Source organism: Mustela nivalis, assembly GCF_964662115.1.
Source record: "Mustela nivalis genome assembly, chromosome: 11".
NCBI classification, from domain to species: domain Eukaryota; kingdom Metazoa; phylum Chordata; class Mammalia; order Carnivora; family Mustelidae; genus Mustela; species Mustela nivalis.
Genome location: NC_139030.1, coordinates 4,920,537 through 4,992,625, shown reverse-complemented (window position 1 = coordinate 4,992,625; position 72,089 = coordinate 4,920,537). Strand labels below are relative to the sequence as shown.

The following is a 72,089-nucleotide window of genomic DNA, read 5'->3' as shown; positions in this document are numbered from 1 at the left end:
ACCGCCTGTCATCCTCCTTTTGAGAAATGAAACTCCTGGACATAAAAATAGCCTTTGCTTGCAATTGGAAGGGAAAGAATTTTAAAAGAAAAGAAGAGAAAAAGCAGAAGGAAAACTGTCTGTTAGCAAGTTTAAATTCAGACAAATGTCTGAGGGGCTGAAAAATGGAGATGGTCCAGTCCCAGCTCCCCCAGGTTCCCAAACCCTCCATGGGCAAGGAGGGAGCTGGTGATTTTGTGTGAGGTGCTGATTTTAGATGTGGCAGCAGATTAATTTTAGAAGGTCCTGACATTCAAACTGAGTCATCCTGGCCTGATTGGAACTAACCCGGCAAGCCCATTTCAAGCTTGGCTGTCTCCTCAAGTGTCCCAGACCTCTGGGGTTCTGCCAGCTCCTGGAATTGGAAGACCTTGTTTCCATCAGCAAGTGGCATGTCACCAAAAACGAGGACCTAGATCATTAGCTGAAAGTAGCAGGACCACCTCAAAACATATCAAGGGAGTCCTGGCAGCTCTATTCCCACAGGCAATTCAAAGACAGGTAGTATGATCACATCTGGAAAACTGACCCCAAGCTTTTCCAGTATACCAGCAGTCATAAACTACCTATTGTATACAAACATGGTGGAGCAATGATACCCAAACCCAAACATCCCTATTCACTAGGAAGCTTATTAAAAATACAGATGCCCAGGGGAAAAAAAAAAAAAGATAGATAGATAGATAGATAGATGCATGCCAAGGACAAACCCCACATTTATAGATTCTTTACATCTGGGAAGGAGTCCCTAAGTGTTTGTGAGGTCATCCAGGTTTGGGAATCACTGCTGTGGAAGACCCAGCACTGAGTGACACACAGTTCCAGCCCCAAAGACACTCATAGGAGCCATCAGGGTAGCTGGCCATAGGGCTTGTTCTATGCTAACTGACCAGTCCAGGTTATGGATTGCACTCCTCACTGGGCTGGAGTCCCATATCAACACATTGGCTGGAAATAGGAGTAGAGTAGTTGCTCAGAGGAAACTGCAGTGGTTGTTATGGAAAAGGTGAATGAGTACTGTGTAGACAAAAAATAGTAAATATCATTCTTGGCCTGCTATACCAGGAGTTTATCAACCTGACCAGCTTCAACATCAAAGAATCCTAGTCAGCATCATGTAACAGAGGTCTGTTGTCTTTCTGCCTCTCATGCTCCCATTCCTCTAAAAACAACACTTCTTTCCTTGGGGATTTTTCCCTCCCCATATCAGTGTAGTCTGACCCACCTCCCAGCCATAGTTAATAAGCTCACAGGTGAGCACCTGACTCAGACTGAGCTAATCCGAGCCCTTCCCAGGGATTTTCTGAACTAGGAGTCAGAAGGACTCCTGGAGTCAGAAGGACTGACCACTCCTCTCAGGTGGCAAATACATGAGAAGGCAATCCTGGAAGTTTCTAGGGCCATGCTCTAGAAGAAAGACAGTGTGCCATAGAAGAGAATGAAGGCAATGCTAAAAGAGAGCAGAAGCCACAAAGGAAACGATGTCATTGTAGCACTGCATCCCTAGATCCGTCAGCCCAGCTACTGCTCAAGTTTGGGTTAGGTTTTTGTCACTTGCAACCAGAGAGTTATAACTAATATTCATGTCATATATTATTTTACCCAAAAAAGGGATAACTAGGTTAAGAAATGTTAGGGCCAGCGTCCTCCCTCATATAGCCTAGCAGACCTAGTTTACAAGCAGCCCTGGCTTATTCTTATTCTTATTCATCGGCCAAATTCAGGTTTCACCATTCCATAAATTTAATTAGAACGCTGTGGTAAAATCAGGATATGATTCCTGGAGGACAGGAATTTAAGATTGTGTTCTGAAGAGAGAGACCACTCAGAGCAGTACTGCAGGCTGACGATCTCTTTATCCCAGGAAAGCTTGTAAATATTCATGACTCCATGGGAAGATCTTCAGAGACACATATACTGTACTTTCACTATTCTTAGCAGCATGCTATGGTTCAGGAAGGGATCAGGATCCCTGTGGCTGCACGTCCTGGGGGAAAGATGAGCTGGTCCTTCAGCTGTGCTACCCTGCTTAGCTCATGAGCTTAGCAGAATGAACTTGACTCACATACAGCTGGGGATTAAAGCTTAGGGGCTCCAGGAGGCCTTTCTTGAGCATGCCTGAGTTGGATGTGTGTCCTATTGGCATACCTCTTAAAGCCTGAAAGATGGAGCTGATACATCCTGACAACTTGGAAGGAACACTGCCCCCATAGTCTATACAACATTAGCAAGTGAATCTTCATCACAGTAACTTTGCCTGAGATCCTGGACTCACCCCCCCTTATCAGTGTAGTCTGGGTTACAACATGGGTTACAAGATTACTTGCCCACTTTTAATTGGGTTATTAGTCATTTTATTATTGAGTTGTAAGTGTTCTTTTTATATTGTAGCTACAAGTTTCTTATTAAATATATGACTTACAAATATTTCTTCTCATTCTGTGGGTTGGCTTTTACTTTTTTTTTTTTTTTTTAAGTTGTCTCTACACTCAACATGCGGCTCAAACTCACACAACCCTGAGATCAAGAGTCACATGCTTACCAACTGAGCCAGCCAGGGGCCCCGGCTTTTACTTTCTCCATGGTGCTCTTTGAAGCACAGGAATGTTTAATTTTGATGAAGTTTAATTTATTTACTTTTTATTTTGTTTTCTGTGCTTTTGATGTCATATTTAAGAAACCATTTCCAGGGGCACCTGGGTGGCTCAGTGGGTTAAAGCCTCTGCTTTCGGCTCAGTTTGTGATCCCAGGGTCCTGGGATCGAGCCCTGCATCGGGCTCTCTGCTCTGCAGGGAGCCTGCTTCCTTGTCTCTCTCTGCCTGCCTCTCTGCCTACTTGTGATCTCCGTCTGTCAAATAAATAAATAAAATCTTAAAAAAAAAAAAAAGAAACCATTTCCAAATCCAAAGTTATAAAAGTTATGCTTTCGCCTAAAATTTTTATAGCTTTCACATTTACTTTAGGTCTTTACTCCACTTTGAGTTAACTTGTACATGTGGTATGAGGTAGAGGTCCAATTTCTTTCATTTGCATGTGAACATCCAGTTGTCTTAGCACATTTGTGGAAAGGACTGGTTTTTGCTCATTGAATTAGTTTGATCCTTTTGTATCAACTAATTAGTTGTTTTTGTTTGTTTTGTTTTGTTTGTTTTGTTTATATCAACTAATTAGTAATCAACTAATGTAAATGTGAGAGTTTATTTCCAGACTTTCATCTATTCCATTGATCTATATGTCTTTCCTTATGCCCACACCACACTGTCTTAATACAGCTTTGTAGTAAATTTTGAAATTGGGAAATGTGAGTTGTCAGACACTGTTTTTCCTTTAAAGATTATTTTGGCTATTCTGGGCCCCTTGAGCTTCCACATGAGTTTTAGGATCAGCTTGTTAATTTCCATGAAAAATCCAGCTCAAACTCTGGGAAGGACGGTGTTTAATTTGTAAATCTATTTGAGGAGTATTGTCTTCTGATCCATGAATATGGAATGTGTTTCCATTTAAGTTTTATGTAATTTCTTGTGGTTTTCCATGTGCAAGGCTTATACTCTTTTTGTTAAATTTATCCCAGAGTATTTTATTCCTTTTAATTCTGTTTTCTTAATTTTGTTTTTGTATTTTTCACTCCAATGTATGGAAATACCCTTGGTTTGGTTTTGATTTTGGTTTTTGTATATTGTGCCGGTATCCTGCAGCCTTGATGAATTCATACATCAGTTCTAACAATTTTTTTGTGGACTCCTTAGAATTTACTTTTTATAAGATATGTCAGCTATAAACTGAGAAACTTTTATTTCTTCCTTTCCAATCTGGATTCCATTTATTTCTTTTTCTTGCCTAATTTCCCTGGCTAGAATCTACATTACAATATTGAATAAGAAATAGTGAAAGCAGACATCCGTGTCTTGTTCCTGATCCTAGGGAAAATGTATCCAATCTTTCACTATTAAGTATGATGTTAGCTGTAGATTTAGGTTTGTTTGTTTTGTAACTGCCTTTACTAAGTTGAGGAAGTTTCCTTCTACTCCTAGTTTGTTAAATGCCTTATCATGAAAGGGGGTTGGATTTTATTAAATAGTTTTCCTGCTGTCTAATCTATTAACAGTTGATAAATAAACATGTGGTTGTTGTTTTCAGTGTATTGATGTGATGTATTACATTAATTATTTTTTGGATGTTAAACCAATCTTGCATTCTGGGGACAAATCTCACTTGGTCTAAGTGTATAAATATTTTCATGTGTTGCTCAATTTGGTTTGCTAATATTTTGTTGAGGAATTTTGCATTTATAATCATAAGAAATATTATCTGTAGTTTTCTTTTTTTGTGATGTCCATGTCTTATTTTAATATCCAAATAATGCTAACTTTATTGGAGCACCAGGGTGGCTCAGTCAGTTAAGCATCTGACTCTTGATTTCAGCTCAGGTCATGATCTCAGGGTTAGGAGATCAAGCCCTGCATGGGGCTCCACATTGGCATGGAGTCTCCTTATGATTCTCTCTCTCCCTCTCCCTCTGTCCTCTCCCTGACCCACTTCCCCTCTCTAAAAAAAAAAAAAAAAAAAAAAAAAAAAAAAAAAATATATATATATATATATATATATATATATATATATATATTGACTTTACAAAGATTTTGTTCCCTCCCATTCCATTTTTTGGAAGGGTTTGTAAAGAATTGATATTAATTCTTCTTTAAATGTTTGGTGGGATTAAACCATTAATGGGCCTGGGTTTTCTGTGTGTATGGTTTGGGGTTTTATTATGAATTCAGTCTCTTTTCTTGTTCTAAGTCTATTTAGATTATCTATTTCTTTTTGAGTCAGTTTTGGTGGTTTGTATCTTTGCAAAAACTTATCCATTTCATCTGTTATCTAATTTATTAACATACAATTGTTCATAATATTCCTCTAACATATTTTTTATTTCTGTCAGTAATAATATCTCCTATTTCTTTCATGATTTTAGTTATTTGAATTTTTTCTCTTTTTTCTTGACCAAAGTAGGAAGATTTGTCCATTTTGATGATCTTTCTAAAGGACTAACTTTTGGTTGTATTGATTTTTTTCTATTATTTTTCTGTTCCCTGCATCATTTATAGTCACTCTGTTCTTTGTTAATCACATTCCTTTGCTTGCTTTAGGTTTGGTTTGTTCTTTTTCTATTGTCTTAAAGTGGAAGATTAGGCTATTTGGTTTTAGGTCTTGTTTTTTTAACATCAGTCTTTACAGCTATAAATTTCTCCCTAAGCTCTGTTTTAGCTGCATCTTATAAGTTAGGTATGTTATATCTTCATTTATCTCAAAGTATTTTCTAATTTCATTTGTGATTTCTTCTTAGATCCATTGGGTATTTAGAAGTGTATTGTTAATTTCTACATATTTGTGAGTTTCTCAAATTTCTTTCAGTTATTGATTTGCAATTGCATACCATTGTGGTGAGAGGATATATTTTGTATTATTTCAATCTTTAAAAATTTATTTCAGTTTGTTTTATGGCCCAGCATATGATCTATTCTTCAGAATGTTACATGTGCAGCTGAAAAAATTGTATATTTTACTGTTGTTGGGTGGGAAGTTTTTAGATGTCTGTTAGTTCTACTTGGTTTATAATGATATTTAGGTCTTTTATTTGTTGATTTATGGCATTGTCCTATCTATTACTGAGCATGACATATGAAGTCTCCCAATTATTACTGTTGAATTGCCTATTCCTTCCTTCAATTATGTCTTGCTTCATGTATTTTGTGGCTTTGCTGTCAGCTGCTTATATGTTTACAATTGTTACACCTTACTGATGATTTGACTCTTTATCATTATAAAATCACCCTCCTTATCTCTAGTAATATTTTTAAAGTATATTTTGTCCAGTGACTAACCACTTCATCTTTCTTATCTTTGCAGATGTTTTTATCACATATCTTTTTTTCCCATTCTTTTACTTTTTTCTTTTTTTTATAATTTTTTTAAATTTTTTTTATAAACATATAATGTATTATTAGCCCCAGGGGTACAGGTCTGTGAATCGCCAGGTTTACACACTTCACAGCACTCACCATAGCACATACCCTCCCCAGTGTCTATAACTCCACCACCCTCTCCCTCCCCCTCCCCCCAGCAACCCTCAGTTCTTTTGTGAGATTGAGAGTCTCTTATGGTTTGTCTCCCTCCCGATCCCATTTTGTTTCATTTATTCTTTTCCTATCCCCCAACCCCTCCCCCCCATGTTGCATCTCCACTTCCTCACATCAGGGAGATCATATGATTGTTGTCTTTCTCTGATTGACTTATTTCGCTAAGCATAATACCCTCTAGTTCCATCCACGTCGTCGTAAATGGCAAGATTTCATTTCTTTTGATGGTTGCAATATATATATATATATATATATATCTCACATCTTCCTTATCCAGTCATCTGTTGATGGACATCTAGGTTCTTTCCATAGTTTGGCTATTGTGGACATTACTGCTATAAACATTCAGGTGCACGTGCCCCTTTGGATCACTACATTTGTATTTTTAGGTCTTTTACTCTTTTCTTTAAAGATTTATTTATACATTTGAGAGAGAGAGAGAGCATGAATGAGAGGAAGGGCAAACAGAGAGTGAGAGAGAGAGAATCTCAAGCAGACTTCACCCTGAGCATAGAGCCCTACACAGGGTTTGATCTCACAACCCTAAAGTAATGACCTGAGCCAATATCAAGAGTCAGATGCTTGAACAGTCACCCCATCCATTCTTTTACTTCTAATCAATTTGTATCTTTGGATCTAAAGTATGTCTCCTGTAGAAAGCATATAGTTGAATCTTGTGTTTTGTTTTGTTTTGTTGATCCAGTGTGAAAATCTATGCTTTTCAATTGGATTGCTTAATTCATTTACATTTAATGTGATCACTAATATGGTTGGAATTATGTCTGCCCTTTTTTTTTTCTTTCTATATTTTTTACATGTTTTTGTTCTTCTATTCCTCTGATACTACCTTCTTTTGTATTAAATAGATATTTCCTAATGTATCATTTCTATTTTCTTAGTGTTTCTTTTACTATATACTTTTCAAGTTCTTTCTTAGTGGTTACTCAGGGGATTACAATTAGCATATTAATTTATATCAATCTAATTTGGATTAATACCAAGTTAGTTTCAATAGTATATAAAACTTTGTTTCTATAAAGCTCCATTCTCTTCCCTCTGCTTTGTGGCTTTATTGTCATTTATTGTCACAAAATGTATAAAGATATAATTTATATTTGTATTGTATATGACAATAATTTCTATTATCATACAAATTATATCTTTATACATTTTGTGATCATTGACACAGATTTCTAATTAGTGCTTTATGCAGTTGTCTTTTAGGTCAGATTAAATAAAGACATTTATAATCTTTTTCATATGTACCTATTAGTTACCTTACCAGGGATTTTTATTTCTTCATACAGATTCAAGTTGCTGTCTGGTGTTTTTCTTTTATTTCAGCCTAAAGGAACCCCATTAGCCTATCTTATAAGGCAGATCTCCTAGTGATGAATTCTTTCAGTGTTTGTTTATATGGAAATATCTAAATTTTTTCATCTTCAAAGGACAGCTTTGCTGGATATGAAATCTTTGACATTATTTTTTCTTTCACAACTTCAAATATATCATCACACAGTTTCCTGGCCTTCATTATTTCTAAGGAGAAATCCGTTTGAATCTTATTGGGGATCACCTGTACATGATGAATCACTTCTCTCTCACTGCTTTCAAGATTTTCTTTTTTGCCTTTGTCTTTTGACAGTTTAATTATGATGTTTATAGGTGTGGGTCTCTCTCTCTTTGAATTCACCATACTTGAAGTTTATTGACCACTTGGAAGTTTGTTGAGCACTCATCAACCTAGAACTATATTATTTATATATATTTCATGTAAAATATGAAATGATTTTTTTCACCAAATTTTGGATCATTCACCCAATATATCTTCAAGTACTTTTTTCTGCCCCCTTTTCTCTCTCCTCTCCTGCTGAGATTCCCATTATGCATATGCTGTTATGTTTGATGGTGCCCACAGGACTCTGATAATCTGTTAATGTTTCTTCATTCTTTTTTCTTTCTGTTTCTCAGACTGAATAACCTCAATTGAGTTCTCTTCAAATTCATTGGCTTTTACTTCTGTCTGCTCAAATGTGTTGAGGACTTCTGGTGAAGTTTTTATTTTAGTTATTGCACTTTTCAACTGCAGAATTTATAATACATATACATGGCTGTGTCATATTAAAAGAAAATAAGAGAATGCTGATGGCACAATGAGTATAGAACACCAATAAAGTGGTGGAAATTAAGTATATGTTTCCTTTTAGTATAATATGTTTTCTAATTCTTTGAACATATTTAAAATAACTAATTCAAAGTCTTTGACTAGTAAGTCCAACCTCTGGATTACTTTTCTTTTTCCTGTGACTAGGTCGTGCTTTCTTATTTCTTTCCATGTCTCACAATTTTTTGTTGAAAACTGAATATGTCAAATAATATGCTATGGCAATTCTGAAAAGCAGATTCTCCCTCTCCCCAGAGTTTGTTGTTTTTGCTGTTTGTTGTAGTTGGTTTTTTTGTTTTGTTTTAATGCCTTTTTTTTTTTTTTTTAACTAATCCTTCATACAAGGTATTCTTTGTCATATATGGACACTGATGTTTCTGTTCAGTAAGTCTGGTGGTCTGGAGAGAAAGTTCCTTAAAGACTTGGAACGAGTAAGTTCCCCAGACTTTGTTGAGGGGCTCTGTATGTATTCAGCATGCCTTCAATACTCCACCAGACAGTTTACAACTAAGCCAGGAAATTGTACAACTCAGTTCTTAAAGCTTTTACTTCCTGCTTGCAGAGTCTCAAGACCAGCCAGAGGTGAGAGCTTAAAGACTTTTCAAGTCTTTCTTGAGTGTGCATACAGCTTTTAATGTGCTCACAGCCCTACACATAAGCATGGCCTTCTAGATTCCCAAGAATATTTTAGAGCTTTTCGGTATCCCATGGACATTGCACTCCCCATAATTTCCTCTTAAACCTCTACTATTTGACCCAACTGTAATCAATTTACCTATAATTGTTTTCTTTTAAGATTTATTTATTTATTTGAGACAGAGCAGGTGTGAGTGGGGGGAGGGGCAAGAGGAAATAGAAAGAAAGCATCCCAAGCAGACTTCCCACTGATGCAGGGGTCAATCCCACAACCCATGAGATCATGACCTAAGCCAAATGAGTCTGGTGCTTAACCCACTGAGCCACCCAGATGCCCTGCCTGTAATTGTATTTTAAAAATGCTCCCTAGGAAAAGGCTTTTCACACTGTGTGTGCTTAGAGGTCAAATACAGACAGCCTAGTAAATGAGGTCTTCCAAGGAACCATCAGCATGTCAAATTATGACAGTTTTCTGGTGATGGGGCTTTGGAAGTGTTCCAGGTCAGTTCTGCTCTGTTAGATGGCTGCCAGTCTGCTGATTTGCACTGCAAATGTGGGCTGTTACTTTTCAAGGCTATCCAGAGGGTGGGATTAGGGCATAATAAAATGCCACAAAGCTTACAATTCTTACCAAGATTCAGGCATTTGTCTTAAACAGACGTTCCCCAAATTTCTGCAAGCTTGTAGTTAATTCCCAGAGTTCTAAAAAAGCTGATTCTGGGGTGCCTGGGTGGCTCAGCGGGTTAAAGCCTCTGCCTTCGGCCCAGGTCATGATCCCAGAACCCTGGGATCGAGCCCCGCATCGGGCTCTCTGCTCAGTGCAGATCCTGCTTCTCTCTCTCTCTCTCTCTCTCTCTCTCTCTGCCTGCCTCTCTGCTACTTGTGTTCTCTGTCAAATAAATAAATAAATAAAATCTTTAAAAAAAATAAAAAATAAAAAAAATTTAAAAAAAAAGCTGATTCTGATCATTTTTGCTGTATTTCCCATTACTTTTATAGAAAGAAATGTCAGAGGTCTTTATTTCACCATTTTTGCCAACATCCACTTCATATTTTACATTCAACTCCACAGTATAGCTGAGTGTTTTTTCCAAGTGTCTTAATATAACATTATCGGATTTTAAATTATTTAACATGGAATGAAATCAGCTCTCTAGAAAGATACTCTGAGTAGTCTATTCTGGGACTTCACACCCACCAGCATACTGTTAAGAAGTATAATGCATTATAACGTTCTAATTATGCGTTGTCTGCTGTACCCAACTGTAACCTTCCTGTGTGCAGAACCAAGTAGCCTTCATTTCTGTCAACAATGCTTGGCACAATAACTTGAAATAAGGTGATTAGACAAGGATCACCTGGGTGGCTCAGTTGGTTAAGCGTCCAACTCTTGATTTTGGCTGAGGTCATGATCTCAGTGTTGTGAAATCCATCCCCACATAAGGAAGGCTTCATGCTTAGCATGAAGTCTGCTTAGAATTCTCTCTCTCCCTCTCCCTTTGCCCCTCCTCTTGCTTGCTCATGTGCTCTCTTTCTCTCTCTCAAATAAATAAATAAAATCTTTTTTAAAAAAAAAGAATATAAATAAAAATGAAAATAAATGTGGAGCCAAAACTAATAGTCCATGTTCTTATTATCTGGCGATACCAACATTGGGCAGGATAGCCCAATAACCTCTGGGGGAAATGACCTGTTAACCCCAAAAGACTGAGTTCAATACTTACTTCAAGCTCTGACATAACGTGGTCATTCCCAAACTGTATGTCCTTTGCCACAGGTTCCAAAATGTTTCCTGGTGGAAATTGCCATCTTGAAGTTTTAGGTTAGAAGCCTCTGACGCCACTAAAAGAGAGACATTTCTTTCAAAATGAATAAAATCAAGTAGTATATATGATGTTATATTTGCTATATGTAATTATAATATATAGTATATATAATATTATATATACATATAATATTCAACAACATATACATGTATATATACGCAATTCTTTTCCTAGTTATTTCAACTGCATGACTAAATAACCACAATCTCTTGGCTATTGTGCTGGACATTTGATATTTAGGGATACTCAGCCAGGAGAGCGATCTTCTTATCTGTCTGGTGGAAGCCAGGTTTGCCACCCACTGTGCGGCTGGAGGAGGCCAAGCCCTCTCCCTCCACACTCCCTGGTAGCCAGGAAAGGTTACACAACTCAGGCTCAGCTGACTGGATGCTTCTGCCAGGGTCACGGAGCCAGCGAGGTCATCTATTCCAGCAGAAGATCTGAGGGTCCAGGGAGGGTGGCACCATCTCCAGATGGCTTCTGGGATGAAGCTTGGGGAGTGATCAGGCCATCCATTGTTCCTGACCACGTTGCCACTGCCTCCCTGTCTGCCTCCGCAATCCTCAGTGCTCTCCAAACATTCAGTGCTCTCCCTGCTCTACTTCAGCAGCCAGTGCACTACATTCCCCTCTTGGGCCTTTGGCCAGTCCCCAATTTTATTATTAACAGTCTTGTACATTTCCTTAACAATCAAGAATCCACTGCATAGGATTTGTGATCCTGAGTCTAGGCAGTAGCATTTCGAGTCTTAGAGAAGGTGGGTTCGTGACTAGTTTCTATTTATGAACTCCAGAGCACACACGTATCCTCTGGATCCCAAAAGCTTTTTGAGGACCCCCGATGCTGGAATAACCAGTCCCTGCATATGGGGATTGTTCCCAATCCTCCATCAGAGCTCAAGTCTTAAAGTCAGCCTCATGGAGGCCTCATAGACGCAACTATACTCATGCGCACCTGACATTCTTTGTGCTGCTAAGATACTAGGACCCTGGGGGACCCTCAGGGGAACCACACTGCTTTCTTGGATACATGAAGAAGCACCTCCCTCTGGGCTGGCCAGAGGATTCCCCAGAGGGGAAAAGGAGCTGATGATGGAAAAAAAGAGCTCCTTCATGGTCCTGGCCCCACTGCCCACTGGGGTCTAGGTTGAGGGCAGATCAGCCCATCAAGGACTAGGAAGGGTGGTCCAGGAGTGGAGCCCCTCAAGGCCTTGCTAGGAACTTGGAGGTGTTCTCAGGAGCTTCTCCTGTGGGTGGAAGTCCAAAGGCCTTGGTCCCTGGAAGGGGAGGGAAGGAGCAGAGGCCGGGAGAGCCCTGGTGACCAAGATCCTAGGTAAAGGGTACTGCTTCTGCATGGCTAGCTTCTGGGTTACCATATAGTGGCTCTTCTATTTCGTTCTCAGCTTTTGCCTGATTATGCAGATCACTAATGAAGACACTCACTGCCAAGAAATTGTGTAACAGCTTCTCCAGCCCCTACTGTGACTGATTCCAAACACACAAGGAGCTCTGCCAAGAAGACCTAGCACTGCAACACAAGCCTCCAGCCCTCGTGAGAGCTGGATTAACACAAGCATGTTGAGGCTGCAGGGCTGGCGTGAGGAGCCCTCGGGAAGATGGGGAACACGGTCACACTGACACATTCTAGAAATCGTAGGCAAAACCCCAAAATAGAAGAACAGAAAAGAACCACAAGGCACTCAAACATATTTCATGAGTTAGGAAAAGTTTTCAATTAACAATAATGGCACCTCGGATAAATGTCTTTGGCTACGATGCTGCCACTGCGCAAAGCTCATATTTCATGAATTAATGTGATTTTCTTTATAAGTTCAATACTGAAATACTGTGCTGCTAAGGTGGTGGGGCTCTGGGGCCCCCGGTGGGAGGCCTGGAATGGGGCTGCCAGGGAACCCAGTTTGGCAAGGCCCAGACTCCTGACCACAGGCACTGGGGGATAATCAAGGTGTGTTGTTCTCCTATTAAGTTGGACTTAATTTGTAATGCAGCAATGGATGACTAAGACAGAGATCCTCTCTATTATGATCCTTATGCAAAAAAAAAAAATTTCTTTTTAATTCTTTCCATTGTCAAATTGATGTATACTCTTTAAGAACATTTTAGGAGGAAAGACAAATTAAAATCACCACATTCGTCACCATGCAACTGTCATCATATTAATCATTTGATTCTATATCTTTTTTTTTTTCTACTTAGAAGGTATTTTGCCTAGTTATCAACGTTCAGGATAAATTACTTACCACTTTGGGGTTATTAACATTCATCTTTATTAATTTTATTTTAAATGAATATATGAGGTATTCTGAATCTGAGACAGATTTCTCACTGATGAGCTTACAGTCAATAACCAGCTGGTGGACCCTCCCTGTTCCAGCCGGGTGACACAAGGAAAGCCATATGGAAGATCTCCAGGGAGCAGATGACATCCTTTGGCTGATGGGTGGAGAGTGATGCATCATCTATAGGCCCTCTTTTCTTACGAGGAGGGAAAACACCCTTGCCCCTTAGAGATTGTATGGCAGGTAACCTGGAGTGTAAATATAGCTGACCTTTGCACAATACCAGAGTTAGGGGCACTAACTCAAACAGTTAACAATCACCATATAATTTTTGACTCCCCCAGAATTTAACTACTAACAGCCTGCTGTTGGTTGGAAGTATATTTTATATACTCTATTCTTAAAGGATATAGTTAAATACACAGTAAATACTCCATGTACAGTATATTAAAAACAAAGTAAGTTAGAGAAGAGAAAATGTTACTAAGAAAATCATAAGGAAGAGAAAATACATTTATAGAACTGTACTGCTTTTCTCGGAAGAAAATGCACACATTAATGGACTTATGCAGTTCACACCTATTTTGTTCAAGGGCCAGCTGTTTACCCCTCCAGGGCAGATAACCTGGAGTCAGTTGTCTCCAAGCCCAGGCCTCATTTCTGGCTGAAATGTAAACACATACCCCCAGCTTAGAGAGGTAAGCCTCTCTGAAGTCTTCTCACTACCTTCACAATTATAAATTAACTTCTAAGGCTTGTCTTATAGAGAAACTGCTTGCCTACCCTCCAAATTCCTGTGTTCAAGTCCTAACTCACAATGTGATATTGGGCTGTTTAGGGCCAGATCAGCTTGCTCGGATATGGCCCCAGGATAGCATTAGCACCTGGATAAGGAGACACCAGCGAGCTTCCTCACTCGCTTGGCCCTTGGAGGACACAACCAGATGGCAGCCGTCTGCAAAGAGGAATGGAACCCTGGCCAGAGACCAAATCAGCACCACCTGGATCTCTGACTCCCAGCCTCCAGAACTGTGAGAAATACATTCCTATTGTTTAAACCACCCAGCCTGTGGTAGTCTGTTACAACAGCCTGAGCCCACTAAGACAACCAATTCCAAGTTTCAGCAAAATTTGTTCAGAAAGCCTACTGAAACACAAAAATGTTTTCTCTACATGCCACAACATTATAAAATAATGCTAGTTTTCTTACAAGCCCATTCTGCTATTGAGAAACTTGGTCCTCAAGATTTCATATACTTCTTTGGCATTGATCACAGAAAGACAAACATAATCAATGAAATTGTTAACCAAATTTTAACTACAGTTCTGGCTTACTGATCTATATAGGTAAACTGCATAGAAACGCACTTGTTTGTTTGTTTTGTTTTATTGCATAACCACATGTGGGGTACATATCTCTGGTTTCCACCTGGATCTCAAAATAGCTTCCCTAGTCTTCCTACTGAATAATCAATATTGAAGAATGAACAAACACACACACAAAACCAGGGTCTCCCCCTGGCCACGCATTAGAACCTGGGAAGGTTTTTAGACATGCAGCCCCGAGTTGCTCTCTGAAGGGCATAAGACACTTGCAAAAAAAGAAATTATAAGCATCACCAGGAACAAAAATAGCCTCTTCAAAGCCACAGAAATGCGCTCAGGAGGGAGGCTCAGAGATGTATGGTGGAGCCTTCAGGGCTCTAGGCCTGTGCTTGGACAGAGAGTGCCCAGGGCTAGAGAACAGGGATGCTGCACTGACATGGGATAAGGACACAGAATTAGAATCACTCCCACTTGGGTGACTTGCTAAGAGTCCCTTGGGAAGAAGTAAGGCCAAAGAGATGGTTCTTGGACTTTTGGGGAGAACTATCTCAGAATGAGAAGACCAGACAGACCCCCAGCGGCTGACTAGAGGGCAGAGCTGCATAAATAGCACCTTGCCCGGTGTGGCTCCAAAATCTGTGGCAGAGCCAAGACATCTGCCCTGGGGCCCCATCCACTCCTGGTACAAGATTCCATCCGCCTATGATTCCCCGAGGAGCCAGCACCCCAGTCCCTCCAGGGCCTCTGGGAGCCCACCTCCCTCTTACCCCTCTCCGCCCATTCAGCAGGAAGGCCCTGAAGTCACCGGACAATGTCCAAGACTGCATGATCCACGATCAAGATGCTCTGTCTTGATTGTGTGAAGCAGAAGCAAAGAAAGGGAAGAGATGCTTATGGTTTTCCACTCCTTATAGTTAGGTTGCCTTTCTGCTCTTGGCCTGACAGTCCTGGAGTTAGTTCTCTTGTTGCAAGATTTTTCAGTTTTAAATATTTTAAAAATACCAATGCCTGGGGTGCTTGGGTGGCTCAGTGGATTAAACCTCTGCCTTCAGCTCAGGTAATGATCTCAGGGTCCTGGGATCGAGCCCTGTGTCGGGCTCTCTGCTCAGCGGGGTGCCTGCTTCCTCCTCTGTCTCTCTGCCTGCCTCTCTGCCTGTGGAGGCCGAGAAAATGAAGGCCATCCCACTTCAAGTTTAGCTGATGTGGGAAACAGAGGGAGAAGAAAATCCTTAAAATTCGTCACCTATTGACAAACCCTTGAAACAGACAGAGTGGCTCTCCCCTGGGGACTTAACTGCCCTCACCTTGAAGTTTTGCTAAGGACAATCCTAGCCTGACCAACCCCCTACCACGACAGGTCCGACCAGAATCCTGTAAGTCTACTTCAACAATTCCTTTAGGAAACTTTATCTCTAAACCTCCAAGATAGTGTCGAGAATCATTCCCAAGTATATGACCCACTGATATATATCTAAAGGGTCTCACAAGAAGATTTTTATTATTGGTAATGAATAACCTTTTCCTCAGACAACAGCTAGCCCCTCAAGGTCCTGGAGACCTCGCTTCCAAAATTCCTTAGAGACTTACATCATCATCCATAATCCCCTTTGTCCTCACCCACCGCTGAGTCCACCCCTACTCTGCCTTTAAAAACTCTTACTGTAATCTGGCTCGGGGTCCAAGTCCCTACTCCGCTGCGTCGGGTATACTTGGGCCCAAGCTTAAGCTTGTCAAATAAACCCTTGTGCGATTGCATCAGTGCTTGGCTCCTTGGTGGTCTCTCCGATGCGAAAACTCAGGCATAACACTGCCTACTTGTGATCTCTGTCAAATAAGTAAATAAAATCTTTAAAAATACATATATATCAATGCCTAGGCACTGTCCCAAACCAACCAGTCTCCAGGGAGACTATCTCAGGCTCTGGGCATGAATGACATGTACCCCCATAACAAGTACCTTTATCCAGACTCTATTCCCTAACCTTGCATCACAGAAATGCCAAACATTCAACCAGCAAGCATTAGTGGAACTTCTGCTGGGTGCCCAGGCCACGGGGACTTGGAGCCAGGGTTAGAGAGATGGAGAGAGCACACCCATCACTGGCATGAAGTTGATTCCATCTACAGGTGTTCAAAGTATAGTCCAGGCAGACTGGAAAGCCCATGAGACCTTTATGAGAGAGCAAGAGGTCAGGATTATTTTATCAGCATTGGCGTTGATGATCACAACACCAGTGGGTAAAGCCGCAGGGCCTTAGCATGACTCACCCAGTGGTTCCAAACTATAGTCATGTCCTTCTCCACCACTCACACTCACAAATTTTTAAAAGTGCCTATTCTCCTTAAGATTGTCCTTCATAAAGCAGTAAAATATATCAGTTGTGTTAGATTCAGTTTGGCACAGAACACTTGTGGCACAAACACAAGGGTGATGGTTGTCCTGAGGAAAGCACCTGTGGGTTTGTGTGCCTTGCGAGTCTATTCAGCCTCTTTTTTTGCAGAGAATACCATTTTTACTTGAGAGAATGAAATTTCATTTTACTTGAAAGAATGACAAACAAACAATGGTTATTCAGAGTTGGGCATTTGACAGACATTTCTTGAAAAAGAACAAAGTAAGCCTGTCATTTCCAGGGAAACAATGACAGTATTTGTTGCCAATGATAAAATTTGAGCATTCAAGCAAAAATTAGAATTTTGCAAAACTGTAACTGTCATCCTAAGCTTGTCAGCCTCCAAATATAGGAAGACTTTTCTGATGCAATCAGTGGCCGTGTTATACATTTTGATTTTTTGATATTGCATGACGGTAAAAAAGGTCAACAGTGGGGAAGCACTGTGTAGCTCCATGAATGCTCCCAAGGACTCATGCTTGACAGTGCACGCCTGGGTAAGAGATCCTTTCACAGAGCCAGTTAGACCAGTGGGTTAAAAGCAAACAGAGGATAAATGGTTTCAGATTCCACGTAGAAATTAACCTTTAAGAAACCACTACGTGTCACGATTTGGCGCAGTAGCAAGGAAGCAGATCTATAACTACCTGGAAAGTCTATGAAAGAAAAGCCACCTCCGACTCCAGAGGCACATTTTTCTTGACACCTTCAACCAGAACAACCTACCACACCGTATTGCCTGAAGAGGCTGCTGGGAGAACCCAGCTGTTTCCCATTAAGCCAAATATTAAAGAGACTTGGCAAAACTATTTTTAAAAATGCCACTAAATTTATTTTTGAGACGTGTAGTTATTTTTCACAAAAATGTGTTTTTTATGTTTATATGCAAAGGCTTTGTTTTTTTAAGAATTAGTAAGTAAATATTTGAAACTTGCTCAGGTTCAAATGGGAAAAATACAGATGTAGCTCATTGGAGTCTTGAATCATTTTGAAGATTAAAAAGGAACCTAAGACCAAAAAGTGTGAGCCCTGCAGCTTTAATGCAAACTGAAACCCATGAGGCAAGAGGTGAAGCCCGCTGTGCCCTCCTGGGTGTCCTGACTTGCGACAGGCACTTGGTTCCTCAGCTCCCTGGCTTAGGTGTTGGCATGGTGCTGACGACAGCACGTCCATTCATGACTAGACACACTGGGGGCTCCAGGCCCCAGTGGGGAAAATCGTTTTAAAAGGGCTTAAAGTGGAAAAGTAGAAACAGCTCTGAAGAGCAGAAAGGGTCTAGGAAAGTGGAGTCTGAAGATGCCCACAGAGGTGGGTAGAATGTTCATTCCATTGTCCTTTGTTGGAAGAGCCAAAGAAGGAGAGAATTATTTGTATTAACCTGACCCATTTTCTGATCAGGTTCTTCCTAGAAGGTCTGCTAAATACTATAAATACGATCAACAGGAGCTGCCGCTATTCGGGCCTTTTATAACTTTTAAGAGTTGAATGAGTTCCTGAGACCAAACAGCTGGAGGACCGCTCCTTTACAGCGGGGCCAGGCACCGCTAGGTCTCACTTTGGTGCCATGACCAGCTCGCTCATGAGCTTCTGGGCGAGCATCCGAGGGGGAAGACTACCTTTCCCAGCAGTCAGTCCTCCACCCGCCCCGAAATGCCATCACGGCCAGGCTCACCAACACATGGATGCAGGAGAGCTTGCTCGTGAGCTCCCTGCTGGTCGGCCCATCCCACGTGGAGTGCAAGAGTGAACTGCGGTGTGTTTCCAAAGAAGTTAGGGCCGGTCTGCAAAGAAAAGGGCAGACACCAGCTGCTCTGTGTCCCCGGGGCTATTTCTTAGATAAAGGACCCAGGAAACAACCCTGCATCCAGAGCACAGGGGGACTCTGCTCAAATGGCACATACCAAGAGACTCGGGCCTGTGTCCTTACAGGGCGTCCCCCAGGAGAATCCCAGGGTGGAGAGGAGACCAGCAAAGGCAGGCTGGGGCATCAAAGCAGAAGGACCAGGTACCCCAGGGCACTGAGAGTCTAATGAGGCCCATGAGCTAGGCACACAGGCCCCTCGGTGCTGTGCACTCTGGAGCTGAGACACCTCCTAGGCCCCTCCCCACCTCTGAGGTGTGGGATCTTCGCCAAATGTCTATGCCCTATTAGTCTGAAATAATTCTTGACAGTTTTATAATACCTGGGTGCTGGGCTGAGAGTATCGATGTGTTCTTTCCTTTATTTTGAGAGCAGTTTGAGTGTGTGTGTCTTCCTTCCCGGTGTGGCAGGGCCAGAAGGAGCATGGTATGCGTTCAGATGTCAAGACAGCTGAAAACCAAGCTTGGCCTCATAGTGTGCAGTCAAGCCCTGCCCAAGATAGCTTGAGGGGTATGGACAGAAACTCAGACATACTTCCAAAGGCCACTGAACATGCAAGCAGCAACCTAGAGAGGGTGCCTGACCTCCCAAAGTTCTGCCTGTTCTCCAACAAGGACCAGCTTTCTGTAATAGATAGTCTTCTTGGCAGGGCTTAGGGCAGTGGCCCCTAGAAGCTTCCACACAAGCTGGGGTCTATGTGTTCTAAATGGAAGTTTTCCTTCCGAACGAACAAACAAACACACAGCTCTTCCCTGCCCCTTATGTGCAGGCCAGCAAGAGCTGGGTCTGGAACAGTGGGCCCTCAGCCCAGCTCTGCAACCTGCCTTCTCCCCCATCCTCTCCACAGAGAAATGTGGTGACAAGCCACCTCTCCAGAGCTCCCACTTCCTTTAAGGAGAAGTAGTGCTTGGCATGCCATGACCCCAGTTCTCTGCTTTGGAAAAAGACTTTTCCTCAGTGCTCTGCCCCAGCCACCACTTCTCTGAGAATCACCCTTCCAGGTGCTTTTTCTGGAATCCTGGGACAGCTGAGCCGCTTCCTGCTCCTGGAACTCTCAGTGGTCTGTGCCTCTGCATTCAGACCTCCTGAGCCCTGGCCTCTGGGCCTATTGGCCATGTGGTAAGCCAAGGCTGGGCAGCCACCATATCCACCATGCACAGAGCTCCTGCTTGCAAGGCCCCAGCAGCTGTGTCTTTTGTAAATCCACCTTTTGGTTTGGGTGGAGGGTGGTCAGGCATAAGTCTGTCCTCGGGAACACCCAGTCTAATCCATAGCCAAGCCTAAAAGTTTCTCTCAAAGCACGTGAGAGAAGGCTGAATCTTTAAACTGGCTTCCTAATGTACTCATTCTTGGCAACCAGATCTCACTGGGGATTATTCAAGTTCTTGAGCCAAGGACATTTTCCCTTCTTAAAAAGTAATACCACCAAGAACAGCATCAGGGTCGTGTCAGAGAATGTCCTTGTCTTTGGGGAGGCAGGTTGAAATGTTCAGAGTAGAAGTCCCATTTTGGCAACTGACTGTTGTGTGGTAGACACACATACACACACACACACACACACACAGTATGAGAAAGAGACCAGCCAGGCGTGGCCACATGTTACCAAGTAGTGAATCTTGATGAAACAGAAATGGGTGTTCACTGTACTCCTCTTTCAACTTTTTTTATGGCTTGAAATTTTTCAAAATTAAGTTTGCAGGAAAAAAAATAAATACTAAAAAAGTAATCCCACAGTTCCAGAGTCATCTCTGTTGACCTCCTGTCAGTAGAAGTGTAGCTCAAGGTCTATCCTCCGGCGTCTTCTTGGGCTCACCCACCTTCCGGAGTCTTCTGGAAACTTCTAGAGCTGCAATTTATGAGAAATCAAAATGCATGTCCTGAGACAGGGGACTCCAAGTCGCCTCAGCCTCCAGCTTTTCAGATGCAGTAACTCTCTTGGTGGCTTCCTGGACGCTTGAAAGTGCTCTCCTGGCATGACTGGAGTGTCCCTGCTTCCAAGAACAAGGAGGGCCTAGGGAGGAGTTGAGCATGGATCCCAGTTTAGCCATCCGTAGCCTCGGCCGGTTGGGCCAGCAGCTCCACCTAGTGGTGAGACCGGGCCAGCGCCTTCTTGAGGGCGGGGTTCCCACCCCAGGCCTCCCTTCCCCAAGGGTCCTGCTGTGCTGCTGACAGGCAGCACACTGCAGACAAAGAACGTGGTCTTTGCAAGTAGCCTGCATAGGTACCCAATAAATATCTGTTGACTAGACCTTCGACTTACCGTCTGTATAATTTTTGAGCAAGCTATTTAATATCCCTGAACTTCTGTTTTCTTATCTGAAGAGTGGGAATTATATAAACGCATTCCAGGTGGCAGTGGTGAAGACTAAGAGAAAGATGGAAGCCCCGGAAAAGGCAGTCATTTTTCAGCCATGATTGTCCAAACGAAATACAGCCAGAGAAGCCCCCAGACAGTGAAGGAGAAAGCTTTGTGCAGCGTCCCTGGGGACAGAGGCAGGGGAGATATGAGCCCGGTGTCTGTGCACCATCTGCAAAGGCTCAGGGTGAGGGGCCAAGACAGGCTCTGAGTGGGGGAGAGGAGCCTTCTCCCCAAGTCCACACTAATCCTGGTAGAGCTCTGCACAAAGGGACAGCTAGGGGGAAAAAAAAAAAAAAAGCTCAGGCAGAAAAGGGAGATGACGTTTGAGACAGATGGGGCTCACTGTGCAGGCCAGCAGCCCCCTGCGCCTGGAAGCATCCAGAGGGCAGGGAACCTAAACCGAGGTTGGAGAGAGCAGTAGCCCCAAAGAATTGGAGACAGAGGAGAGGTGCACACGCTCACGGGGTCTCCAAGCACTGAAGTGTGGGGAGTCATGCACTAGAGCCAATTCCCACCCAGAGGCTGAGGATGTCTACAACAAGCAGTTCCATGTGTTTTTGTCAGTGACTTGCAGGAACACAGGTTTTGTGATGGCCAAGATTGTGACCCACACAATGCCAGCCAAGCCATTAAACATTTCAGTTAACAAAACCAGGATATAAAAGTGATCCAATGAGCTAAACAGATTAAAACCAACAAAGATCAAATCTGGCAGGGACAGAATAGTAAGGGGTGAGGGGCGGACCCCTGGTGAAGGGTGGCTCCTGTGGGAGGACAGACTGGGCTACATCTTTCTCAGACTCCCAGAGGGCTGACAGGAACAGGGTACGGAGGAGGCTAACCACATTCTGGCTGGATCAGTGGGTGTACCATATTCCAAACAAGGTAGGTATTGGCCATCCTGATCTTGGAGCTGGCCAAGCTTCCCCTGGGTCCCGGGCCCAGCTCTGAAAACCACGCTTTATGAAGGACAGGCACGCATCAGATGGAACATATATGAAGGAAGAAGAAAGGGGCCATGGTGGAAAAGGAGCTGAAAGCCACAGCATGTGTCATGGACAAGAAAAGACCTGGAGAGAAAAAGACTTATCAGAGACAGAAGTGACAGCATCCACACATGTTGAAAAATAGGCAGAAGACATGAACAGACATTTCTCTGAAGAAAACATATAGATGGCTAATAGACACATGAAAAGATGTTCAACATCTCTCATCATCAGGGAAATGCAAATCAAAACCTCAATAAGATATCATACCTCACATCTGTCAAGATGGCTAAAATCAGAATTTCAAGAAATAAGCAATGTTGGCAAGGCCGTGGAGAAAAAGGAATCTTCTTGCACTCTTGGTGGGAGTGCAAGCTAGTGCAGCCACTGTGGAAAACAGTATGGAGATTCCTCAAAAAATTAAAAATAGAACTACTTATGATCCAATAATTACAACTACTGGGTATTTACCCCCAAAATATAAGAACACTAATTCAAAGGGATACACATGCCCCTGTGTTTATTGCAGCATTATCTATAATAACAAAACTACTGAAGCAGCCCAAGTGTCTGTCAACTGATAAGTGGATGAAGTGTATGAAGAAGATGTGGGGGATATATATATATTACTCAGCCATAAAGAAGAATGAAATCTTGCCATTTGCAATAACATGGATGGAGCTAGAGAGAATAATGTTAAGCAAAATAAGTCAGTCAGAGAAAGATAAATATCATATGATTTCACTCATATGTGGAGTGAAAACAAGCAAATGAGCAGAGGAAAAAAGAAAGTGAGAGGCAAACCAAGAAACGGACTTGTTTTTTTTCCCCAGGGGATGTAGGGCAGAAGGAGAGGGAGAGTGAGAATCTTAAGCAGGCTTCACACCCAGCATGGAGCCCAACTCTGGGCTTGATCTCATGACCCTGAGATCATGACCTGAGACAGAATCAAAAGTTAGATGCTTACCAGACTGAGTCACCCAGGTGCCCCAAAGCAGATTCTTTTTTTTTTTTTTAAGATTTTATTTTATTTATTTATTTGACAGAGAGAAATCACAAGTAGACGGAGAGGCAGGCAGAGAGAGAGAGAGAGAGGGAAGCAGGCTCCCTGCTGAGCAGAGAGCCCGATGCGGGACTCGATCCCAGGACCCTGAGATCATGACCTGAGCCGAAGGCAGCGGCTTAACCCACTGAGCCACCCAGGTGCCCCCAAAGCAGACTCTTAACTATAGAGAACACACTGGTGGTTACTAGAGGGAAGGTGGAGAGGGGGTATGTAGAGTAGGTAATGGGGATTAAGGAGTGCACTTGTCATGATTAAAAAAAAAAAAAAAAAAAAAAACAAGTTCCCAGGAATGCTGGTGCTGCTGGTCTGTGGAACCCTACCTTGAGTAAACATGGCTCCATTGTGGAGTGCTAAATAAATATTTAATGAATAACGTAAGAAATAAAGTAAAAAAAAAAAATGTGGAGAAACAGGAACTCTCATACATTACTGATGGGAGTGCAAAATGGTTCAGCCACTCTGGAAACAGTTTGGTAGTTTCTTATAAAGTTAAAATTACAATTACCATATGACCCTGGAATCCCACTTTTAAGCATTCACCTAAGAGGAATTAAACTTCTGTTAACATACACACACACTATATATAGACATTATATATACGTGGGTGTGGCAGGAAGCCTAGAAAGGTGTTTCCCATCTCTCCTTTAGATGTTCTGTAAAAGAGATTACATGGTCAAGTACATTTGGACATATCCCACTTTTAGAGATTCATGAAGATTAATATGCTTACATATTAAGGTCCTGAGAAGTCCTGCAGTAAAGAAACCTGATTGTTCCCCAAATATATTTGATCGCCAATAATTCTGATACATTAACAAGCTTATACAGACAGTCCATGAAGTGAGCTACCTTCATGGGAGCTAACACACTGGGAAGCCTTAGCCCATACAACAGACACTGGTCTTTGTCAGCTGGATACAAACTTATGATTTCCTCACTAGAATTCTGGTCAAGTCGGGTCAGGAGCCAACTTACCATCTTCATCTGTATCACTGCTTCAGGTCTCTGAGAACAGAGAATAAGCTATTTATTAATCACCTGCTCCATGCCATGTAGAATCTCATTTAACCCTCCCAACCACTCTGTGTAGGTATTTTTATCTATGTGCCACTGGGGAAGAAACAGTAGCTCTGGAAGACTGGTAACTTGCCAGGAACAATGGGGCATAAACACGCATGTACAATATATGAAATATAATATGAACACATTAAATATATTAGAATATGTAATATATTATATATATGATACATACTGTATATAATATATATTTTATAGATGTATATAAAAAATAAACATGTAGTTGTGTTTCTAGTATGGCAGCCACTGACCGTAGGAAGTTGAGCATTTGAATTGGGGCTAGTCCGCACTGATAGAAACATTATTAATGTGGTATTTCACAATTCTTTTCAACAAAAATTTTTTTTCAGTAAAAATTGTAAAATATGGGTGCCTCGGGTGGCTCAGTCAGTTAAGTGTCTACCTTCAGCTCAGATCATGATCTCAGGGTCCTGGGATTAAGCCCCATGTCAGGATCCCTGCTCAGTGGGAAGACTGCTTCTCTCTCTGCCCCTCGCATGCCCCCACCCACTGCTCTCCTTCAAAAAAATCGATCAATAAAATCTTTAAAAAATTGTAAAATACCAGATTAGTAATGTTTATATCAATGACATGTTAAAAAGAAAATATTTGGAAATTAGCATGTTCATATTAATGTTCTTATCAATGACATGTTGAAAAGATAATATTTTGGGTATATTGGGTTAAATAAAACACATTATTAAAATTAATTTTGCCTGTACCTTTGTACTTTTTTAGCATGGTTGTAGAAAATTTTAAATTGCTCTTAAGTTTTACCAAAACATCTACTTAACTTCTTTCATTTGTACTATTCCTTCAAATGTAAATGATGCCAAACAAAAAAAAAGCCAAGATTGCACACGTGATTCACATGTTCTTTCTCTCAAACAGCACCATTCTGGAGTTTTATACGCCTCTTCTCCGTGTGACCTGCTGCATAGCAGGTAGTTCATAATATTTGCCATTTTTGAGACCAATGTTGATTGATGTCTTGATTTCTGAAAATACACTTGGTCAAGTCTCCTTGGCCTGGGCCTCAGAAGAGTGAACGGCACGTAGGAAGGAGGCCTCACAGACAGGGCTGTGTGCAGTGTGCCACAGATTGGGAACACTCATGAAGAAATTTTTAAAAGGACATGTGTACACACTCACACACACACAAGCAGGATCAGCCTCCCCTGGGAGAAGAGTGTGATGTCAGAGCCCTTTAAGAAGCCAAAATGAAAACCACACCCACCTGATCCCTTATCTGACATTTCTTCCCTAAAGCAGCAAATACACCAATCAGGGAACTCCAGTGATGGGGGACCAGCCACTCCATAGCTGAAGCTGAAGACAAGGGCCAGGTGGTCACGGTTTATACCTATGACAGTCTTCCCCTCTCCCCCACCCCGCCCCCCTGATTGAACCAGTGATACCTGATCAGAGGCTTGCTGCCAACTTGAGACATTGCCTGGTGGGGAAAGATGAGTCTGGTCCGTCCAGTGCTTGCTCTTAGAAACACAGGTAAAGAACCATGGAAAGGGGCAGTGGTTGAAGGGACAGGGGGCACTAACTGGAAGTGTATTATATGTAATAAAGAAATGGGCTGGCCTTTGCCTCCAGTCCCCAAGAGGCAGCCCCTAAACCCTTGGAATTTCCCAAGCATTATTCATGGCGAATCCCTTGGACCACACCTGATGGTTTATGCTAACAAGGTGGCTCAGGAAGGAAGCTGGTCACCTCGGAAAGACCAAGCACATGGTTACAGGATTGGGACTTTGAGCAATATGATATCAACCTCGCCTTGGGGCTAAAGGAGTAGGAGACGGAGTCACATGGGCCCCAGTTAAATCAGTCATGACTACATGATAAAATCCCAATAAAAACTCTGACACCAGAGCTCAGGTGAGCTTCCTCAGTTGGCAGAGCTCTGCATATGGTCACATTTCTGATTAGCATCCCTGTGTCCTAATAAAACTGTAGCGGGAGTACAGCACTTTCCTGGGTTCTGTGAGTCTTCTAGTAAATTACTAACACGAGGGGGTTGATGAGCGACCCCAAATCCGTAGCCAGCTAATCAGAAGTGAGGGTGGCCTGGGGACCTTTGAACTTGCGGCTGGTGTCTGAAGGAAGGGCAGTCTTGTGAAGGACAGTGCCCTTAACCTGTGAAGTCTGGCCCATCTCTGGGTGGCCCAGTGAGACTCAGGGACAGAAGCCATCAAGAGCAACAGGGCCATGCGGGAAAGCCAAGGTGCTGTGTCGTCAGGAGCTGCAGGTCAGCCAAGGCTCTCGTAGGGACAGGACGTGCAGGGAGGGGAAGGGAGGAGAGAAGCAGACTCCGAGAGAGTCATGATAATACAAACCTTCTTCCCGTGGCCAGGCAGCCACAGAGGAAGCTCCTAGGGGTCAACACTGTCACCAGAGGGGAGCCAACAGGGAGCTGGGGCACAGGGCAGTGGGGGGAGATGGGGTCACTTCACAAGCTCTGTGGCGTCAGCAGGGAGCCCCGGACTCAAGCCCAGGCAGCCCACACTCCGTGCTGTGCACTTCAATGCTACCGGGCCTTCACCTCGGCCATTGTGCCCTTTTCCATCTGGGCCATGACTTTGTAATGGCTCAGTCCCCAAGGACCAACCCTAATGGGACACACAGTTCCTGTCGTCAGAGTCAGCTTGCTAACCTGCGGCTCAGAACTCAGACTGAGTCCCACTCCCCGCAGCAGGCAGTGCTGAGTGGTTGCCCCGGGAGGCCTGCTTCCCGAAACCCCATGGGAGAAACCACACCATCACCCTTTCCTGAGTCCCAGCTATGGGCCAGGGGCTTCATGTACATGACCTAACAAATCCTCACCCAGCAAAATAGCCATGACATCCCTCACGTCTATGTGAAGGCCTCAAGATCCCTGAGTGCTTGCCAAGGTCAAGTGCCAGACAGACCTGAGATCTAGACAGACCCTCCCCGCCTTGTGTCTACGTCAAAGCTCAGAGGTGTTTCCAGCGTCCAGCTACTCATCTCAGAAGCTTCAGGGCAGGGTTAGGATGGCAAGCATTTGGGGAAGCCTCCCATGGCAGTGGTGTCCCACGACAAGAGCAAGGAGACAGAACTCTGGGACCGAGCAGAGGTCTACCTGCCAAGATGGATCACATTCACGGCACTCTGTTCCCTGACCTCCTTTGAAGGAGGGCTCACCAAAAGTCATTTGTTCAGGGAGCGCCATGCTGCTTTTTCAGAAGAATCTATTTATGGAACTGTTTCCACACCCTGGAGGAGGGTGTTACTTATCTCTATCTGTCTCTACCAAAAGCCAAAATGCTTTGTTTGTTTTCATTTTAAAAACTTAGTTTTAAGAGAAATATGTTCTGGCCCTACTTTCTGTCATACAGAAGGCAATTTCACACATTCCTGGGGGTCCCTGAGAGCTGTCTTAACATCCTGTTCCAGGAGCAGCCCACTCACTCTGGCCCCTCTGATCCCACTCGGGCTCTGCGGGATCCAGGAGGGCCTCTGCAAAGAATGCAGTAATCCTGTTTTCACTGAGACTGTAATTTAAAACCCATATGGGTGGTAATATTAACACAACCACCCACCACATGTCTGACATTTAAAAGCCCACGCTGGGCACCCAGGGAGCACTCATGGTTTTACCATGCCCACAAACGCAGACCTGCCGTGGCAGCCAGCATTCACTCACAACAACAGGCTCGCTCTCTGGGGGGGCCTTCCACTCCTGCTGCCCAGCCCATCCAACAGCCAAAGCAGGACCAGCTCCTCGGCAAACAGCCAAAGGATGAAACAAGACAACAAAGTTCTAGAGAAGGTTTTTTTTTATTATTATCCAAAAGCTAAATTTGAGCCTTTAGAGAAAACAAAGCATTTGTCACTGGCTAAAATCTGCCTCTTCTATAGGTCAGCCTGAGAGATGCGCATGATGGAACCCATCAAGACCGTTCTTATTCAAGGCCTCACTTCCTACATTTGGTGTTTGTTCCAAAATGTACACTGTATGGAGAACTGAGCCATCCTTCTTGCTCTTATGGTCCAGGAGCATAAACAAGACACACCAGATTGAGAAGAAGGAGTACAAGGAAGGGAGTCCTCCTGTGGTGAAGGCAGAACTATGTCCTGAGCACAGAGTTAGAACTGAGCCCCCCACCCCCAAAGCCAGGGGCCCTGAAGGGCTATGCTTTCAGAGATAAATAAAAATCCTCCCAGTGGCAAAATGACACAGAAGATTGTCCAGACTGTCTCATAATGTTCCCATCAGAATAACACAGCCATGGGGCTGCGCTCATGCATTGTTCAGGAACCCCATGGCTGAGAAATAATAGCTGTGCCAAGTTGTTAATACCCTGGATGTGTCTGGCGAACACAAATGTAAAGCTTCTTTGGAGGAACACACCCTCATCTGGGCCGCATGTGCTCTACAGATGAGACACAATCAATGGGAAAGCATGATCCAAAGCCAAGAGGCAAGTGAGGAAACTAGCCATGGTGAGCAACGGTCAAAGGAAACAGGGAGCCACTGAACTGGACTTCTAAGAACTCCGGATAATAGGACAAGCTGGTCTGATTATAAAATAATTATCTTGGTATTTATCTAAGAATTACAGAAGGAATCAAAGCATGACAACAAGGAACATATTATTTAAAATATGTTTATGAGGGAGCACCTGGGTGGCTTGGTCAGTACATCTGCCTTCAGCTCAGGTCATGATCTCACGGCCCTGGGATCAAGCCTTCAGGCTCCCTGCTCAGCAGAGAGTCTGCTTCTTCCTCTCCTGCTGCCCCCTCCTCCTGTTTGTGCTCTTTCTCTCTCGTGCAAATAAATCAATAAAATCTTAAAAAATAATGTTACCAGGCATGCAAGAAAATGAACTAAACAGTGTTTACAGAATGGTTATTGAACTGGAATACTCCATGGGTGTGTTCAGTAGCAGATATACAGCTGAAGGAACAATGGTAAGCTGAAAAAATAAGTCTGAAGAGATCCCCAAGAATGCCACTCAGGAGAAACAGAGACGGAGAGATGTAAATCCTGAAAGAAAAGATAAGAGAAATGGGAGGCAACATGAGAAAAGCCAACTTGCATTTAATAGAAACTCCTGAAGCAGCGTACAGAGAGAATGGGAAAAAGAAAATTTTCTAAAAAATCATCACAGAGAATTTTCCAGATTTGATGAGGGACACAAACCTTCTAGTTCAGGGACTATAATGAGCTGTAAGATCAATAAAAATAATGAAATTGGAGGACTCAAAGGCCAAGGCCAAGGCCAGCTGGACAGAAGAGACAAACGGCCTACAAAGTAGGAAGAGACTGACCACAGACTCCTCAACAGCAATAACCAAAGCCTGATGACACCATGATAATTTCTCCACAGTGTCAAGAAAGAATAATCCCCAGGGCAGAGTTTCATATGCAGCTGAGTTCTCCAAGGAGGAGGGTGGCTCTAGATCTAACCACAAATACATAGGAATAGGAGAGCACGGAACATACTAAATGATACCAAAAGGATGAGATCAGCCACAGTCACATCGGGGTCAGGGGGGCGGCGAATTTCACAGGACAAACGACTTGGTTACTTCAACATACAAATTATAAGGAAATTTAAGGAAGAAAGAAAAAGAGGAAGAGGAGAACCCTAAAAAGACGGAAGAGACAAATCACCCAATCTCAATGAATGGATCTTATTCGAATTGATTCAACATCATCTTCAATAATGTTAAACGTGAGACAATTGGAAGCTTGAACACCGAGTAGATGTCATAATAATAACAAATCATTGTGAACATTTTAGGTGTTATTATGGTATTATGGCTATCTATTTTAAATAATCTTTATGTTTGAGAGATGTACATTGAACTATTAATGCATGTAATGATATGAAATGTAGTGTTTGCTCCAAAATAACTTAGTAAGTGGAGATACACATAAAACCAGACTGGCTGTGAGTTGATGATTGTTGAGGCTGATACAAGGGGACTCACTACTCTATATGTGTGGCTGCTTGAAATTTTTCATAATAAAAATATAATAGTAATAGTGGTAACAAAATAAATCATTAGTGGAAAAGATCTTTCAAGTATATGGATAAACACATTACACTATATTAATATAATGAAATATTATGGAGAGTTAAAATTAAAGGAACAGAGACATGTAACAAGATGTGTACATAACATAATGTTGAGAGACTAAAACAGACTGTGGCGTACGACACTATTTATATAAAATATAAAAACATAAAACAAGTGAGCATGAAACAAAGACCTCTCCAGACAAAACTGAGTTTACTACCAATAGATTTGTTTTGTTTTGTTTTATGTGGGGTTTTCTTGGATTTTTTTCCAGTTTTTATTGAGATATAATTGAAAGACAACGTGGTATGAGTTTAGATATACAGAATAACAATTTGACTTATATATATAGTGAAATGATTTCCACAATACTTTAACATCCTCATCTCTTATACATACAAAAAAAAGAAAAAAAGATGTTTTCTCCTTGTGATGAGGGTTCTTAGGATCTACTCTCTAACAATTTTTTAATATACCAGATGGCAGTGTTAAGGCAGTCATCATCCTGACTGACATCCTTACGTTATCACTAACGGATTTTTCTGGCTACAACTTCTAAATGATGTACTTCAGGAAGAAAGGAATTAAAACCAGAGGAAGATCTGAGATGCAAGGAATAAATAGATGGCAGAGAGGTAAATATGTGGGTATATCTAAATGATTGTTTATACTATAAAACTATAATTACAATAGTAGTAATATGGAGGGTAGAAAAGGTGAACCTCAAAGACATGGCAGGAGAGATACCTAAGACAGAGCAGAGGGGCAGGGGCGTCTCTATGACTTAGTCGGTTAAGCCTCTGCCTTTGGCCCAGATTGTGATCCCAGGGTCCTGAGATTGCCCCAGTCGGGCTCCCTGCTCAGTGGGGAGCCTGCTTCACCCTTTCCCTCTGCCTGCCACTCCCCCTGCTTGTGCACACATTCTATAAATAAAGAAACAAATAAATAAATAAAATCTTTAAAATTTTAAATTAAATTTTTAAAAATGACAGAGTAGGAAAAGAATGCATCATTGCAAAACCAGTGCGCTAGGGAAGGGGAAACTCAATTGAATCAGAAAGAAGTCAGGAAAGGAGAATCGAAGAAGACAGAGAGAGAAGATAAAAAGAAAACTCATAAAAAAATGTAAGACAAATTCAAATGTATCAGCAGTCACAATAAATGTTAAGAGGCAAATGGCGGAGATCACCAGATGAGATTTTTTTTCAATCCAGCTATGTTCTGTTTACAAGAGATACATCTGGGACATAAGAACACAGCAAGACTGAAAATAAAGAACTGGGGCGGGGGGGGGGGGATAAAATGCGAATAGAAATGCCAGGCAAATAAAATAAAGCTGCAGGAGCTAAAGAAATGGCCAGTGAAAACGGACTTTGAGGCATAAGCACCTGCAGGGGATCAATGATAATGACAACGGTAATGACAAATGGGATAGCTCTCCAGGACGATAAAGCAACACTTTACTTGGATGCACCTAATAACACAAACTAAGAATATATTAAGCAAAAACTGATAAATCCACAATTACAGGGGGAATTTTTAACACAGCACTTTCAATAATTGGCAGGCAAACGTTAGTAAGCAGACAGATGTTCCCAACAACACACCACCAAGCCTGGCCTAATAAGACATATGTTGAGCCCTGCACTCAATAGCACACATGCAACATTTTAAAAAAATTAACCCTGTGTGAGACCACAAAGCAAGTCTCAACAAAGTCATGCAGATCACAATACAATCAAATTAGCAATTTAAATCAAAGAAGGTCATAGAGGGGCAGCAGGCTAGCTCAGTCAGGAGAGCATGTGACTCTTGATCTCGGGGTTATGAGTTCAAGCCCCGTGTAGAAATGACTTAAAACAAAATCTTTAAGAAGAAAAAGGAGGTTGTAGAATTAGCAGACATGACAACATGACAACAGGTGGGGCTCTAATGGCCCCCTTTCCACCCTGAACAAAATCATATGGCCCATTCCAGGCAACAGCTCTGACCCTTGTCTAAAAAAGTAAGAAAGCCCTAGTGCAGACTTCCATGCCTACATTTTGTCCAGTGTGAGCCTGTCGTGTCCCTGGGGTCAACTGGGACCAGGCCCTCTGGCTTCCTGGAGGCCAGAAGGAGGAGCCTCCCAAGGCGACCCCGCACAGCACTTATGGCCAACGCAATGGGACTCTGTCTCTCCCAGCTGAGGCAGCATGTGGTGCGTACCCCTCATTCACACTCAGGCAACCCAGCCTGGGGTTAATTCCTCAGCCCAGGCTGAGTGAGCCACTCGGAGGGAGCCTGACCCTCTTTGCCTGCAGGTTGTGGGGCACAGGCACTGGTGTCCAGCTCACACCTGAAAGAGACCCCGCACAAGCCTGGGCCCACAAGGAAGCAACTAGAATCACTAAGAGTGGGGACAACATAGTCGGGCAGGGGTTTAGAGTCTGCCCAAGGGGAGAGCTTGGATGGGCCATGGGACCCAGACAGAAGTGGACCCTGGATGCCCCATGGCTGGGGGGCAGTCATAAGAAACCACTTGGAGGAAAGGCACTGCCTGTTTCTTGGAGGTACAGCTGGAGGTTTCTCATTTAGAAAAACTCCAAAGGAGGGAGAGTCAGCTTTGCATGTCTGCTCTGGCCAAAGAGCCTGAAGCCAGATCTCCTGCGGCCATCAGAAGCCACCCTTCCCCTTCCTGCCACGTTCTCTTCCTCTGCCAGCGCCAAACCCAGGGAGGGCGGAGGAGGGCAGAAAAGAGATACCAACCTGTCCCTCCCTCCATGGGCTTCCCTGAACTGCCCAGAGCTGAGAGGGCTGAGTGGCTTGTCTGGGAGAGAGGCTCAGGGAGGTTTTATTTATAGAACACTGGATATCTTCATCATTAAATGAGAGGGTTAAGATGGCTAAGGGTAACTGGAAACCTTTCCAGCAGTGACCTTGGATCAAGATGCCTGTTACAAGCCAAGCCTGTCAAACACCTGATGGAAGAGGAACCCGGGGCTGGGAGGGAGTCCCCTAAAGATCTTACAGCCCAGGGCCTTGGCCTTCCTGGTGTCTGGCAGTCCTGCTGTCGCTCACCATAGAGGACAGCCAGCGTCCCCCCAAGTTGTCTGCACCGTTGGCCCTGCTACCTTGGTAGAGGAGCCTCGAGCTGATTCTTGCCACACTTCTGGCACCTCTGTTCGCTCTCAGACCTGCCAGATGTGGACTCCTTGCTCTGGACTGGCACAATTTTAGAAATGGAGTTTGGGGGCACCTGAGTGGCTCAGCTGGTTAAGCATCTGCCTTCAGCTCAGGGTACTGGGATCGAGCCCCGTGTCAGGCTCCCTGATCAGTGGGGAGACTGCTTCTCCCGCTCCCTCTGCTACTCCCCCTTTTTGTGTTCTCTATCTCTCTCTCTGTGTGTCAATTAAATAAATAAAATCGAAAGAAAGAAAGAATTAGGAAGGAAGGAAGGAAAGAAGGAAGGAAGGAAGGAAGGAAGGAAGGAAGGAAGGAAGGAAGGAAGGAAGGGAGGGAGGGAGGAAGGAAGGGGAAAGAAAAGAGAATGGAGTTGGGAGTTTGAGAACCCTGAGGCAGGGGACAGACTGCGCAGGGCCCAGGGCTCTGCTGTCCCACACCCAGGGCTCTGTCCTGGTTCCAGCTTGCCTGCAGTGCCCGCCTGGCTCCTCCCTTCCTCACTCCTGCTTTGGATCTGTTCTCAGCTCTGAAGGCTGGCTGAACACGTTGGCAGGTCCCCTGCATTCAGGTACCCCACATCCTCCGAGGATGTCCCATAGTCAAATTGATCATTGCTAACAATTACTGAAAGAAAAGGTGTAGCTCCCAAAAGAACCTAATTTATAGTCAGTTTGGCTGGTTAATGAATAGTAATGAAAAAGGAAATGAATAATGAGGTTATTAATCAATCCTGTCTTTGGCTTTTGAAGACACGTTTTATTATGGAAATGCGCGCGCACACACACACACACACACACGCATACACAAATTGGAGAGAATGGCAGGAGTTCTCCCTGCCCCCTCCACCCAGCTCCAGCAGTTCTCAGCACGGGGCCAGTCTCGTTCACCTCATCCTCCCCACACCCTCCAGCACCCACACATCCTCCACCCCCCACAGCAACGCTCTTTTAAGGCAAATCCAAAATGTTTAAAGCAAATCCAAGATGCCCTAGCAGCTTATCAGCAAACAGGGCTCAATGGTATCTCTAAGAGCTGTCTCCAAGAGATAAGATCTCTCCCTTTTTAATTTAATAACTACCACTAACACACACACACAAAAGCCAAGAATTCATTAATACCATTCAAATACACAGTGTCCAAATTTCCCTAATTACCTCTTGAATGTCTCTTTACAAGTGGTTTATTTAAATCTGGATTCAAACCAAGTCCAGCATTACAGTCAATTCTTCTTCTCCTTCCTCTTTTTCTTTTCCCTTGTCACTTACTCGCTGAAAAAAAATGAGTTATTTGTCATGTAGACTTCACTATATTCTGGATTCTACTGACGGCTTCTGCTTAGAGTTGCTTTGCTTTTGTTTCTGTTTTGGTTTTGGGTTTGGTTTTTTTTTTTTTTTAAACTGTTGTGTATTTGTAATTTTTCCATTTAGGGGCACCTGGGGGGCTCAGATGGTTAAGCTTCTGCCTTCAGCTCAGGTCATGATCCCAGGGTCCTGTGATGGAGCCCCACATCGGGCTCCCTGCTCAGCTGTGTGTCTTTGATTCTTTGTCTCTCTCTGCCTCTCCCCCTGCTTGTGCTCTGTCTCTGTCTTTCTCAAATGAATAAATAATATCTATAAAAATAATAATAATTTTTCCATTTAAAGACCACTTTATTTTTTTTTTTTTCATTTCAAAACCATTTTTTTTATTTGAGTATAGTTGACACAATATTACCTTGGATTGGACAACTTGACACATTATGTTACACTCAGCACACATGTAACTACCCTCACTATGCCTTGCACTACAATACCACTGACTGTCTTCCCTGTGCTGTGCCTTTCATTCCCACAACTTATTCATCCCAGAACTGGAAGCCTGTGCCTCCCAGGCCCCTTCACCCATTTTTCCCAACCCCCAATTCCCTTAGTCATCCATCACTTTTTTCTCTGTATTTATAGTTCTGGTTCTGCTTTTTGTTTAGTCATTTTTTTGTTTTTAGATTCCACTTATGAGAGCGATCATACGGTATCTGTCTTGGAGTTTTAACAAGTCCCTCTATAACCTGTGTTTCCTACAAACTGGTAGTAGATCTACAGACCTATCCGATACAATTTCCATTTATTCCGAAAGAACAATGTAGTTGGTGCCACATGCTTCCTGTTGCATCACATCAGGAGGCTCCTAAGGTCAGTCTGTCCCTCTGTCCAGTGAGACAGAACAGCAGGCTCGGGTGTTATCACTGTCTTCACCACAGACCCATCACCAGGCAGGGACACGCTGCCCAAGAGGGTTGCGTTGTAGAGCAAGAGGTCGCTTCAAGTCGCTTCATTTGTCTCAGTACTTTTTAATTTCAGTTACAAACAGAAGAAAATTGTAGCGAGCTTAGAAAAGTTTATAGATCTCAAAGTAATCCAACATCTTGTCAGTTATTATGACATAATTTCATATTTAACTATACATGTTTCCATAGCGCTCAGACTAGAATTGTGCTGTCTTCACACACAGATTTAACGTTGTTACGTACTTTAACAAAGACGGGATGTGAAATGGCTATTATTTCTATTTTATTTAAGGGTTATTTTGCGACATGACTAACTAAAGTGCAGGGGGAGCTGTGTGGTATGTATTAGTAGGAAAGTGATTTGGGGGAAGGAGTGTGTGAAAAGATTTGTGGGATTGAGAAGAAGCCATTTCAAGCATGACTATGCAAGGAGAATGTTACAAAATGGTGCTTTTTCTTATTAACGATCAGCAAGTAGCGTGAAAGGCAACAGAGCTTGGCATGAACGAACACTCCTGAGGCCCGAAGCACCCGGTTGGAGCCTTACATAAGCACCAACAGCTGGATCACATCTCCAGTTCAGATATTTAAAACAACACCATGAAGATCAAAATATTATTTTATCTATAGCATGTCCACTTATATATTTATTTTTCCTTAAAATAAAAATGTTCTAAAGTTATACAGTTCTCCACGCTGCTTGTCTAATTCATTTTTCTCAACTGAGGCAATAAAATTCCACAGTCAGATTTTCTTATACATCTTTTTAGTGTTTATACTTGGTCATAAAACCCAATTATTCTGGATTCCACCAGGAGTTCTATTTTTTATTGATTATTTCTTTCAAACAAAAGCTAATCTTCAACTTCTTCAGGAGCTCTTACTGGAAAAGGAAGCACCAGTTTGGAGAGAAAAATAAGAATATGGTCCTGTTAATTTTGAGCCCTTCTGCAGGATCTAAAACCGGTACTCAGGATAAAATGTTGATTCTGGTGCTTTCCTCTCATACTTAAAGTATTACAGAGACACTCGTATGTTCCCTCTTCAAATTAGAAACAGTTGCATTGGCCTCCTGACATAGAGTCCCGGTGCAGTATAACAGGACATATGTTCAAGCGCAGAATTTGTAAGTAAACCAACACTTCCTTGCACAAATGCATAGGAGACTATAATTAATTGAATATCAAGTACAACACAAGGGTAAGACCACGGAGGAGACACCAGGATTCAGTGCCCCTCCTTTTTAAACAGTCATTTCTCCAAAGAAAAAGCTACACTGGTTTGCCAAAGTCCAATAATCTTTTCAAATTACTTTGCATAAAGATGTACAAGTCTCCCAGAACCTGGGGAGAGGGGGGCAATTTATCACGAAGACAGCCTGTAAAAGTGATGGTTTCTCTCCATTGCTGTCATCAGGAACACTGGAACACCGGTGTGTGTCAGGCAGCTGGCTGGGTTTAAAAATCCAGGCTCACTTTCTGTTAACAAAACGCACATGGATGGGCCCCCCTGGCGTCAGCAGCCCATGGGTTTTTGCAGGAACAGCTTTAGTCCAAGAGGATGTTTTGATTTCAAAATGTTGAAGCAACTAAGAAGAGAAAGAGAGAGGGGGGGTTCAAAATAGAGTCAGCAGAGGACTCATAGTGCTCTGAATGAGAGCCCCTCCTCTTCCTGTGGTGGCCACGGGCTGAGAGCAGCACTAGGTCCTGCACGGGAACCCAGCCTGTCCACTGAACAACCGGGAAGCTCACATGACAAAGACATTGCAGACACAATGTTCAAACGACTTCTATTTTCTCAGCCATTTCAAAACTCCAACGCCTCTGCTTCCTCTTTAGGTCAAGGTTAAGAAGGAATCAAAGGAGGAAGGAGGACAGAGGGACAAGGTGAAAGTTCCAGGTTTCCCACCGGCTGGGAACCCAGGATGATAGAGGCCTGGGGGAGCGCACTGCTGTTGGCAAGTGAATCATCCAAACAGCCTTCAGTGATGTCCTCAATTTAAATATTCTCAATCTGTACCTTTGATTGCATTTCTCATTTCTGCTGCTCAAAAAGAGAACCAGCTCTACCATTCAGGGTCAGCCTGGAAGTACCTCAACAATGAGTTTTAGAGAGTACCAAAGTATCCATCAGCTTAAAGCAATAACATTCGCCACCTACCTGCCCTGGCCTGATGTTCAAGGTCATGTTGCCTTAGGGAACTCAAGGCAACCTGCTCTAAAGGCCTGAGTCAGAGCACACATGGGTTCCTGGAGGGGAGGAAGGGCCGTGCTCACCAGCACACTAGCTACTGCCCCTTACCCTGCTGCCCACTAGGTCCGAAATAAAGTCCAGCCCAGTTTGGGAGAACATAAAATGTCACATGGGATCAGGGCTGCCCACCCCTGCCCAGCCCTGACTCCCTCTCCCGCCTCATCTCTCAAGCAAAGAACCAGGACCCCTTGACAGGTTCTCAGGTGGGCTGGGGCCCCAGGGGAAGTCTGGCAGGGGGAAGGGGCAGGACTGACTGGGAACATATGCTGGACCTCCTCCATTGTCACATTTCAAGAGCCAAGCTGAATGACCATATTTAGGGAGCTCCAACATGTTATGGCATGGAGATAGCTTCAGCAAAACACCTAATCTCTGACCTTTGGTTCTGACTTCGCAGAACTGCTTGCACATCCCATATAGCAAAAGAACTCATGTGTAGGTCTCCTCCACCTTCAGGCCAACGTGCCACATGGCCTTCTTCTATTTCTGAGTGGGCAACACCATGCTCACTAAAAAAAAAATCCAAACTACACAGGAAATGTACAAGCAAAAAACAAAGCCTCTCTTGCATCTCAAGTCGCAAGGAGCTAAAGTGTATCTTCTAAAAGTTCTCTACATGAGACAAAGATCTTGCTCCCATTTGACAGTGCACCACTAAAGTCCTTTCCCTTCCTGAAGCCACAGGCATGTTCCCCGTCCTACTGGGGGAGACGCCATTTATCTTGTTAAGGAAAGCCCTTCTGTTACTGCTAAGAGATTTTCTTCACGAATGTGTGTGGCACGTTATCATTCTTTCGGGGGGAGGGGTCATTTAATTTTTCTCCTTCAATTAGCTACTGTGGCAAGTGATATCAACAGATGTCCCTAAGGTGGGCCATCCTTGCATTTCTGAATAAACCTGATGTGCTGGGGATACATCCCTGTTGCCTACACAGCAGGGTTCCATTTGCCAAGTTTTCACTTAGGATATCTTCCCTCTTTGTTTTTTTTTGTTTGTTTGTTTGTTTGTTTGTTTTTAAAGACTTTATTTATTTATTTGACGGACTGAGATCACAAGTAAGCAGAGAGGCAGGCAGAGAGAGAGAGAGGAGGAAGCAGGCTCCCTGCTGAGCAGAGAGCCCGATGCGGGACTCGATCCCAGGACCCTGAGATCATGACCTGAGCCGAAGGCAGCGGCTTAACCCACTGAGCCACCCAGGCACCCCTCTTCCCTCTTTGTTAATACATCCGACTAGCTGGTGGTTTTCCTTTCCCATATTACCCTCTCTAGGTTTTGACTATTGAGGCTATGCAAGTCTCATAAAAATGAAACTTCCTTTTCCTAGTTTCTGTTTGTATAAGATGATGATTACCCGTTCATTGAAGGTTTGATAAAACTTACAATGAAGCCGTCCAGGTCTGGAATATTTGGGAGGGGCAAATCTCCTTACTGCTGACTCCATGCATTTGGTATCTGAGGTCTGTTCTCTTTCGAGTCAATTTGGGCAACTTACGTTTTCTAGTACATTGTACATTTTATCTAAGTCTTCAAATCTATTAGCAAAAAAAGTCATTTGTGGTATTTTCTTGATTTAAAAAAATCAGCGACTGCATTTTTAGCTGTATCTCTTTTCTCATTCCTAGCATGGCTTATTTGTGCCTCCTCTCTCTTTTTTTTTTTTTAACCCCTTGACAATTACAGATAATGATGCTCCCTTTCTCTATTTGCATAAGTAAGAATGAGGGCTCTAAGGAAAACTCCAGCAGGTACAGTTGTATGTTAATAGCACCAAGAAACAGAACTCCATCGCGGCCACCAAACACCCTGTTCCTGACCCTCTTCCAATGAAGCGCCAGGCAGGGCTAGAAACCCCATGGCCGACTCAGTAGAAAGCCTCTTCCTGTCCCGGATGTGGCTGTAGAATCTATGGCGGCACTTTATAGCGTGAGACATTCCCAAAAACCCAAGGGCAGACACTCAGAGTGCATGGCCAACAGTAGCTTCCACTTCTCCAGCACAGACTGTGTCCTCACACACGCAAGAAGTAGGTATTTGGCTCATTTCATGAATAAGGAAATAGGCTCCTCGTGGCTGAGAAACCTGCCCAGAGTGTCAGAACCAGCAAACAGCAGAGCTGGGATTTGAGTCCACTTGCCCCAGAACTCCCATCTCCACCACACTGAGCTGCTTCTCACCCCAGATGCAGCAAGATGGGTCAATGTCCACAGGGCCGACCATCCCCAGGAATGGCTGCACTGGTGACAACCCCACTGAGCCTGGCCAGCAGTCACTGCATCCCAACCGAGCTGGGGATGACTGTTTGACACAGCGATCACCAGGCTTTCTCCACCTGAGCCTCCCAGCTCAAGAGGTGCTCTACTCCCACACCTCCGGCTGCCCACTCTCCAGCTGAGCAGAAGCCTCTCAAGTTCTCCAGCTCTCAGAGCTGTCCCCAAGTGCTGACCATCCAGAATCCCTCTCCACCCTCCCTGGCTGGCCTGGCTTCCATAGCACCTTGCACTCACTCATGCCATCTTTCAAGGTCCTAACCTCTCAGTGTTCTGCTCTAAGATCTGTGAGGCTGCAGGAAAGCACCTCCATGACATGGTAGAAATGTAGAAAGGAGTCAAGACACCTGGATCATGCCCTGTACCTGCCACTCTGTGACCGGGGCAAGTGGCTCCAACTTTCTGAGCCTCAGTTGCCTCTTCAATAAAATGGGGAGCCTGGGTCACGAGGTAATCTCTACATTCTTCCAATGCAATGTCAATGGCAGTAGCTCCCAAACCTTGGGCCAAGGTCTTCCATGGCTAAGACATGTTAACAGTAGTCTTCCTAAATTTGCAGGGAAACCTAACAAGTAGAATTTTCTCTACTAAAGTCTCTTCTTCTTCTGCCTGCTGTTCCCCCTGTTTATGCTGTCAAATAAATAAAGTCCTTAACAAAAAATTTTTTAAGTCTTTCATTTTATAAAATTTCCTTCAAACACAATTTAGCTCATGCTATGGCACAAACTCAAAACAGTAAAAGCAGAAAAGCATCTATTTTAATAGTAAGAGATTAAATGTAAGGTATTCTCCAACAAAAACCAAGCCTTCCTGTTGTTTCACAACCTAAACAAGTATGAGAACCACTGCACATTGTAAGTGGCTGGTTCACACGTCTCTCAGAGTGTGCCCAGTGACCACCAGCATCAGAACCCCCCACTGAAGCCCCACCCCGGATCCACCAAATTACTATCTCTGTGGAGGCCCAGGAACCTGCATTTTAAGGAGCCTCCTAATGCCTTTGCTGCTCTGAAACCTTTTGACATGCGTATCACCTTCCCATTCACTTCTGTCGAGAGCTCCTCAAGAGCTGAGTTCTTGGGTCCCTGTAGACCCAGCACAACATGGCCACTTCCCAGTCCTTCAGGCCTCCAAGGGCCCAAACTGCTGCTCCATGGTTCCAAGGAGAAAAGAAGCTCAGTGGGTGGTCAGGGGACCCAAGGGGGTGGCATTTTAAAATGTAAAAAGGATTTAACATGAAGCTCTTACTTTTGAGTTTTCCAAATGTTCCAAATGCATCTCCTTTCCTATTCAAGTCTTGGTCTGACGGAGCCCAGGAAACAAGGCCAAGGCAGAAGGCTGATGTCTGGCCCCCACCCACTTACCTGGATCACGAGGAGATGGATCTCCAGCTCTGCGATTCTCCGCCCGATGCAGCTCCGAACCCCATACCCAAAGGGTATGGACCCAAAGTTGTCAACTCTATCCAGCCTTCCCTTCCGCAGCCAGCGCTCTGGCCGGAACTCCTTGGCCCGAGGGAAGTTCTCATCTGCATAGGACGTGGCATAGTGGCAGAGGGCCAGCTGGGTCTGAAGGCACCATTTGCAAGAGAAAAGGAATGAAGAATAGGATCACACAAAAGCAGGGCAGAGGCAAGAACCCTGTTGGCCGGTCCCTCCCGAGATGCTTCTGGCTAGGAGGAGACACATAAGGGTCCTTGCTTCCAAAGCCCCATCTTCATCATAAAATACGTGCAGAAGGAAAGGAACCTAGTGATATTGCTAGGGTGCAAGGACTTCCTAAACATACCAGCAGACTTCCTGCTCAGCCACATGGCAGAGCCCAAGTCCCCATACCCTGGCAACCATACTCACGCCTTTGGGAATGAGGTACCCGCCAATGACCAGGTCTTCCTGGGTCACTCGGCCATTACCCGGCAACACTGGAAACAGCCTGGAAAAGAACCAACAGGAGCAGGATTGGGTAGTCACTTTTAAAGTATTTTACTTCACTTTCAAAAATCTGGACATCTTATCATTTTCATTTTTCTAAAATGTAACACAAGGTCCAGTTTCACCTAAAAAAATCTTGTGAGGACCTGCGTGGTTCCTTAGCTTTGGCCGGCGAGTACCCTGAGGAAAGGGAAAGCAGGTCCCCTGGTCAAAAATGTTCACAAAACACAAAGCAGAGCTTTGAACGTGCTATTGTGTTGCCAGGAGGGATAATCCTGAGTCTGGGAAACTTACGTGCACATGGGACCCCCTTCCTCAAGGAACAGGCCACAGGGCTCAGGGACCCAGGAAACACATTTTGAGAAAAGCTCTACTTCAGCATTTGAATTGTCTCTGAGAGGCAATCTGGAGAAAACTCTGAACAAAATTGCACTTGACAGATACCAGTAAACACACAGCTAGCTTTTTCCCCCAAGCTTAAACAACATGCTATGGATTGAGGAGGCACAACTTGAAACACCATGATCAAGTCAAGTTTAAAAGAATTACTGTAGGGCATACCATGAATCCATCTCAGCTCTTCTGCACAGCGGTCCTCCACAGAGGAACGTGGGGTTCAGAATCCCTGAACCTCAAAGGAGGAAGAAATTTCACTGGCCGCCTGATCCTACCTCCCACCCAAACCCACTCAAGGCCACCCACGTCCCTCACGTCCAGCCTTTTCTGAGTGTCGGTAAAGCCTTGTCATGGAGTGAGTGAGTCCACTCGGTGTTGCCAGTTCGACTAGCATATCCACACAAGAACAACAGTAAGCAGGTTTGGTAATCAGCCAAAGGGCCCAAAATATTTTCCTGATCAATCCCTCCTGCTCTGCTTTACATTCAGAGGAATGGGAACCACGGAGTACTGCTCCAGGAGCACGCTGGGGAACTTGGTGAAACAAATGACTAAAGCAGGTATGATGTCGTGGAGTGATGGTTCCAAAGAGCTTTATGAAGAACATGAACAGTTCAGACCATAAAACAGAGCAGTCTTTCTGTTACTCTGACAAGAGCAGAGAGGAAAAAAAGATAGTTAAAACTCTCTCCTTTGGCCACTGCAGGTTGTTGGTGCATTTGGACCCAATTAAATCATGATGATAAAGCATCAGAGACTCACAAGACAGTTTTTGACATGAATTTTGGGGAGCCTTTTACCTCAGTGTTTCCTTCAGCAGAGCTCTGACCAGTGGGACTTTGGGGACGTCGGCTGCTGTTGGGACATGCCTATCCCCCAAATTCTTAAGGATCTCCTGGTACACCGTCTGCTGCACTTCTGGGTGCCTTGCCAGGAGATACACTGCCCAGGATAACGTGAAGGATGTCTAATAAAGAAACCAGCAGACACAGGCACATGGGTAAAACCAAGGATTTAAGCAACAGGCAACATCGGCCAGGAAGTCAAGTGAGCATAAGCACATGTGCAGTCATGTTCATTCATAGGCCTTACCAAAGCAAAAGCTGATTTTCCCTAAATCATGATAGAAAATTAAAAAAAATTTTTTGAAAGTAACATCAACTGTGTGATTCAGATGTTCTTTCAATGAAGGGCTGCAGAAGACATTATTTTGGAACTTTTTTGGATCACGTAAGAACGGTCCCCTTCAATGGCATCTGAGAGGACCTAAGGATGCTGGTCAAGCCTGGAAGTTGTGCCTGGAATTTTCTGTGACCTTCTTTGCAAATGTCATCTGGTTTTTGCTAGCAAGGGCCAGAGCCTGCTGGTCAGCCTGGGAACTGTTCAGTCTGGCAATGCCAGGGCCACAGTTACTGGACAGGACTTGCTCATAGGGGGCAGGGGGTAATTTCATCACTGTTTCCATGACCTTCTCAAGTAAAGCAACCTATAAAGATTTAATAGATCATTTATTCAAAACAATACCATTTTTTAAAATACCATATCTCAGACTGAAGAATTACATTTCTGGTCATTGAAAACAATTCTGTCTTATTCTCTGAGGTTCCAAGACTTTCACTACATTTTCCCTATTATCTATGTGACTATATTTCACTCCCATAAACAAGTGAAGTCCACAATATAAATGCCTTTACTTTTACCTAAAAAAAAAATCTAAAGTCAGTAGGCCATACTGATATCATTTCCCTGTGATAGATATCATATGTTTTTAGAGGGCAAGCTCACCTATAATATATATAATGTGCAAGTTCTTCCTTATAAATGATAAGGAAAAAATTTAGAAATTTCTATTACAGTCATGTTTCTGTGGAAAAACCAAATGCGGTATATTCATCCAATGGGATACTATAGGCATACCTCGGAGATAATCTGGGTTGGGTTCCAGACTACCACAATAAAAGGAGTATCACAATAAAGTGAGTCAAATGAATTGTTTGCTTTCCTAGTGCAAATAAAAGCCATGCTTATACTTTACTGTAATCTCTTAAGTATGCAATAGCATTATGTCTAAAACAAAAACTTACCCACCTTAATTTAAAAATACTTTATTGGTAAAAACTGCAAACAGTCACCTGAGCTTTCAGCAAGTCCTAATCACCCACTGAGCACAGACCAGTGATTCTACTATTATATACTATCATGTATAATATATATTTATGTTATATATAACAATATCTAATACAAATTATGTATATAATATTGTGTTGTGTATTTTTAGAATGAATATAATAATAATGAAAATGAAATATGAGAATTAACAAAATATGACTTGGAGACAAAAAATGAGCAGATGCTGTTGGAAAAATGGAGACAACAGTCTTGCTACAATGAAGGGTGGCCACAAACATTTAATTTGCAAAAAAAAAAAATCTATCTGTGAAGTGCAATAAAACGATGAATAAACTACTTTGATATGCAATTATCAGTTAATCCTGAAATCATTCGCTGACTGAATGAAGCTGGATGCAAAATACACACTGTATGATTCTATTTCTAAAAATTTCTAGAAAAGTGAGAACTGATGTTGAGCATCAGAAAGCAGATCAGCGGCTACCTGGGGCAGGCAGGTCAGGAGAGATGGAATGAAATGGGAGTAAGGAAATTTCAGGATCTTGATTAGGGTGGTGGTTTCATAAATGATCACATTTGTGTTTATCCTGTATCTGCCAACAAGTTATAATAAATTGTACTGTTTAAAAGGGTGCCATTTCTTTTGCATAAGTTATACTGCAATAAAATTTTTTTAAGAAATATTTTAGAAAATGAATATGAATTATAAGAACGTGTCTGCTAATGATCCTTTCAGGGGCGTCTGGTAGGAATGGTCCTTTCTGTGCTCCACCTCCTGTGATGCTCCTAATTACCACCAGGGAGCAGGAGGGACAACACACCCAAATCCTCTCAGAGGCCAGGCCCACCATTCACTCCGCTCCTCCCCTCCCCATTACAGCAAACCCACACCACTCCTCACATTCACATGGCTGATTCGAATTTTCATTGATCACATTGATTTCATTGGTTAGTTTTATACATGTCTTGTTTTATTGTTGTAGAAGATCCATAAAAATAAGGAATTTATACTAAGTTTTTTGCTTTTACATGTTTATGTGACATTATAATAAAAACAATGTCAACCCTGGGGTGGGGCCTAAACATGGAGCCTTATTGCTGCAGGGAATCCCTGAAATCCCTCAGACCAGAATGTTTTATCTATGATTTATCTGCTGTAGTAATGCACCATGGGAAAGGATTTGGCTCAGGTCACTACACTGCCTACTGCTATAATTCTGAAGGAGGGTTCTGGGTACACTGCAATGATTCCAAGCTAAGCATGTGCACCTTGGATGAAGTATGCAAGGCTCAAGCTTATATCTTGTTTTTAGATTTCTTCAAAATCCAACTGCTGGTAACTATTCACTAACCTCTATAGATCAGCTATTTAACATCTTAGCTCAGGGTTATCCACTGGAAGATCATTTTTTCCTTTTTTAAGGGGGTTTCCCTACAGGTTGAAATCTTAATGAAAGATAATATCCTGTGGAATGCTGTTCTCAGCTACTGATCATCTATTAAGTATAAGCTTAAAAAGGACCTCTATTAGCAAATTTTACTTAAATTTCAGAGAACAATCATTGGGGCAGCTGATCATGAAGTGCAATGAGAATTTATCTCTGAACAGACAAATCATTTATGCCAAAAATACAGCTTCAGTATTAAATGGCTAAAGTTTAAAATCGTTCATTTAAATACCTATGCAAGTTGTTACCTCAACTGTTAATGTAATTATACCTCATTAAAAATTTATGTGGTCAAGAAAACAAAAACAAAACAGACCTCCTTTAAAGAGGAGGTCTGTGCCTTATTCAAGTTCAAGAAGCACTCCTGTAAAGGAAAAAGCTTAGTTGTTTAGGTTTTTTTTCTTGTTTTTTTTTTCTTTTCAGCTTAACAGTATTCATTGTTTTTGCACCACAGCCAGTGCTCCATGCAATCCGTGCCCTCCCCAATACCCACCACCTGGTTCCCCAAACCTCCCACCCCCCACTCCCACCCCTTCAAAACCCTCAGGTTGTTTTTCAGAGTCCATGGTCTCTCATGGTTCACCTCCCCTTCCAATTTCCGTCAGCTCCCTTCTCCTCTCCATCTCCCCATGTCCTAGTTGTTTAGTTTTGAAGGGTTTTGGAAATAGTGAAGCATCAGACAGATCTTAATTATTTCACTCAACTAACTTTTCCTCCACCAAATACTAAAAGCCTAGCCCTGCTTTTTCCTGTTTCACTACTTCTTTTTTAGCAAATTTAAAAATTTCTCTGTATATATACCCACATGTATATCATTTTTCATACATGAATAAATGTATCCCATCACACGTATGTTTTGGAGGGAAACTTGGCTTCCATTTCCCCAGGCAGGTAACCCATGTTAACAACCCAGTGTGCTCCCTCCATACTTTGTTCCACACTCTTAAAATCATGTACAGATATGGACACGCACACAGATGAGCAGGGGCCAGGCCACTGTTTGTTTTACCAACAGGAGCACAACATACACAGTTTTCAGCATCTTCATTTCTCACTTAACAACATGGGATGCAATTCCCACCCAATCTCTTGGCTGTGCTTTGTTCATTCTGATAGTCACCCTTCCTTGGTCATAGTAGATTACTCATCTGCCACAATACATCTATTCATCAGCATCTTATTTAAGACCAATAGACACACATATTCATAAGTCAAACTGTTAATTAAACTTTTCCTGTGCTCCCCTTAGCACATTTGGGTTTAAAAGGGATGGTGGCTTTATAAAATGAATTGGGGAGTTCTCCGTGACCTGTAATACTTTAAATGATAAATAATAATGTTTCTAATGTCTGTGTCTTCTTCATTTTTTGTATTATGAAGCAATAACCAAGATTTGTCAATCGGGAATGATTTTTAAGCTTTAAAACATATTGTTACTTTGTGTGCGTGATAACTTACATTTTTTGCAGAATTATGGTTTTATGTTTTAAAATACATGTATATTATTTAAAAGTTGGAGTTCTCTCCTGGAAACTTTCAGCAGTGAAGCAGAAGTTGTTAGCACCAACACGTTATGCACGTATGAGATTACTCAGGAAAGCTCCTGGCTTCAGCTGTGCTTTGCTTATCGAGAAGAGACAAAGGCCAAGACACTCACCGTGTCCACGCCAGCCAGCAGCATCTCCGTCATGTTGGCGTAGATCTCCTCCAGCGTCAGCTCCTGGCTGAGGAAGAGGCATGTGAGCAGCCCCCCTCTCACACTCTCCCCGCTGTCCATGTGGGACTGTATGTCCTTCAGCTTGTTGTCAACATGGATTTGGCCTGTTTGAAAACAGTTATTTCTTTTTTTTTTTTTTTTGGTTTTTTTACATAGTTATCATGTTTCTTTTTATTTTGCTCAAGCTGAACATAGGCAACAGAAGACATTCCATAAACTTTGATAGGGTAGGTGACTTAACACTCCTTCCACTCTGAGACCAGTTTGTATTTTTCTTCATGAAAACAGTTATTTCTTTTGAAAGAAGTTTTGCTGAGAATAACCTCTTCATCTTTCCAGCAACTTAATCTGTGGCAGATTCCAAAGCTAAACGAAACCCAGGTCAATTTGCTGTCAACCTGGGAAGCTCATCTACATGCTTGTTTGTATAAATGAATGAAAAGTTAAAAACAGGGGGCGCCTGCACAGCTCAGTCAGTTACATTCTGCTCGGGTCACGATCCCAGAGTCCTGGGATAGGGTCCGTAGTCAGGCTCCCTGCTCAGCAGGGAGTCTGCTTGTTCCTCTCCCCCACCTCATGCTCATTTTCTCTCTCTCAAACCTTTTAAAAAAAAATTAAAGACAAGCTAGATATCTCTTCCTCTCTGAAAATAATGCAGAAGATACTTGCAAATGTTTGCTTCACTCATCAAAGAACCAGGAAAGCTTTGGAGTAATAAGACTACAGATCCTTTCTTTTTTTCCTTTTCTTTTTTTTTTTTTTTTTCTACCATGTTTCCAGAAGGGAGAATGGAGTGAGAGTAAAGGCTATGTTACCCTAAAAAGATAGTGCCACATTCAATCCATCAGAACTTACATATTCAAATGAATGTTGGTCTTCAAAAGACACTATGGGACACTTCTTTCAACGTTAGTATTGTTCTAAAAACATCGTTCTAACAAACATTTTGCAAATCTTTTCTTTTCGGAAATCCTTGGTTAGCTATGTAGAAAAACTAATCTCGCTTTGCTGGGTTTGAACAAAGTATATTTTCCTTGTTTGCTTCACCAGGTAAGAAAAAGAGGAATTTGACTCTTTCCAAAAAGCTGCAAGTGAGAATGTTCGAGTGAAAGTGCACAGGCCTGCACCCGAATGTTAATAGCAGCAATGTCACAATAGCCAAACTATGGAAAGAACAGATGAATGGATGAAGAAGATGTGGTATATATATATATATATACACTGGAATACTCTGCAGCCATCAAAAGAAACAAAATCTTGCCATTTGCAACGATGTAGATGGAACTAGAAGGTATCCTGCTGAGCGAAGTAAGTCAACCAGAGAAAAACTATTATCATATGATCTCCCTGATATGAGGAATTTGAGAGGTGGTGAGGAGGTTGTGGGGGGTAGGGAAAGAAAAAATGAAACGATGGGATTGGGAGGGAGACAAACCATAATAGACTCTTAATCTCAGGAAACAAACTGAGGGTTCCTGGGTTCCATGGATGGAGAGAGATGGGGTGGCTGGGTTATGGACATTGGGGAGGGTATGGGCTATGGTGAGTGCTGTGAAATGTGTAAGTCCGATGATTCACAGACTGTACCCCTGGGGCAAATAATACATTATATGTTAGCAAAAATAATTTTTTTAAAAAAGGAAGAAAGAAAGAAAGTGCACAGGCCCAAAACGCTGTCTGCACTTCAAGCACTGACAGAATCATTGGACCAAAGACATCATCTCCCTTAGACATTTACTTGCATATCACCGCTAGCATGTTTGTCACAATGAAAAGAATTCAAAAATGGGAAATCGGTTGTGTTGCTGATCGTAGCAACCCACATGCGTCTTGTCATCTCAGAATCTGAACCAGATAACAGGTCCAAGTAACAGCACACAACCACACCAGGCCACCCTCCACAGTGTCACCCCTCCAGCGGCAGAAGCCTCAGATATGCTGCAAGCCGCACAGTTGGGTCAACCCGTGAGACAACAGGGGCCCCTCGATTCTTCTCTTACTGAATCTGAAGAGTCCGTCCCAGGACCTGCAGAACTCCCGCCAAGGTTTCGGGATGAATGGGCGGAGCCACCTGGGGATGGCGCCCGCGTACATGGAGGTCTTGAACATGCTGAACATGAGCCCCAGGGCCTCGATGTAGTCCACGGTGGCCTGCGGGATGCTGTCCTCCAGGCAGCCCAGGCGGCTCTCATAAAGGACGGTGGCCACTCCTGCACAGGAAAGTGAGCTGAAAGACCCTCTCCTTTTTCGTTACGCACAGTATCAACAGGCAACATCTAGCCATAAAAGTTGCAAAAGCAATCAAGGGGCCTTCCTCCAGCGAGGTTCTGCTGTATCACCAGAGGTTTTCTCTACCAGGTCCTGAGCTCCAGGGCTTGAGTATTCAGGGCTGATAGGAAGCAAGTTGGCGGGTCATTCCTTTTGTCTGGCAGGGTTCAGCCATAGAGCAGCCCCCACCGCCCCCTCCCCTGGGCTTGTTCAAGGCCCAGGATGCAAAGGCCCCAACCTTTTGGCCACTTGCAACGCTAGGGAATTGAAAGGTGGCTCCTCTGGGCCATGAAGGGGGGAGCCCCAGGCCCAGAGAGTCACAGGAGTAGAGGAAACAGTCTCAATGAATCAGGAAAAAGCAAGATTTTCCACTGTGTTTACAACTCTCTGTTGATTTTGTTACTCTGCTCAGGGACCATTAACAGAACTTTAAAAAGTTAACTTAAAAATTAAATTTGAACTAAGGTAAACTCACTTTTAAAAAAGGAAAATGCTGATAGAGTACAAAAGTATAAAACAAGAAGTTTGGTTCTCTACTGTTAAGTTTTTGTTTTATTTTGTTTAAGTGAAAATTAGAGAAATCTGGGTGATTCAGAGTGTTAAGCATCTGCCTTCAGCTCAGGTCATGATTCCAGGGTCCTGGGATAGAGTCCTGCATCCTGTCTCCTTGCTCAGCAGGGAGCCTGCTTCTCCCTCTGCCTGCCCCTCCCCCTGCTTGTGCTTTCTCTCTCCCTCTGAGCAAAAAAAGAAAAAAGAGTATTCACATGTATCCTTTAAAGAAACTGGTGACCTCCCCAGGTCAGGAGAGAGAGGGCAGGGACTTTTCAATAACTACATTTGGGGTTTGATTTTTGATTTTAGGACGTGGATGGGAATACCCTACCCATCCCACATGAATTTTAAAAGCTAGAATGACTGCAGTAGATGCCCTCTAATCTCCTACTATTTTCTACAAACTGTGCTAAAGCAAAATATGCAGGAATTAGGAGCATGATTCTTGGGTTAAAAAGACCTGGATTCGAAATTAAGTTTCTGCCACTAAAAATGGGGGCGGGTTTTCAATTTCCCCACTTGTAAACCAGCAGTAACAGTACCCCTGGCTAAGTCAGCACCATGAGGGATATGGGTGTGTATGTGCGGGGCTCAGCCCAGTGCCTACCAGGGACATAGGGCATGCCCAGTGGATGAGAACTACCATTTCTGCCATCTACCTCTGACTTCGCCTCACCTTCCATTGAATATTTGAAGAAAAGGTCATTGACATTGGTCACCGTTTCTCCATCTTCTGCCTGGCTCTTGAGGACGTAGATTCTTTTAATTAAATCAGCAATAACTTGGTTGATTTCGCTTGAAAAAATGGCCACATCTCTTGGTTTCAGAATTCTTTGTCTCAGTACACGTCTCATCTTGAGCCACTGTTCACCCTCCCTAGAAGAATAAAGTGAGTTTCAAATCATCTTACTTCCATTGACATCCTGGAAAAGAACTCAGGGAACCTCTGAGAGTTTCCCCAGCAATAAAAAGCCTACAAGATCTGCCGATCCAAATAGAATTAAGATACTGCACAAGAGGAGGGGAGAACTTCAGCCTTGTAGTCTGTTCCCCTCAAAGCAAACTTGGAAGGGGAAAAATCCCACTGGGAATCATCTTTATGAAAGTGAGATGAGGGGTGCCTGGGTGGCTCAGTGGGTTAAAGCCTCTGCCTTTGCCTCAGCTCATGATCCCAGGGTCCTGGGATCCAGCCCTACATCAGGCTCTTTGTTTAGCAGGGAGCCTGCTTCCCCATCTCTCTCTCTCTCTCTGCCTGCCTCTCTGCCTACTTGTGATCTCTGTCTGTCAAATATATAAATAAAATCTTTAAAAAAAAATCTAAAAGATAAATAAAATATTTAAAAAAAGAAAGTGAGATGGTTTCCTTTGAAAAAACCCTGCAGAAATATTATAATAATGAGACACGAGGCTGTTGGGATTAGCAAAAGAGGAAAAGGTTTATGTGTATGAACTCCTGAGCCCTGAACTGAGCTCCTGGGAGGAGAGTGGATAGTGGATGCCTCAACGCGTGGCACAGAGAGCAAGAGCCTTTGCAGCATTTGGCCACTCCCCTCTGGGGCTGGATCAGTGGGGAGAAGGTGTCCCAGTCCCAGCTTTTATTTACCTCATTTGAGAAACCTATGGTTGTACTTCTCTTCAATTCATGTATAGGGCATATATATGAAAAAAGAATCACAAATGGAATTTCTAAACCAAAGGGATTTAGACCACGGGATCCACAGGTGTTCTGTGTTCTCCTTCCTGCATGGAATTGTGCTGATTAGCTCTTAGGGGCACAGAGGTGTTGGTAAGCCTTGTTTACAAACAATAATCATAGCCTGTTACGAGATAGGAACAGCATCACATAGCGATCCACACAGGAAGGCTCTTAGCCTCTCTTTGGTGTCTCCTAAAGCAGCTGCTCCTTCCCCCTCTGCCCACAGATCTGCTCTGTGAACCTCCCTCCCTTCGTTGTCACAGAGAGGACACTGACAGCCTTGGAGCACTGCTTGAGAAACAGTTCTTCCCTTCTCCCAGGCTAGTGCAACCCGACCTTGTCCCTGCCATCAAACCTCTTCCCAGAGGAGAAGGGACGGGCCCTCTGGCACCAGTATTTAGGAGATCACGCAGAGGCCATTTTGCCACTATGCCACTGGGAGGTGTGCAATTTATTAAAGACTGGTTTTCAAAGCCAAGTATCCAAGCAGGGGCCTCCCAGCCACGGCCCACCGGGGCCACATACTCACGCCGAGATGAGCCCGGTGGATCTCCCTCGCAAGTGTCGGTACTCCTGCCAGGACCCCATGTTGGCTCTCTGGGGCGCGGCCCCCTCTGCCCGGAGCACCTGAGCCACCATGTCTCGGTCTGCAATAGATACTACAAACTGAGGACCAAAGTGAGACTTGAAGATTTTTCCATATTCCCGTGTGTGCTTCTGCTGCAATACCATGGAGAAACCAAAAAAGGAAAAAATACAGATATGATATACCTTTGACATAAAGATTTCTGGGTGTTAGGGGAGTAGAAAATTGGGGCAGAGGAAAGCTCTACATTATACAAAGCTGAATCAGAGTTGTACATTTACATATTCCTAAGATAAATGTACTTCCACGTCATTAACCAGATTCACATAAGTTTTCTTATTCTTTAGAGCATGATTTTAACAATACTTAGCTCTGTGGAGCAACAAGAGAGAAATGTCATTATGGATGGAGATGAACTGCAGAGCCTTCAATGGCCTGAGCCAAAAAGACTTGCTAGCCTGTCCCAGACCCTCAGCAGCTCTGTCACCCTGTTCTGCAGAGAGAGAGCCCTCTGCAGGCAATTTCTAATGAACCTATAAAAATGGCCCCCATCAAGAAAATGAAAGAAAGGGCATCTAGATTAGAAAGAGAGAACTAAAGCTACATTTAATCACAAATGACATGATCTCCCATACAGAAAATTCTAAGGAATCCACTAAAAAACTATCAGAACTAATAAACAAGTTCAGCAAGCTTGCAGGATATAAGATCAATATACAAAAGTCAGTTGCATTGAACAATCCAAAAAGAAAATTAAGAAAACAATTCCATTTACAACAGCATCAAAAACAATAAAATGCTTAGATAACAAAAGAAGTACAAAAGTTATACTTTGAAAGCCATTGAAAGAAATTAAAGAAGACCTAAATAAATGGAAGCTTTCCCATGTTCCTGGATTGGAAGACTTAATATTATTAAGATGGGAATACTCCCCATATTGACCCAAAGTTTCAACACAATCTCTATCACAATTTCTTTTGACTTCTTTGTAGAAAATTGACAAGCTTAAAATTCATATGGAAATGCAAGGGACCAATATAAAAAAACCCTGAAAAAAAGAGCAAAGTTGAAGGCTTCCCTTTTCTCTATTTCAAAACTTGCTACAAAAGCAACAGTAATCAAGACAGCATAGTACTGGCATGAGGATAAACATCTAAACCGCTGGAGTAGAATTGAGAATTCAGAAATAAACCCACACATCTCTGGTCAACTGATTTTCCACAAGAGTGCCAGTGCCAAGACAATTAATTTGGGGAAGAATAGTCTCTTCAACAAATGGGGGTGCAGGGACAAGTGGATATCTAAGGCAAAGAATGAATTTATACCCTTCTTTCATACCAGATATAAGAGATATATGAGATATGTGAGAAATTTCCTCAAAAGCGTTCAAGTCCTAAATGTAAGAGCCAAAACTATAAAATTCTTATAAGAAAAGATAGGGGTGAATCTTCATGACCTTGAATTTGGCAATGGCATCTTAAGATATAAAACTAGAACCATGAACAACAAAAAAAAAGTAGATAATTGGGGGTGCCTGGGTGGCTCAGTGGGTTAAGCCTCTGCCTTTGGTTCGGGTCATGATCTCAGGGTCCTGGGATCGAGCCCCACATTGGGCTCTCTGGTCAGCAGGGAGCCTGCTTCCTCCTCTCTCTCTGCCTGCCTCTCTGTCTACTTGTGTCCTCTGTCAAATAAATAAATAAAATCTTTAAAAAAAAAAAGTAGATAATTGGACTTCATCATGATTTAAAACTTTGGGTTTCAAAGGCCACTATAAAGAAAGTAAAAGATAATCCCCAGAATTGAGAAAATATTGGCAAAGCACTTATCTGATAAGGGACTTGTATGTAAAACATATAAAGAACTATTACAACTCAATAAAACAATGAACCAATTAAAGAATGGGCAATTATTTGAATGGACATTTCTCCAGAGAAGATATACAAATGGATAATAAGCAGATGAAAAGAAGCTCAACATCATTAGTCATCAGGGAAATGCAAATCCTAATCACAATGAAATGCCACTTCACACCTACTACAGTGGTTATAATCAAAAGAATAGCTAGGAACAAGCCCTGGCAAGGATGTGGAGAAATCACAACCTCTTACACTTGCTGGTTGGAATGTACATAGTGCAGCCACTTTGAGAAATAGTCTGGCAGTTCCTCAAAGTTTCAACTAGAGTTGCTATTTGACCCTGCAATTCCATTCCTAGATCTATATCCAAAGAAATGAAAACATATATCTATACAAAAATAAACTTATACTGAATGTTCACAGCTGCATTTTTCACAATTAGCAAAAAGGTAGAAATGATCCATGTTCTGTCAACTGATGAATGGACAAGGAAAATGTAGTATGCCTCTACACTGGAGTATTATTTGTCCATAAGAAGAAATGATGTACTGGTACACACCACAACATTAGATGAACCTTGAAAACGTGATGCTAAGTGAAAAAAGCCAGACACAAAAGACCACATGCTATGATTCCAGTTATATGAAATGTCCAGAATAGACAGTCTATTAAGTCCAGTCTACAAAGACAGAAAGTAAGTTAATGGTTGCTTATGGCTGGAGGGATGGAGAGTTGGGAAGTGATAGTTAAAAGAAACAATATGGGGTTTCTTTTTTTTCTTTTTAAGGTTATGAACATGTTCTAAGATTGACTGTGGTGACTGTTGTATGGTATATGAATTATATCTCAATGGCGCGAGTACCAAAAGACAAAGAGAAATCACAATAAATGTAAATGGTTTAAATAAATAAATAAAAGAGAGAGAGAGTGCCTCTTGCCTTAGGTCAGCATGGCAGAGCCAGGGCTGAGCATATAAAGAAAATGACTAAGTCTCTCTTTCGCATCTGCCAACATTTCTTATCACCCTCTTCTTTTTTTTTTTTTCTTTAATTTATTTTTTATTTTCAGCATAACAGTATTCATTATTTTTCACCACACCCAGTGCTCCATCTTATCACCCTCTTCTTAACCTCAGAAATAACAGGCCAGAGGGACTGTTGTCTTTCTGTTCTTCTACTCTTCAGATAGAAGATACTCACTTCCTTATCAACCTGGGTGAAGTCCTCCCACCCAGATATGAAGAAACTCAGACTCAGTTGAAAGGTGTTCCGCTGGGTTTCTGAATGGGAACCATGGATGAGATGACTGTACTACTGGGAAATGGGATTGAAACTACTGGGAAATGGGTCACTCCCCAAACAAATTCAGCTATTGAATGGGTATCCTGAGCCCAAGGAAGCAATCGACCAGGCACAAGAAAGAACAAGATGGATGACCCAGATACTGTACAGCACTTTTTTGCTAGCAGACCACAGAACCATACAGTCAGTCCCAGTACTTAGAATTTGTCTGGACATTAGAAGCACAGATACTGGAGTTTGAATCTTAGCTCAACGTGCATTAGCTAGGCAACTTTACACACTGTACTTCAGTTTCCTCACCTGAGAAATGGACAAATAATAGAACTGCCTCATGTGTAGGACTTTGAAAAGAGTTTAAAAGTGTTCATTATTAGTATTTACATGTTATGATTATAGCTTACAAAGCCCTTCCACAGCCCTAATCTCATTTGACCTCACCATAACTTGTGAGATGGATGAGGACTGTCAGACTCCTGTACAGACAAGGAAACTAAGGTCCAGAAAGCATAAATGATGGGTCAAGACTCCACAGGTGCCTGTGGAGGGCTAACATTTGAACACAGGGCCCTCTTGCTCCATCACATCTGAAACCAGTCTTTGGCAACACAGGTGGGGATGTCTGCTCTGCCACTGTGTGACCTCGGGCAAGTCACTCAACCAACACCTGGGTCTTTTCCACCTGTGTGGGAAAGACTTGAACCATACAGATGGCCCGTGAGCTAACACTGTGTTATCACAAGTGGAATAAAGTATACTGGAGGTAATGGTAGCAGAGTAACTGTCTTCTGCCTACAAGTGCCACAGGAGCAAGTTGAAGAACAGGGCAGATGGGCTTGCTAAAACCTTATTCAGTCTAGAGCAATCTGAGCACTCCTGCAGTGGGGTAACCCAAGGCCATCAAGCACTCCCTGGGGTCCTCACAGGGGTTTCAGGAGGATTCTAGTTCTTGCAAATGAGTGCTATTTGGAGAATAAAGGAAAAGGGGAGCCCAAAAGGACAACAGAGCCGGGAACAGTTGGGGCTTGTCTACCCTGTTTCAGGAAAGCTCAGATGAGTTAGTTCCATGACTATCCTCTGGCAGGTGGTGCTACCACTCACGGTGGTAGGCGCCATCTGAGCCTTGGGCGGGAGGGCTGCCTGTAGGGTGATAGCTGGAAGCAGGCCAGATGCAGAGAAAACACCCTTCTGAACTGAGACACTTTGTAGTTGTGGAGAGGTGGTTCCCTAGGTGGCTCCTGCGAGAGAGGCAGGTTTTAAACGTGGTCAGCTTCTCGAAGAAACCTGTGCTGAGGAACCAACTGTGGGCTTATACTGTGAGGACAAAACCAGATGGATCAGAGGCAGGTAAAAGGAAAAAAAAGAAAAGAAAAGAAACAAAAAAAATCCAGCTGCAAAGCCTTGCCCACAATCAATAGCAAAACATGTTTTATCCCATTTGAAAACTACCATCCTGATAGCTTATGTTCAAATTCCACACGGAAAAGAGAGAAAATCATTTCTGACTCCTAGAAGCATGTCAGGCAGAACACTGTGTAGGGTTGGTGTGGGGGATGGAGAGGAGGAGCTGGAATTTCAATCAAATTAAACTTGCTCCTGAGTTCTACTGTTGTTTTCTCCCAATGAAGTTTCTGCTTCTCCAGCCTCTGCACCACCATGTATGCTTCTCGGTTGAGGGAACGAATGAATGACCATGACAGCAGTTCGGGTGGGTGGTCACAGATTTCCCCCTGAGAAGTGCTTTGAAGGATGACAGAAGGAAGTGGGACTGTGGGGAGTGGCGGTGGGGGGAGGGTGGTCATAAGGCCCAGGTCCCAGAAATAAGTGTGCGCTGGGTGGGAGCCCTGAGACAATGAAGAAGTCCAGCGAGGAAGCAGCTGCCAGAGCGAACAAGAGGAAGGTGGAGGGTCGCCTTGCAATGAAGGGCGCAATGTGCGATGAGGGAAGAAAGGCAAAACTCAGGGTCAAGATAAGAAACTGTAGACTGAGCCGGTCCCAAAACTCCCACAGGTTATTGGAACGACTGGGTTCTTCCTAGGTCCCTGCCTCTGTCATGGCTTGCAGCCAAGGATCATTTACATTCGTGTGGCGACCCCATCACTTAGAGGCTAACCAACCTGTGGCCTCCGGACCTCGGCTCTTTAGGGGAGGGGGAGCGTGTTTGTTTTCATTTACAAAACACAAGCAAAAGGAACCAGAAACGGACTCAACAAGACTACGACCGCGTAGACGCGGTGCTCTGAATGCTCAGAGTTGCTCGCAGCCCTCCGGGGCCGGGACCCGACACCCCCGCGGGAAAAGGAGCTCTTCTGGGCCCCCCTCGGGGCCATCCCGAGGCGGGACGGCGACTCCCCCAGCTGGGCTCCATGTCCCAACCCCGCGCGAGGTCTCCTACCCGGGGACTGCTCCCCGGCAGCCCTCCTCACGCTCACTCCCCAGAGCCCTCTCCTCGGCGCGCCCCGCCAGGAGACCCCGCCCTGGCGCCCTTCCTTGAAGCCACTTTTCTTGCCCCACCCCCGCCCGGCGTCGCTGCCCGGAGCCTCCTCCTCGGGGTCCCTACCGGGCGACCCTCCTTGACGTCCCCTTGCCGGCAGGGCCTAGCACCACGCCCCCGGCGTCCCCCGCGCGGTGCCCCCTCCCTGGAGTCCCTTCGGGCACCCTCCGCGGTGCCTCCTCCCAGACGCCCTCCGGCGCGCGCGAACTCTCCGAGCTCAGCGGAACAGTGCCCTGGCCCGCTCCCCTCTCGGCCTCGCGCGCGCCGCTACCTGGATCTCGTGGATGCGGCTGAAGCCGTCCTTCCAGAAGAACTCCACCAGGTTGGCGAGCGTGCGGGGCCCCGGCATGGCGGCGAGGCTGCGGGGTCCCTCGGCCTGGCCCCCGGCCCGCGGCGCTCCCCGCCGTCCCGCTCCTTTGTCCTCGGCCCGCGCCCCCGCCGGCAGCCGGGCGCCCTCGGGCCGGGACGGCCGCGGGGCCCCGGCGCCCAGGAACCCGCCCCGCCCGGGCGCCGGGCTCACACGGGCTTTCAAGATTCGCGCCAGCAGAGCCATTGCAGCCGTTTGGGTGGGTTGGTTGTTCGAAGCAATTTTTTTGTTTGGGGAGCTGTTGTCCTTGGGGGTTGCTCTTTGCTCCGCTTCAACGTGTTCGAGCAGCGCTTCTTCGAACTCATACCGCCTGGGCATCAGTTTACACAGACCATTATTAAAGGCTCCCTCCCCTAAGGCTGGAAAAAAGGGGTGGTCTGTGATTAGACTGCAAGGGAATGAGGCGGTTAGCTTTCCTTCACATCACATTAATTCGCCACTTAAGCGTTCTTCGAAACCACAAAATTTTACATTCAACCCCACTTCCGACCATGGCCCAAAAAAAAAAAAGAAAAAAAAAAAAGTAAGGAAGAAAAAGAAAAATCTACTGGGTTTTTTTAAAAGTACTTTCTTCCTTAAAAATTACTATGGAGAGTACACCCGAAAAATCTAATTCATTTTTTATGTATATATATTTTAGAAACAGCTCTTCATGATTTCAAGCTATACAGTTATAATTCAACATACAAATATGTTGATCATTTGTGCACGTAGTTCGTGACATTGTAAAATGGGCACACTATTATTTTACCACAAGTTTCCATAAGGATAATTGTAAAGTCTCCATTTGGCTTTTATAAGTCTCCTGGATTTTATCCCAGCTCACCACTGCAAGTAGTGAGGAAGTGTGGTGCTTGAACATTGGCTTGAGCATTTGGCAAGTTTCCCGTTTCTGGCAGGGATTGGTCCAGTTACGCAATGCTTAAGAAAAAGGAACACACCTCCGCGGGAAGGTGAGGAAGAGAGGGGAGTTTGCCAGCGTGGGTTCAGAGCTCAGTGCCTTGCTGTAGAGAGGAAGTGGGCCACTGAGGGAGGGACTTGGCATGGGAAGGGCAAGAAGTGTGTCATCTGGTTTCAGGAAGGGAGCCCAGACTCTGAATGAACAGTTCAACAACTTACTCTAAAAACTGAGAACATTACTTAAAGATTTCATATGGTTTGTACTCCTGCTGCTGAAGGAAAACACACACACACACACACACACACACACACACACGAACCACAAACACCAAGTACTGTTACTAAGCAAAAATTGATCTACTTTTTTATTAGTAGTTTATGCCTTTACAGCTCTGTTAAATCTACACAATTATAATAATACAATTATGGTAATTGTAAGTAACTAAGTGAAGCAAAGATGGCCACAGTTATTCAATTTCTAGAACTCTTATTTAGAAAGCACTGTAGCTGCAAGGGGTTCAAAGAGTAAGCCATTGAACCTGGCTCTGAAGTCTCATAACCTAAAAGAGGAATACAACAGTTACACAAATCCAAGCAGGTTTAGCATCAGTGTCATAAAGCTGGTACAGAGTATGACTGGAATTTGTGGGAAGGAACAATCACACCTAGTTGAAGGGCTGGTGCGGAAGAAAGACCTCCCAAGAGAAGTAGCATTTTCGGCAAGGTTTGAAGCCTGGGCTCAATTTCAGTAATCAGAAGTGGGGCAGCAACTGTGCAAGGGGAGTATGAAGAATGGCACAATGACTTTGTTCAGAGAGACTTGAAGTGTTTCTGAGGGTTACTGGTCCTCTAAACGAAGATCTCATCAAAGGGACCTTGCATATAAAAGACAATTCAGTCCATTCTAGACAAGAAACTATTGAATACAGATTTATATATAAGTGATTTGGGACGCCTAGGTGGCTCAGTCGGTTAAGCATCTGCCTTGGACTCAGGTCATGATCCCAGGGTCCTGGGATAGACCAGGAGTTGGGTTCCCTGCTTAGCGGGGAGCCTGCTTCTGCCCCTGCCCCCCCCCCCACTCATGCTGGCTCTCTCACTCTCATATAAAATCTCTTTTAAAAAATAAAGTCATTTAAAATGTGGCTACATCTTTATTAGGGCTAACTAAGAAAAGCCTGTGGTTGAAGACAGGAAAGTAGAGGAGAGTAAAAGAATATAGAGAGGGCGCCTGGGTGGCTCAGTGGGTTAAGGCCTCTGCCTTCAGCTCAGGTCATGATCTCGGGGTCCTGGGATCGAGCTCTCTGCTTGGTGGGGATCTTGCTTCCCTTCCTCTCTCTCTCTGCCTGCCTCCCTGCCTAGTTGTGATATCTCTATCAAGTAAATAAATAAATTCTTAAGAAAAATAAAAAATAATAATAATAAGAAGAATATAGAGAAAGATAAGGAGGAAGAAAGATTTAATCACACACAGAAACGGATTTTCAGGGAGCACCCTTGCACTCCTGTGTCTCAGGATGTCATCTCTGGTGATGTCTAAAGCTCATTCCATAACTGTGGATGCAGGTAAAGTTATCAGTTCTTCATATTTGCCTCAAGCCCTAATGAAACTAAGCTGAAGGCTATTTTAGAATCTCAGTATGGTGGTATAAATTATCAATCTGAAATTCTGCAGTAGAACAGTATATCATTTACTTTTTTTTTTTCCTGTTTTCTTATTACTCGTTTGTGGCTAATTATTACTATTAGTGGAAAACGTGTATGAATCCAGGAATAGAATAAATCATTCTGACTGGAAGAATTTCTTTCATTCATAAATAAATAAATAAATATCGGGGCACCTGGGTGGCTCAGTGGTTAGGCCTCTGCCTTCGGCTCAGGTCATGATCTCAGGGACCTGGGATCAAGCCCCGCATCAGGCTCTCTGCTCAGCGGGGAGCCTGCTTCCCCCTCTCTCTGTCTGCCTCTCTGCCTACTTGTGATCTCTCTCTGTCAAATAAATAAATAAAATCTTTAAATAAATAAATATTACTAAGTAACTGTTACTTTGGTTTTGGTGCAGTTTTTTTCAATGAATATTACTTTTATAATAAAATATAGTTTATTTGAAATAAATGATTCTCATAGTTACAGGGAAGTTTAATGGGAGAAAATAAAGGATGGAATGTTATAAGAATCTGAAACATGAGTAAAAAATGACTGAAAAAAACATTTTCCAAATAGGAAAATACTGTTCATGTGTTTGTTCCTTTCTCCCCCAGTGAGCAAGAGAAACAAAAATGAGACTTTGATTTCAAGTAGACAGGACAGCACTATCTGTCCCCATCTGACCTGAAACCAGGAGACTTTGCACAGCTGTTTTCCCTCAATAAAACCAGCTTATTGGCAGTACATAGGGAAACAATGAGGTGCCCTTACCCAAAAGCAAAATAACGGGGGAAATAAAGTTGCCCTTTAGAAGTTGGACCAATAACCTCTACAGACATTAACTAGCCATCTGTGGGTGTAAAATCAAGTTATAGTCTTTAAAAGCTCCCAGAACTCAAATCAAGGTCACCTCAGATAAATCTCTAGGATGCAAAACTGGAATGTGGGGGCTGATACATAACCAAAGCTTCATGAAGTATATTCGTGGAATAGAACAGGGATGATCAATCTCAGAAAAGAGAACTAGTGTACAGGACGTTCTAGGAAGCAAGGCTTTCCATTCCAAAACCCAAACTTGCCAGTCACAGTGGGGCAAGAATTGTTTCCCAAGCTTCCCATGATCTGGGGGAATATCTGTCCCCCATGCTGGCTTCCTGTGCTCTGATTCCTTCCCTGACTGGTTTCATTTTCCATCTGAAAAATTAATGAAGCCTCAAAAAAAATTAATGGTATGATCTTTCTACTTCCCCACACCCATCAATTAAAAGACAAAAGAGAAAGGAAATGAAACGAAGATATCCTGGAAGACAGAACTGGTAGATCTCAAATCTTCTTTCTGTGAGTAAGCTGGGGTTCTTTAAGCCACCACTGACACGTCGCCCCAACAATCCCTCAGCTGAGGCAGAGAGAATAATTCCCCTCTTCCTCACAGCTCTGTGGGAATTCTCCAGTGGGTTTGGTTAGCCAGCAAAGCTTTAGAGGCAGTTGTCTAGCTGCCAAAATAGTTTTAACTTCCCAGAATGAAAACCTGTTGATTGCACTAACTAGCTTTATGAAATCCGGGTTTGCCTGTTCACAAACATGTATCAAGCACCAGGCTCTAACCTAGGCACCCTTTCACCCATTCCATTCTCACTGCTACCCTACACAGGCACACTGTCTTCATTTTCTTTGAGGAAACCGGCTTCAGAGACTTGCTCCAAAGAGCTGAGTCTTGAATCCCAATCTGCTTCTACATTTGTTTTCCCTATACCTGCTTTAGTGGAAGTGAAGAGGATTCAGGCCAGTTCTCCTCACATCAGCAGGAGGCAGGCTTCACAGCACTTGCCATTTCTTAGACACTACTGATGTGAGAGATTCACAAGGAATGACTGTGAATGACTGTGAGTGAGTTCAGAAAGAAAGGCAGAGGCAGAAGGCTCCCCCATAGTCTCCAGAAGATCCATAGGAAATGAGAATTGTATGCCCACTCTACCTTTCTTGGATAGCCACCCTCTCCTCATTTCCAGTATGCTCTGTATGGTCCAAGTGGCTTGGATAGGGCCAGCTTCCCTGAGCCCCTTGCTCCAGGCTTGTCAGAGTCCTCAAGGAACTCTGCTAGAGCATCAGCCCAGGTGCCCTCTTGTTTGGGGACTGCAATCTGGAAGGCCCTGTGAGCCATCCATCCCATCATACACAGATAGCACCTGACTGAGGGCCTTGCACACAACAGGCAGCCTTGACACCCTCCTTGGAGATACCGGATCCAACTGTGCCCAGAAGACATCTACCTGATTTCTCAGGTAGGTGAGTCACACATTCTTTCATGTTCCTTTACGAAGTGGCTTTTACTCGGTGAATGAATCACCGCTTGAGGTGAGGTCTTCGTCTTGTAGGTTCAGAGAGTCCTCCTTACTAGAATATTAGAGCCCCATTTATGAGAATACCTGCCCAAAGGAATGGGCACTTCCAATTAAATGATTACTTCACAATAAGAGGGAGAACTCTCTAAGTAACAAACATTTCCACTGACCTTACCAGCCTATTTTGTCCCTGTGGACACTGAAAACTAAACTCTCAGAACTTTGCCTGGTGAGGAGGGCCCAGTCCTTCTGTCTGCCATAGATCCCTTTTAACCCTTGATTGGGCATGTGTATGTAACAGTTTCCCAGCCTGAGTCTATAACTATAAACGTCCTAAGGGCTGGGATTGTGGCTGCATACCCCCAAGCCTAACACAGAGCTGGCCCACAGTAACACAAATGTCAAAACCAATTTCTGTTTCAGTTAGCAAAATGAAGAATCCAGTCCCTACTGAGATACAAACCACAAAGCAACTTCTTGCTTAAGTGGAAACTTTTCCTGTAATGGCAAAACATGACTTTGACATTAGACAAATGAACCTCCAGTAGCTATATGAATTCCTGAGCCCACTGTCCACTGAGGAGACTTATTATAGAACAGTTGGCTTTGGCACTTCCCTCTACAGTCCTCTGGGACACCAGGCAGTTGCCCCAGTCCCCAGGAGCAATGTGGACCTTGCCTCCACTCCACCCTCCATGGGTGCTGAAACCCCGCACCAGCCATGGGGCACAGGACACAGGGACTTCATATAAATTCCCTTGTAACAAATAGGAAAAGAAGTGTGTATGGATTAAGTAGCTTGCAACTTCATGTCATGATGCCTTCTAAATTGCCTAAAATAACTCTTCCAGGCTTGTTTTTTCATTTTATTTTGAGAGCACCAACTTTTCATTTAACTTGAGAAGTGTTTAGGAAGGAGTTTCACATTAGGAATTTTTTTAAGTGAGCTCTATGCCTAACATGGGATTTGAACTCAGGACCCTGAAGCAAGAGTCACGTGCTCTGCCAGTGGAGCCAGGCACCCCTTTAGGATTCTTATCTTGGATATTTCCCTTAAATCCTGATACTTACACTCCCTATTTGAAATTACAATAATACTACTAACTGGGTTCAACATTTGCCTGGGATAGTGTGCTTTGCAAACATATTTGGTAGCATTCATTTGCATGCTTTAAAGTCTTGCCCAAAGATTTTAATTTCTTTTTTGAAGTATTTGAATTAATAAATGAATGAAGATAATAATAAAAATAATACTAATATCTGAACACACCTTATTTTCAGTTGACCCTCTCCACGACTCTTGGTCTAGACAGCTCAGTGACGGGTCAGTGACGGGTCATCGGAGACGAGTCAAGTGGCGCACCCAGAGACACTGCTGGCCAGTGGCCAGGAGAATTCTGGTTTTCCCAATTTGGAGGCCAACTTCTCTCTGCCTACCTGCCTGGTCTCTTCCCACACACGCTCTGATAGCCACCACAGTTAGGTCCGAAAATATCACACTGTGGTATTCCATCATCACCAGAATTTGATGAGACCGAAGTTCACTTGTGGTGATCCCCAGTTGTTGAGTTCCTGTGTGTGGAAGCCAGCAGGCAAGGAGCTGTGGGGGGTGCCAAGACAAGCTGACAAAAATGGGAGCCTCTCTGCCTGGGCACCAACTCCAGTGTCCTTCGTCCACTGAGGCACAATTTCAAGTGGACACTCTTTGGGATACAGTCTGATAAGCACACAGTTGTGTAACTATCACTGCAGCCGAGATACTGATCTCATCACCTCAAAGAAATGCCCTCATGTTCTTCGACAGTCAACCAGTTAGGTTGGGGTTAGACCCCTCCAGTTCTGCCTTTTCCAAAATATCATATAAATGGAGTTGTACAGAAGACAGCTGGCTGAGTCAGCCTTCTTTCACTTTGCACAATGCCTTTAGGATTCACCCACATTGTTCCACTACCAGCCGTCTGTTCCTTTTCATTGCTAAGTCGTCTTCCAGTATAGCTCTGTTAGTCATTCTGATCACTTGAAGACTTGTGGGTTGTTTCTAGACTCAGGGATTATGAACCAACTCACTCTGAACATTTATGAACAGGTTTTTTTGTGAATAAATACATAGGAATGAGTATGTGGGATTCGCGATGCTTTTTTATGCCCTCGAAGGTCTTCTTCCCTTTTTAGGACTGATTATATCATGTTTTTGTTTCTTCGTATTAGGCAAATAATTAGTCAGCACAGAACTCACAGTAGATTACATGGTTTTCCAGCAAAGGGAGTTACACCTGGAAAGTCCCAGGACAGGGTGTGCTACTTCTAGCAGAGCTTTTCCTCCTTCCCTGCCTTCGCGCATTGTCCCTCAGCCCACGACTGATATCTGGTTTCCTCTACCTTGGAATCACTTTCTCCATTACAAGAACCAGCTCAAGTTCCATTCCCCAGGAATTCCACTGGCCACCTCTTTCCATGCCACTTTGTATCTGTTTTCTACTACAGCATCCTGCCTCTGATGACTTTAGATTGGCTGCTGACTTCTACTATAAATAGTCTCTGAAATCTCCGTGGGGTTGATCTCCATTTTACAGATATGGAAACTGAGGCACAGGGAAACTATGTGACTAAGAATAAGGTAAAATTTCTGGTCACACACCCCCATACACCTGAAGGTCCCCATCAACACTTCATTGTCCCCTCTTCTTCAAAAGAGAAACTACTTGCCCCCATCACACAACTGGGAATGAGAACTTGGCATTATGTGTGTGTGGGGGGGGGCCAGGCTGGGCTCCCAGTGCTATGCTGCACAACGCTATACTGCATGCAGCAGGTCTTAGAATGGAGGGGCCTGGCCCTGTGCACCCAGGCAGCAGAGCCAGTCAGCTTTTCGGCTAACTCCTGACCTGTGCTCTCCGGCCTTCCAAGCCAGAGAGTGAACAAAGGTTAAGTGATGTTCTAGGCATGGGCAGGGGGTGCCCCGTGGTGACTGATAGGTGTAGGAGGCAGCCTCCTGTCACCCCGGCCTTCCCTTTCTCATGTGCCCATGGACAGGGCTTCCAGAGGAACAAAGGGGTAGCCTGGGAACCTCAGCATGTAGGGAGAGTGGTGAAGGCTCCTAGGACAGGATACCCACTGGAAACAGGAAGGTTGACTCTCAGCTCAGTGAGGCCTTGGGTCTGTCACTGCATTATTGCTATTTTACTTCTAATCCTTTTTAAAGATCCACAGTTCTTCCTAGATTAAGAATCAGTATTTTGCCACAAAATCACCTTAACTTCATGGAGGCCTGAGGCCATTGTTAGGCCAGTGAGAAGAGTGCACGGGTTTCCACTGTCCATGCAAGTCTTCTCAGCATTAAAGAAGGCTCTGAAATACGAGGAGCGCAGGCACTGACATAGACCCTGATGAAAGCGGGCCGCCAGCAAGGCGTTCTGTGCAAGACAGACCTACTCAGAATCAAATTGTCTTCCTTTCACCAGTGGAAGGAATAATGTTAATAATTGTAATTTATTGAGCATTTACTACATGCCAGGCATTACACAGAGATCCTCATGCAGCCTCTCAATTCTCATAAAAATCTCCATTTTATACATGAAAAAAAAAAACAATTTACAGAAGTTCAATAAGCCCATGGCCACCCAGCAGTAAACAATGCAATCAAGATTCAAACCAGGCCTTGGGCTCTATGCCCACAAATTTAGCCAAGCACTGTACCCTCTCAGCTAAGCCTCCATACCACAGCATCAGAGGGCAAAGCAGCAGCAGCAAAAGGTCTGCAGAAAATGCCCTAGCACGTGTGAAGCAATATTGTATGGAAAAACAGCACTGTAGACATCTAATGTTCCACACTGACCCAGATCTAAGTTTTTTTTTTTTTTAAGATTTTATTTATTTATTTGACAGACAGAGATCGCAAGTAGGCAGAGACGCAGGCAGAGAGAGAGGAGGAAGCAGGCTCTCCCCTGAGCAGAGAGCCCGATCCCAGGACCCTGAGATCATGACCCGAGCTGAAGGCAGAGGCTTAACCCACTGAGCCACCCAGGCGCCCGACCCAGATCTAAGTTTTGACCAAGCCTGTGTCTTATTACTTGACCTTGAGGAATTCACCCAAACCTCTTACCTCTGCGTCAGATAGGTCTATCTCATTTATTAGATGAGAACAAAGGATGGCCTGGAGAAATAGCTGAATTCTAAACTGAGATCTTAATATATCTCAGAAAACCTTCTTTAAGATGAGAAATTTGTCAGGGAGAAGTAGAGTTTATTATTAGTGAAGATCCACTATGGAAATCTTTTAAGGGAAAACAAAAATTCCAGATAAGAAACTGGAAGAAGAACAAGCAAAAAGTAAAAGGTCATTTCTTTGCACCCAGCACATTGTTTTCCCAGCAGGCGTTCTTACCTGGGACTCTCCAGCCTCAGGAGACAAGACAGAGACAGTGGACAGAACCCGTCTCAGATGGCACTGATGTTGTCAGTGCCACTGACAAAAAAAGTAGAGAGACAGGCCATACACAAAACTTGCCTCTGTCTTGGGGTAGGAGGGCCTGGGGGGACATAGGCAAATTATGTGAATGGATGATTCCCAAAGTCACCTGTAGGGTGAAGAAAATCCACTCTTAGCCACTGAGCTCTCACTGTCTCCCTTCTCTTCAAAACTTACTACATAATCAAGATTACTACATAATCAAGGTGATACTGTATTGGCATAATGATAGACACTTCTTCAATGAGATAGAATTGCCCATACAACTATGGACAATTTATTTTCAAAAAGTGTGCCAATACAATTAAGTGGGGAAAGAAGCCTATTCAACAGATGGTACTGGGACAACTGGATATTCACATGCAAAAGAATAGTGTTTGCTCCTACCTCTTGCCATCTGCAAAAAGCAACTCAAATATAGGCCAAAGATTTAAACATAACAGATCCCAAACTATAAAACCCTTAAAAGGAAACATAGGTGTGGGGCACCTGGGTGGCTCAGTGGGTTAAAGCCTCTGCCTTTGGCTCAGGTCATGATCCCAGGGTCCTGGGATCGAGCCCCACATGGGGTCTCCTTGCTCAGCAGTGAGCCTGCTTCCCCCCAACCCCCACCTGCCTCTCTGCCTACTTGTGATCTCTGTCAAATAAATAAATAAAATCTTAAAAAAAAAAAAAAAAGGAAACATAGATATAATGTTTATGACCTTTGATTAGGCAATGGTCTCCTAGGTAAGACAGCTAAAGCACAAACAACAAAAGAAAAATAAGGGAAAACTGCCTGGCTCAGTGGTAGAGCATGTAACTCTTGATCTTGGGGTGGTGAGTTCAAGCCCCACACTGGGTATAGAGCTTACTTTAAAAAAAAAAAAAAAAAAGTAAGTTGCAGTTCATCAAAATTTAAAATCGTTGTGCTCCAGAGAAAGTAAAGAAAAGCAAAATGGCAACCCAGATTTCCAGTTTCTGGTCTGACACATAAGGCACCTGGAACTCATCACTCTTGCACTAACAACAAGAAACTGAAAACTACGTTTCTTAGATCCAAGAGAGAACTGTGGTCACAGGGCAGGCTGCTACTCCATACACTGGTGAGACCAACACCTGAGTGCAGAGAATCGCCACATACCAAAGACGAAGCCCAAGCACGGAAGCTCTGCAGAAAGCAGCACCAGAGCAGAGAAACTGAAACTGTAATGGATGAATTGCTGGAGGCTTAGTGTGGGCAAGTTTGAAACTAAAACACCAGGTGTCCACTCTTAGGGAAGACCTCAAACTTTTGTGAGTTTTACCTCCAAGAGCCCTACCAGGAAGATCAGAGGAAAATCCCACCATACTTCCAGAACTGGGAGGAGTGTTGGGGGAAGTCATTGAGATGTGACCACCAATCAACCTAAAGTGGAACTGGGCACTTGAAGATTCCCACCCATCCCTGTCCTTTGGAATGTGTGTTCCACTTGCTTTCTGTGTTCCCAGAAGCTGCCCCAAGGAAGGATACAGCCCAGAGAAAGAAATGCACTGTTGAGACTACCTGGATGGTATGCACAACTGCACCCAGTTAAGGCATCTGTAAAAACTTTAAGATTCTGGTAGAGCAAGTGCAGAAATCTACTCATTTTGTGGCTGCCCAAGACAAGCCCTGTAAGTAGGTTTTCTTGCATGTGAAACCTGCCACCTACCAATCTGCAGGGCTCTGCCTCTCACTTTGCTCTTTCCCTGCCCCCCATGTATTGGGGGCTGGTTTCAGATTTCACCCAGGAAGCTCTCAAAGAAGCTGTAAATTAACAAAGGGAAATACATTAGAACACTCAGTTTTTAATAAGACCAGCTTTCAAAACAAAAAACAAAAATCTATTTTACCAGAGCCTACACAGCTGAGGTTTTACTGGAGCCTAGCCAACCTGAGGGAAGTGGAATACTCAACTGCAGCCCACTCTATCCTTCCTGTCCCACCTGAGGGGACAGTGGATCCGAGAAGCACTTGAAACAGTCACAGCACAGGCTCACTGAAAGACCGAGACCTAATCATGAGTTGAGAGAATGTTCCCCTTCCCACACATCTTACAAGGACATCAGTAGGGCTCCTGTGTGATAAAGGGAGGCAAAACCAAAAAAAAAAAAAGAAAAGAAAATCAGGGGAAGTTTAGCCTCTGACACAGCCACAACAAACATGGAACAAAGTCTAACTCTTTTTAAATATAAAGCCTCACACTAATGGCCTACTTAACTCAGTTCCTTTTATCCACTACATCATGTCAGGCTTTCAACAGAAAATCACAAGGAAATCCAAAAAGACAAAAAACACTTTGAAGAGACAGAGCAAACATCAGACCAGACTCAGGTATGGCAGAGATGTGGGAATTATCAGACTATGAATTTAAAATAACTATGATTAATATGCTAAGGGATGTAATGGAAAAAAGAAGACAACATGAAAGAATAGATGAGCAATGTAAGCAGAGAGATGGAGATTCTAAAAAAGAATTGGAAGTTGGGGCAACTGGGTGGCTCAGTTATTAAGCATCTGTCTTCGGCTCAGGTCATGATCCCAGGGTCCTGCTCAGCAGGAAGCCTGCTTCTTGCTCTCCCACTCCCCCTGCTTGTGTTCTCTCTCTCACTGTGTCTCTGTGAAATAAGTAAGTAAAATATTTTTTTTTAAAGAAAAATTGGAAGTTAATGCTAGAAATAAAAAACACTGTAAAGAATTGAAGAATATCAGGCTTATCAACAGACTGATCACAGCCCAGGAAAGAATCAGTGAGCTTGAAGAAATGTCAATAGACACTTCTAAAACGGAAATACAAAGAGAAATACAGGTGATGAAAAGAACAGAATATCTAAGAATGGTGGAATAATTTTAAAAGGTGTAATATACACATAATGGAAATACAAGAAAAAAATAAAGGAAAGAAGAAATATTTGAAGTAATAATGACTGAGAATTTTCCAAAATTAGTGACAGCTAATTCCCATTAGTGACCAAACTACTGATCTGAAAACATCAAGCTCAGATAGCATCAAGGCTCAGAAAACATCACACAAAAATAAATACACAAAAAAAAAATCTATACCTACACATATCTTATTCAAACTGTTAAAAATCAAAGACAAAGAGAGAATCTTAAAGGAGATACAGGGAAAAAGCACTTTACCTATATAAGAGAAAGATTAAGTATTATACTGGACCTCTCTTCAGAAACCATGTAAGCAAAAGGAGAGTAGTGTGAAAAATTTAAAGCATTGAAAAGAAAAGAAAAGAAAACCCACCAACCTAGAATTCTGTACTAGAATAATTTTTCCTTTTTTTTCCCGATGATTTTATTTATTTGCAGTCAAACGCTCTACCACTGAGCTATACCCCTGAAGATTTTATTTATTTATTTGACAGACAGAGATCACAGTAGGCAGAGAAGCAGGCAGAGAGAGAGAGGAGGAAGCAGGCTCACCACTGAGCAGAGAGCCCAATGTGGGGCTCAATCCAAGGAACCCAGGATCATGACCTGAGCTGAAGCAGAGGCTTTAACCCACTGAGCCACCCAAGCACCCTAGAAGAATTATTCTTAAGAAGTGAAAGAGAGGGGCGCCTACCATATCATATTAGCATGGATTTCACATATGATGTTGAACAGAAGTTGGGATAAAATCATCCTCTTGGGGCGCCTGGGTGGCTCAGTGGGTTAAGCCGCTGCCTTCGGCTCAGGTCATGATCTCAGGGTCCTGGGATCGAGCCTCACATCGGGCTCTCTGCTCAGCGGGGAACCTGCTTCCTCCTCTCTCTCTCTGCCTGCCTCTATGCCTACTTGTGATCTCTCTCTGTCAAATAAATAAATAAAA

The 72,089-nt window shown here is 43.4% G+C and overlaps 1 protein-coding gene across 3 annotated transcripts; it reads right to left on the bottom strand.

Moving 5' to 3' along the window:
• Window positions 1-35,030: 35,030 nt before the first annotated feature.
• CYP27C1 (cytochrome P450 family 27 subfamily C member 1) lies at window positions 35,031-59,305 on the bottom strand. 3 transcript variants are annotated; one of them, XM_082689492.1, is made up of 9 exons: window positions 58,810-59,305; window positions 52,830-52,951; window positions 51,285-51,484; window positions 49,789-49,998; window positions 47,729-47,892; window positions 43,294-43,460; window positions 42,020-42,098; window positions 41,531-41,734; window positions 35,031-37,233 (listed from the first exon to the last, which is right to left on the bottom strand). In XM_082689492.1, exons 1-9 carry the CDS (start codon window positions 59,221-59,223, stop codon window positions 37,117-37,119), a joined length of 1,677 nt encoding a protein of 558 aa, XP_082545618.1. In that variant the 5' UTR covers window positions 59,224-59,305; the 3' UTR covers window positions 35,031-37,116. The 3 variants fall into 3 exon arrangements, with proteins under 3 accessions (XP_082545618.1, XP_082545617.1, XP_082545619.1); XM_082689491.1 differs by having other exon boundaries at window positions 52,834-53,024; window positions 58,810-59,304; XM_082689493.1 differs by having other exon boundaries at window positions 52,834-52,951; window positions 58,810-58,969.
• Between the last annotated feature and the right edge of the window lie 12,784 nt (window positions 59,306-72,089).

Bases quoted from the DNA above. Each gene is read 5' to 3' on its own strand.
- CYP27C1 (XM_082689491.1), bottom strand. From the start codon at position 59,223: ATGCCCAGGCGGTATGAGTTCGAAGAAGCGCTGCTCGAACACGTTGAA. The intron at 51,485-52,833 runs GTGAGTATGTGG...TTATTCTTCTAG, and splicing joins TCCACCGGGCTCATCTCGGC to GGAGGGTGAACAGTGGCTCA. The intron at 43,461-47,728 runs GTGAGTGTCTTG...TTTCTTTATTAG, and splicing joins TGCTGGCTGGCGTGGACACG to ACATCCTTCACGTTATCCTG.